The sequence below is a fragment of the Calonectris borealis genome, chromosome 2, assembly GCF_964195595.1.
Source record: "Calonectris borealis chromosome 2, bCalBor7.hap1.2, whole genome shotgun sequence".
NCBI classification, from domain to species: Eukaryota; Metazoa; Chordata; class Aves; order Procellariiformes; family Procellariidae; genus Calonectris; species Calonectris borealis.
In genome coordinates this window covers 83,996,556-84,053,451 of record NC_134313.1, presented here as the reverse complement: position 1 = coordinate 84,053,451, position 56,896 = coordinate 83,996,556, and the positions used below count along the sequence as shown (strand labels likewise).

At 41.0% G+C, this 56,896-nt stretch overlaps 1 protein-coding gene across 1 annotated transcript; it reads left to right on the top strand.

Annotated features, from left to right (window-relative positions):
- The first annotated feature begins 10,991 nt into the window (after nt 1-10,991).
- MARCHF11 (membrane associated ring-CH-type finger 11) lies at nt 10,992-46,650 on the top strand. The gene is made up of 4 exons (XM_075140695.1): nt 10,992-11,297; nt 12,530-12,685; nt 38,534-38,726; nt 45,758-46,650. Exons 1-4 carry the CDS (start codon nt 10,992-10,994, stop codon nt 46,078-46,080), a joined length of 978 nt encoding a protein of 325 aa, XP_074996796.1. The 3' UTR covers nt 46,081-46,650.
- Nucleotides 46,651-56,896: the final 10,246 nt, after the last annotated feature.

The following is a 56,896-nucleotide window of genomic DNA, read 5'->3' as shown; positions in this document are numbered from 1 at the left end:
ATTTAGTACTGCAGATTTCTCTACATTGCAGCTGCAGGCTATTAACCTAGAACATGACCTCTTTTAGTTATTAGTTAAGGCAGTAAGAGCAGTGATACAGATTACAAAGAAGATCCCTTGAGAAAAAGGACACCCTTGAGAAAAAGTACAGTAATTAAACTCTATGTCACTAGAATTTTTCATGTCCTATAATGAAGCCAGTGTATTAATAAAAAATAAATAAATAAATGGAGGGAAATCGTGGAAACACTTAGCTAAAGGAATCTCATTTTTTGGATTGACTTTTCTCCTAAGTATCAAAGATAAGATTAAAGCAGTGTGGTTGAGAGCAATAAGAAGAGGAAACTCATATTAGAATGACTTAGGAAAGCAAATCTAGTGCTTTAGGGCACAAGCAGATCACCCATATGACTAGCATTTGAACATATATTTTTACTCAGATAGGCTTGACCCAGTGTGGAAATAAGCCATGTAAACTTTCTTTGAAAGATAATTAAAGACTATTGCCAGAGGCAGGACATTTCAGCATTTAGACTCTTGATCTTTTCTGGCTCATTGAAACCTACGTTCCTATGAATATTGGAAGTAACCACAGGCTTCTGTTCATGTACTTGCCCTGGAATCCCTTAGAGATTTTCATGTTGCAGTTTCATTATTCAGAATGCAATATCAAATTTGATAAAAAGTCAATAATGGCATGCAATTGGATAAGAATGTATGCACAATGTTTTTTGTTTAATATCAAAATTACTAGTATGTATATGGGCACGAGAAGACAAAGTATATAAATAGGCAGAAAGATCAGTTAATTGTACTACTGAACTTTGTTCCCAGGATCTACAGCTTTAAAGTGCTGATTTTAGTTAGCTGGTAACTTCTCATATCTGTATCAGCTGTTGTAACTGACAATCGTTACAAATTGGGTATACATCCCAAGGGAACATTTTTTATTGAAGATGCCAAAACTCATTTTCCCTGTGATTCAGGTGAACGTGACCCAGACTTAAAAAGATAAAAATCACTGGGTATTACAATTTACTCTGGACCAAATCACCCAACTCACTCCATTTTCTGAATGATTCATTGCAATATTATCAAGAGAGAGTTGGGAATGCTCATTACAAATAAACAAGGACAGACCAATTTCAAAAGAGCTGATGCTGTCAGGAGAAACATCTATGAGAAGAAAATAGATACAGGGTTGAAATTTAAGGTAACACATTCAAACATCTTTCTTCAGATTTTAATTAAACACCCAAGCTTTTCTTTCAAGTAGTGCTATGCTTTAAGCGCTTGGCTAAAAAGAGACAGAAGGCTCTGGGACATGCAGAATTTGAAAAGCTCACAGCCAGTAAGCTTTATAAAGGCTGCTCTACTTCACCTGAAGACAGACACGGCCACCCATGCATACTCATGCGTTCTAATCCAATAAGGAATAGCAATTAGTTTCTAGTATGCACAGCTTAAGGATGCTTCTCTTCCTCTCTTGAGTGTATAAGGTTCTTCAGTTAAACAAATACCACGTGTCCATCCTTATTGTAAATGATGAAAAAAACCCTTCTAGTTAATCCTAAGGTATCCTACAGATTGATTGCTTTGCAAGTATCCCTCATCTATTACAGCAGGTAAAAAACCAAACAGCAATATATGGTATAATACTTCCATACTGCATCATGCCTCCATAAATATATTACGCAGCTAGAGCAGTCTATGGCTGCCTTTCAAACTAGCAAGAAAGGGTACCAATTTCTTTTGTGTATGTTGGCCAAAAGCCACTTTCTTTTCCAGTGGGAAAAGTTGGAAAAAGAACACTTTTCTAGTTAATTCTGTACCTTTCTCAACACAACATGACTTGCTACTTTCCAAACAGTTAGGATGGCTCCCTCAGAATAGCTGCCCTGCAGGGTCCTTTTACCCTTGGCAGCACAGCTCTTAAAGACGCTGTGCTGCTATTTGTGGCTTCCTACCACAGCTGCACATCAAATATACAAAACAGAAGCCAGGCATGCTTTGGCAGCAGAAATGAAATTATAATATGAGGACTGGAAGAGAAGTGACTTGGTTTTTATTGTTCTGGTAAGAAATTAGTAATCAAATGTACAGAAGAAGGTAATTGCTTGCTGTTTCAAGCAATTGTTCCAGAAAGAAGTGTTTGTTACCAGGAGAACAAGGGTCAAGTTCACTAATTGTAGATTCATGATTAGCAATAGGCTTAATCTAGGAATATTTTAAAGTTGTACCCAGGATCTGTACATCCAGTTTAGCATTGCCCATGTATCTCTTCCTCTACTGTTGCCACCCCAAATGACAGAGAGAAAAGGAACTGTGCCAGAACAGAAGTGGGAGTGGTAATGCTTTAGTTCTCAAGAAGTCTAGAGAAATAGTGAGAGGTTGAGATGCACTTAAGTGCAGTCTGACTTTGCCCTGCTCCTATTTCTCTAGAGGTGATTGATTCAGGTTTTAATTAGCTGCATGCACATAGGTATTTGGTGCCATTTTGAATGCCCTTTGGTATCCTGCTTGATCTGCAGACCTCCAGATGCTGCCGCAGAAGGGCATGGGTTTCTTATAGGTCCTTTGGCGTATCTGCAAGCCCTGTGTAAATGTCTCAGAGGAATGCAATGACAGCTTGCGTCCAAAGGACAGAGATTTCAGATGAGCACACTTAAAGTTTTCGCTGAAGTGTCTGCCACTGGATCTGAAGCCACTCCCGTCCCAGTGCCTCCATGATGTCCAATATCACTCAGGAATGTTTCATTTTGCAGTTTTAGCAGTCAGGGAATGTCCAAACTGGTTGCAGGACTAGCCTTCAGTCTATCCTTTTCCTGCAGTTGTGCTTCAAAAGGGTCACATATGTAGTTAACACATGCCTTTATCTCTGCAGGAGTTTTTATTCAATTCAGTGTTCAGGTTCCGGTTCCGGTTGGACGATGCACAGTTCACCAGGGAGGGGCAGTTAATGAACCACCAGTTCTGCAGCTCTTTAGCATATTTTGTCCAATTTCTCTTTGCAGTAACCTCAGTAACCTTGCAGACTCTGAGTGTGAAGCTATATCCGCTAGCGAGAACACTTGTCCCTAGCATGCCTTGCTGTAGTGAAAACAAAAAGTGTGCAGTGAAGGAAGTAGGTATCCAACGGATTTGTGCTCTACCCTTTGTGTACGTGGTGTGTTGGGAGCACCTGCATGAAAGAGGTTCAATGAAAGACAGTAACTCTTGCCACATGCCAGCTCCGCGTGTTACTGCACTGTAGGCATGTCCATGGTTCCCTTTTCTGTCCTTGCCTTGTTCTACCTTGCTTGCAAAGTATCACAGTGCCATAAATAAAGAATCCTTCCTAAAAACTATCCTTCACTTCTCTGCGTAAACCTCTACTCAACACTCACTCCAGGACTGATCAGCAATGCACAGGAAATCCTACATTTCCTTTACTATAGATTTCAGGCCACAGACCTTCATCAAACACTCACGAGCTTCCGCCAAAACCAACCATCTCCTTTTCCTTTCGCACACAAGATGACATGCTGCTGCATTACCTCACATTTTCTGCAAGTGTCTTCGGAGGAAAAAAACAAAGACAAAAAAGCTAAAATAACAGATGTAGCTAACATCTCAATTCCATAAGGTAATCATCTGGCATGACTGTGGGATCAGCGAGAATGGAGTATTTACTGTTTCCCTTTAAGAAGCATAAAAGGTGTCACTCCTTCTGGTTTATATAACTGTGTTTCTGAAACAAGATTATTTAACTGGCAAATACAGTGGATTTTGTAAAATAGAAGACCCTCTTCAGTGATGTAACACCTTCCTAATCTAATCCAGCGTGGCCCGTGGTGACTATTACATATTTTCTTACAAATTTATCACAAGAAGCAGAATTTTGGCTCCCGATACACATGGGCAATCTCATGAGATAGTATTTTCCTTTTTTTTTTCTTCTTGAGAGGGCTGGTGTGTAGCAAGATAAAGAGAACAAGAGATTATTTCACAGAAAAACACACTCAGGCTGGAACCTTGAAATTATAAATTCTACCTTCAGCTCTTCTATCAACTCATATTAATGTTTTGGAACCCCTTAGGAAGCAAAGTTTCATATCTGCAGGAGCTGGTCTCTTTTTTAGCAGCTGTATAAGAGATAACTGATAACTTCCACAGGTCACTTCTGGTAGAGCTGCAAAACTCTCAGTCCAACCAGAGGCAAACCTGGCAGTTTGTGTTTTTGCCACAGTTTCTCAGAAAATATTACTAGATTAGGTAATTCTGTAAGTTACACTGATTCATCATAGCTGAGACACCTTCTATGGCTTAGACCACACAGAGAGGTTTACAACTGCTGCTGCATCAAGGGTGGAAGATCTGGTCTTTAGTTCAAATAACAGGGGCTCATATTTTTACCTCCAGAATGAAATTGAGCCCTTGGAGACAAAACAGTCAAGAACTGCGTATGGTGTGAGAAACAACCAGACCAATGCTTCCTCAGCCAGGAATGAACATCTCAAATATGGATGCATGCCCTTTTCCTTTCACCACATAAATAGCAGTAAAATATTTCAGCAAAATACATATTTTGTTGCCCTTTGTGGTTTGGTTTATCAAGAAAAACATCCATTCTCATTTAATGGGTATCATCTGATGTGAGTTTTGACAGCATGATGTAAGTATGACGAGCTCCAGTTCCCACCATCACAAACACACTGTTGTGTTTCCTTCTTGCGTGCAACTACTTAGGGGAAGTTCTCTCTCCTGCCTTGTGTACTGAAGTGCTGGCCACACCAGGGTTCAGATCATGGTGGTATCCCCCAGAAGGCATTTCAGTAGTAAAAGCCACATTTTATTGCCTTGCTACAAACGTTGGACAGTTTGCAGTTTTTTAAGTTGTCAGACATACAGTGGAGGTGTACAGAATGGACTAAAAGCCAGTGGGTAAGGATTTGGGAAGCTGTTACATTATTTTTGATGTCTCACCACTACTTTTCAAGGTTTGAGGTTGCCTGTACTGCATATTACAGTCATTCTGATGCTTATAGACAAGGAAATCCAAGGAAAATGCTTATTGAAAAAAAAAGTTTAATTTTCTTTTCTTTGTAAACAGATAAAAAGGGATCTGTACAGCTGATACGAAAATAAATTCACTTTGGCCTTGCTTAGTAGCTTTTGTTCATATAACATGTAATGGAAAAGCTAATTGACATTCTGTCATTTCGATTTCAATAAACTGAACTCAGTGAGGGCCGCCCTCTAGAATCCGTGACAGCTGATCTATTTCCAGAATAAACCAAGGAACTAAATTTATTTGCAAACAAAGATTACCTCATTCTGGAAGCTATGCTAAGCCTTTTTTTCCCCCTCAACAACTGGTACAAGGAAAAATGTTAAAAAAATACTTCCAAACAGTTAAAGTTCAAACGGGAGACTATATTTCACAGGAAGCTGTATTTCATGGTGGAGAAAAATTATTCCTAGGTAGCTTCAAATGTTTTAAAAATAAATTAGCAGCTCTGAAGAAAAACGGCATACTGGCAAATAAGACAGGAATTCAGTAAGTAAAACATAGTAATTATGAATGGTATGATAATATTCCAAGAAGAAAAACTGTATTAAAATAAAAATTTGAGACTTTTATATCATCATCCATGTAAGCATCTGAAAGCACATTAAAATAATTAGTGGATGCACGTTTCCGTAAGTCTCCTGTAAAATGAAAATGATGCCAATCACCATTTCTTGGACAATACAGAAGAAAAGGTGCTACAGAGAACTGTCAGGGCTCCCGTGCCAGGAGTGTCGGGGGCTCCCTGGATGGGTGATGGCAGGGCCTGGCAGCCGGGGCAGCCAGGGGGCACTGGGGCACCCCCAGCCCCAGGCATTGGGCACCTCCCTGGGGACAGGGATGAGGCCAGGATGGGATGTGGTCCCATGGGTAGGCCCAGACTGGTGTGGCCATGGCCAGGCATGGCCTACGACATGGCGGGAGCTGTAGCTCAGGCGGGGGCCCAATGGCAGAGGCCCAGTTTAAAAGCAGCTCCCACGGGCAGGGGTTGGCCCCAGCTGTGGCTCCCCTGCCGTCCCCAGTCATGGAAGGAAGGAAGGGGACAGCCCGCGGCTGCCCTGTCCCTGAGATAGCCCTGAGCCCCGGGAGCCAACCCTCTGGGAGGGGGGATGCGCTCAGGGCCCCAACACGGACGGGAAACCCCCGTGAAGATTTGAGGAAGAAACGCCAGCAGCTGCTAAGACTAGAGGCTTTTGCTATGTAGAGATGTATCAGTGTTGAGCAATACTGGGTGAGATAGGGAACCTAGGTACGCATTTCCAAAAAAGCAAGAGAGCAATGTGAAAATAAAGATTTTCATTAGACAATAGGTTTCTGTCTGCATGAGATTTTAATTGGTTGGCATAACTGTAGAAGCTTCGACTGCAGGATGAGTGTGTGTTCATAACAAAAATCAGGCACGTTCAGTGAACCAGCAAATAATACACAGCCACTAGCATGGCTATTAACCATCTGCGCAGATCTTTTAGTGTAATAAAGTCGAACATGGAAATTTAACAGATGGGGATATTACTCAGAAGCACATTTTATGTTGCATTAAACACGTAAAGTGCATTTCAAATTAAACTGAAGCATTTGCTTACAGCCAAAATGCCTTATTTTTGTTTACAGGTTATCATCTCCACCAACTTGAGTTTTATTCTGAAAGGGACATATACATGCTATTCAGTAAATAGAATAATAATGTGTCTGTATTATTATTTAAGTAGATTTCACTGTCTACTATCTCATTAGTATTTTGTTTTAAATGTAATACACTGGCCATTACTCTCTTTACTCCTTTATTAATATTTTAAAACTATATCGTCTTGTTTTCCTCAGAGATACAGGAAGCAGCAAAATGGAACAATCCCATCACTGAGCTGTTCTATTACTGTATTTATGGTACAGGCCAATGCAGTTATGAAAACTTTTTGAGAAAAAAGAAGAGCAGGGGTTGGTTTCTAAATGTGCAGTAACACCGTGCTTCCATTCTTATAATATCCCCCGAGTAGTTTGTTACCCGCGTACGTTATTCCTGTGCACCCTCTTCTGTACATAAAACTTTAACTGTTTGTCTTGATAGATAATAATCTAAAAAAAACCCTGTTCTGTCCATTCTCTGAACGCTTCCCCTCCGTTCAAATGCCTTCCTCTGTTTTTTCTTCCTGGATGTTCTACCTACAGCTGATCGTCCTCAGGTAAAAAACTGGGCTTGAGTTTCCATTAGTTTATTTGGAGGAAAAAATTGCACAGCGCTGAGTTGGCACAGTGGGAAAAAGAATGTGCCTGGAGCAGAACCGAGAGGAAAATAGAGGAGAGACAACTTCCATTCCCTCAGGGGTTGTACTTCTCCTGCCTTTTCCATTGCCTGCTGAAAATGCAATTCATTTCACTGTCCCACAGTCTTACTACCTCGGTGTTATTTTTATCTGTATCATCACTGTTCCTTATTATTTGTCTTGTTACAATGCCTAGATACCTCAGCCAAGATCAAGACTGTACAAATATGGCCTGAATCTGCCAGTAAAATATTGCAAATTCGAATGGAAGAACAGAGAAAGCAAACATTATTATTTCAGTTTTATGTAGAGAACAAGACAGAGAGAGACTAAGGGAGATGTGCCTGCATCTGGGCCTCTAGTGCCAGTTTGAATGTCCCACAGTTCCCAAAAGAGATGGCAAATGTGTCAGCCACAGTCCTCTGGAAGCTGTTGGACACCCAGCCGGGGACTAGCTGCCTGTGCTTCGGTAACCGGAAGCCTATGTTCAGCCCACTTGAGGTCACTTGCTCAAGGTTGGCAAAGCTGTGCTTGAACATAAATCCCATGAGCTCCAGTTCACTGTCTTAATCACAAATTAATTCTTCCTGCTTTCAGCTTCTCTTTTTTTCTTTCTCCTGACCACCTACACTACTGCTGTTACGAAGCAGAACATCCTTTCCTGCTTTAAATTTTTCTTCTTTCTGTTTCGATCTCTGGTTTTGGCTCCCGTCCCCCTCTCTCGCTCAGCAGAAGGCTGAACGCTACTTCGGTTGGAGGCTGTGTTACATAATGTTCTCCACCCCTTCTGCTCTTTTGCCGGCATCTCCTCCCACCCCAGCATGCCGAACCGCTCTCGTGTACTCCGAAACGCGGGGATCGATAGCCTTTGCCATTTTATTTTAGCTAGCGTGCCAGTAGTGGTAGACAGGCAAACAGGTGATGTATTAAAAAACTCATGTCTATGAAATACCCGCTCGCAATCAGCTCTCCAAATTAATTACATATGTGTGAAAGAAACATTCTTCTAATTCGTATTAGATGTGTTCCCTTTTAAGAGTCACGTTATACATTTATTTTGGGCAAGATTAAGTAGAAAAGATTGATCTTCTTAACACACTCTATTATTCTCTATGGCCACATCTTTCTTTCTTTTCCTGACATTAAGAAGCCATTTCATTTCTCTGTTGACATTTTTATTTTCTCTTCATATCCTTTCCAAAAGCCGTGTTATTTATTGAATTTTTGCTGACAAACAAAAGGATGAGAAAAATGGCATAAACCCTCAGATACAGCAAATGGCAAGGGCGTGCTGTCTTCCTCTGATGCAGATGAGTAACTTTTTAGCATTCATTTCTCACTTTACTACTTTAGTTCCACAGTCTTTTCCTTCTGGTTCTGCTTTAGTTCTCTTTTACCCAGTATTTTGGACTCATCTGTTTGTTCTGACATTTCCTGTTTTCTCATTGTTTGTGATTGCCCCTTCTTTCCTTAGAATTAGTCTCTTTGATTAATTCTCTCTCCAATTCTGTTTAGTCTCTCTCTGGCAACCCCTCCAGGTATCACTTTGCTATGAAAAAATTGTATGTAGAAGAATTTCTCAACTCCACAGCGTCTGTAGCTCATCAAAATGCCACTGTCAATGTGACATTTTTTGTTTTAAGTTACCAAATCTGGACGAATCCATGTTACTTACCTACTTAACAACCACCTTGTGAACAAAAGTAATTTTAGGGTTGGAGCATCTTGTCCTAACGCCAGGCTAAATGGCCAGCACTGGCTTAGCTACCGCAGAGCCGTCAGAACAAACATTTTCATGAAAATGGGCACTAGTGGATGATGAGAAGAGGTATAATGATACCTACCTCTTATTCCACTATAGGAAGACAATCTCTGAATATGCACTTTTTTAGAGCAATGCTGTAAACAGCGGTGTTGTTCTTTGTCCTTAATGTATCAATCGCGTGGCCTCCGTAATAGATGCAGACTGTAGGAGGACTGAAAGGGCTTTAACTGCACCTTGCCCCAATTAGTTTGAATGTCACTCTCCTGCAATATGGGGCTGCTGCTTTTCTGCAGATAGCATATTGCCTGAGCTGGCTCCAGCCAGGCCGAAAGGTTGGACCAAGTGTTTGGTGTATACTCAGCAAGCCTCCCCAGAGAGCTTGACAGCCGCGTGATCATGGGCCGAGGAGTGCTGTTTTGGTTCTGTCTGCTTCTTCGGTCTTCGAATAGAATGTCCGCTCCAAGAAAGCCACTACTACCAAAACATGGTGAAGGCAGTGGCTGAGCTCATCCAGGTACATCCTCGCCTTGAGACTAGAAATGAAGCAGCCAATGAAGATGACAGGTGATTTCATCACACTTTGAATCTAAATGTGGCTATGAAAGAGCATATGGCTGCACAATTGTTTTTTGTTTTTTTTTTTCTTTCTCTACGCAGACAGTTGCTGTCATTTTCACGAGATGAAATGTGCACTGGTGTTATACTTGATGCTGAAATTCACACATACTTTCCTTTAGCAGCCCCAGCCAAACTTTAAAGAATTTCTAACCACTGTGGGGTTTTTTTTAGAAGATATTTGATCATGATGGTTTTAGCAGATTTAATTTTGAAAATGAGGTGATGTAATGAATTCGAAAAAAAAAAGCCACAAAAGACTAGGAGGACTACTGTTTCACTCCTGAAGAACAACTGTTGAATATTCGTTCTGTTGAGCTTTTACAAATGCGATCTTTTGCAATGAAAAACCCAATAAAGTAAAAAGATCTGTACGCATCCCTGAAAGGGTCTGGTCCTCCACTGGGGTGCCAGGGCTGAGGAGCCCTGTGAGCACTGGGGTGCCGTGACCGGCAGCGGGATCAGGGTTTGTGCACGGGCGAGGGGAGGAAAACAACCTGCTAGGGCCAAGGCCAAGGCGGGAAAGGTGGACGGCGACCCTCCCATGAAGGGAAGGACACTGCGCAACGCTCAGCGGTCCCCGATGGGGAGGGGGGGGGGTGCCGCGGCGACGGGCCGGGGTACGCAGCCGTTGGGGCGTGGGGGCAGCCGGTGCTGAGGGGAGGGACGCATGGAGCCGGCGGGACGGCAAGTGCGACTCTGGCGTCCGGGGGAGGGGAAGGGTTTTCTCCCGGCCGGGCGGGCGCCGGGGTGCTGGCGAGGGTGGCGGTTTCCCCGCCGCGCCCGCCGGCCCGGAGCGGGGCTGACCGCGCCGGTGCGGGGGAGGCAGGGAAGGCGCCTCGGCGGCTGCGGGCCCGCGGCGGCTGCGGTGGCTGACTCGCGCGGCCCCCGCCCCGTCCCCCCTTGCCCCCCACCCGCCGCGGCTCGCGCCCCGTAACGGTCCCTCGCTCGCGCTCTCCCCGGCGTTCAGGGGCGGCTGTTGGCGACTGGACCCGACCCGGCGCGTGCCGGAGCTGCCCCTCCCTCCCCCCCTCCCCCGCTCCGCCCCGCCGCCGCCAGACCCACGCACACGCAGTCACACACGCGCTCACCCACACACACTCACGCCCGCTCACACGCACACGCCGCCGGCGCGGCTCCGGACCCGGCTGGCGGAGCACGGCGGAGGGAGGCGGGCACGCGGGGTCACCTTCCCGGCCGCCGGCAGCGAGAAGGGCGCTCTCGCCGCTCTCTCCCCCCCGCCGCCATCCGTCCCTTTGAGCCGTGAGCCGGTGAGCGGGTGCCCCGGGCCGGCGCCGGCATGAGCTGCGCCGGGGGGAGCGTCGTCCTCCCGCCCGGGGATCCGCAGCGAGACCCTGCCGCCCCGCTGGAGCTGCCGGCCGGGGCGGGGGAGGCGAGCGAGGACACCCCAGAGGAGGGAGAGAGCGGCGGCCCCAGCGCCGGCGAGGGCCGGAGGGGCGGCTCGGAGAGCGGCCGCGCCGAGGCGGGGGCCGCCGCCGGCGACAAACCCGAGACCCGCTCGGTGTGCAGCAGCGAGAGCGGCAGCGGCAGCCACCCCGGCGGGGCCGGCCCCATCTGCAAGATCTGCTTCCAGGGCCCCGAGCAGGTGAGCAGAGCGGGGCGGGCGGCTCCCCGCGCTCAGCGCGGACGGACCGACCCCTCTCACACACACACCCTCCGCTCCCGGAGGCGGCAGGCGGCGGGGGCCCGGGGGACGCGGCGGGGGCCGGGTGGGCCGGCGGTGGGGTGCGATCAGCACCAGGGACAGGGCTCGGCACCGCCCGCCCGGCTCCTGCCGCCGCTCCTGCCCGGCTCCCGCCCCCTCTCCCCGGCTGCCAGGCGGCGGGGCGGAACAGTGGCCGAGTGCCGCTGCCTGCCGCCCGCCGCCCGGGGAGGCCCGGCGTCCCCTCGCAGAGCTGCCCGCTGAGGGGCGGCCGGCGCCCCGGCGGGAATAGCCCTCCTCTGTGTCGGCGGCGAAAGGGGTGAAGCAAGCCTCAGCTGGTGGTTGTGACAAACCCTTGGGGCAGTTCGGAGTCGGTGCAGAGCTGCGGGAAAAATCGGAGATTTGCTATGGCTGGCTCGCACACTGTACGTCTTCTTGCCATCACGCTCGCTGGCTCTCCCCTCAGGGACTTTAAACAATACGAATTTCTCATGTTTCTATTAGACTTTAAAATGAGAGTGTTAGCTTTCAGGTAATGTTGAGAAGACCTCCAAGTATCTTCTTTGTCATTACATTACTGGGCACAGTATCAGCAATGGATCCGTAACTAGCATTTTATAGCTTGTCTTGTAGTTTAGCTAAAAAAAAAAATCTTTTCAAGGAAAGAAGAGAATAGCCGATTTGTAGAATATAGAAATATGTGAACTACTGGGGGAAGTGTTTAGTTACATTATTTGAGGTCCTGTCTGACAGGTGGCCAGCTGGACAACGCAGAACCCTGCTCCAAGAGCGTGGTTCTCTGTGATGTCACCCATTTCTTTCCTCGTGATGACTGCAAATAACGGTTGGAGAAACACATCTAACCACTTTCAGTACCATTTGAGGTATTTGAAAGGGCTAATGCTACTGTTGTTTGATGCATGGTAATCTCTCACTTGTTTCACATATGTACATATGCATGCATAACCAGTTATCTGGCTTTGACTCATTAGAAGCAGTTAGATGTTTTTAAAAGAGTTTAATTTTTAAGAACTTTTATAACCAAAAATACATGTTTTTTCACGTATTGAAATTGAGACCAGTTCATTGTTACAGACCTGTAAACATTTTGGTATTGAGTATACATGTACATAAAAGATTCCTTTAAAATTAATGTTTCTGTTCTGCCTTTTCAGGGTGAATTGTTAAATCCTTGCCGCTGCGATGGGTCAGTACGATACACGCATCAGCTTTGCCTGTTAAAGTGGATAAGTGAAAGAGGGTCATGGACCTGTGAACTCTGCTGTTACAGATACCATGTTATAGCAATTAAAATGAAGAAGCCTTGCCAGGTAATTTGTTTGTTTTTAAAAATATGTTTTTCCAGTCATTTTTAAAAACAAAATGATACTTACATTTATTTCAAGGTTTTTGGAAAATACAGCAGAAGAGCCTATATACTTCACCAGTTAGCACTTGCACCCACTTAGTTTTTAAAACCAGTTACATATTAAAACATAGAGTCATTTGATTCTGTTACGTTCTTCTAGCTTTTGGCTTGCCAGAGAGATGGTCTTCACAGGTTGTTAAATTCTGTAATTAGATGAGTCATATTGAGACATTACAGAACAACTTGAATCTCCCTGATTCACTTTCTAAACTTTAAACATGTCTTTATAGTTTGTTAAAGACTCAGTCGGAGGTTGATTTCATTCATTCTTCAAGCTTGGGGTCCAGAGGAGAGAGGAAAAGAAAACTTCCATTGCCTGTGTATTCATGTACTGTAAAAAGGTAAAAGGAGGTGACTTTTCAGTCTTGGCACAATGCAGAGTGGCAGAACGCTCTTTAAGTTTTGTCCACCAATAGTTGTTTCAGAAGCTGAAATGTGCAGTAACATTTTTCACAGCTCCTTTTTAACAGCATCACAACATGCAGCTGGAAGTTAGAATATTATAGTGGTAGTGTGTTCAGGGAGAGGAGAGGGGAAACTCAAAGCTTTAGCAGACCTGTTAGGGAAGCCTTAATACCACTTTGCATATCAGAATTCTTTAGAGGCTTAAAATTGCATCCTAGAAATTGTATTTCATACATCTGAGGAATGCATTTAGTAAGATAATTGCATCTTTTTTTTAGTTTTGATCCTATGAGCTCAGAGGTGATGGAGCTCTCAAAGGCCAGAGCACTCGGGTCATTTTTCTGCGCCTGAGTTTGATTGGAGTTTTATAGAAAAGACATGCTTGGATGATAATGGCAGTTATGTGAGCATGATAAGCACTCCTTGGATGTAGGATATCTGGAGTATTTGCTTACAGCTGTTCAGATTAGGTGCAAGTACTTTTAGAGCCAGTTGTGACTTCAAGTTTTTTCTTTATGAATCCACAAAGGAATCTTTTTAATAAGCTTTCCTGGATAGAACCTTTATGATGTAAAAAAGTCATGGATTTGTAAAACGCTCCAGAAAATGAAGGTGGTAGATTCTGTTTCTGCATAGATTTTATATGGTGGTTTGGCATGGGATTCTGTTTGATCCTTTTTTAACCTTTTAAAAATCTCTACTTCCTGTATATCCACAGCAATCTCATCCTTTTCCTAGCAAAGGTTATATCATTATCAACAGTTTGCAATGATAGTCTCTGAAAATAGTTGTTTGACAGCAAGGGTGTGACACAGTTGCCTGCAAAGAGGCGTCTAGTACTATTTGAGATGTCCCAAGGTAGCCAAAGTATCTGCACAGGATGGCAGGTATGACACAACTTACGAGAGACTCTGGAACTGCAGCTGGAGGCCAGCTGCGATATTAAAGGACATCTGAAATGTCATTAGACACGTATCTGTGGACAACAGAATCAAGCCCCAGTTTGAAGAACAACTATTCAATTTCTGTGAAAAATAGAAGCAAAGAAGAAGGAAAGTGTCAGTAGATGACACAGTAGACAACAATGTTTGGCCAAGCTACAAATGAAGTAGAAAGAAACTGACGAGCCAAAGTTAAATGCTATTCTCTTCATGAGTTATGGCACCTTTTTGGGTGGAGAGGCGGAACTAGATTCATGCTTCTCCTTTGATAGCTTGAAAAATACTTGATTTATTCTTAACCCTGTCTTTCATTTTTTATGTAAATTATTTAAGCCTGTCGTTTTTTATTCTTGACAAAATAGCATACTCAAATAATAAATTAGACATACATTCCTAGGTCAAACTCCTGACATCCAAAAGGTTACACATCTCTTTGGAGGGACACAGTGGTACCTTTCTCATTCTCCTACACTGAATATTCTTCTTGTTATTACAGAATCTAAGAGCAACTCTCAAAACTGCAGTTGTCTGTGTATTTTTATAAGGGTAATCAGTCTTAAAATGCCCTCACTCCTCTTCCATATTCTTGACTATAATAGTATTGACCATTTTTAACAGCTGTCTTGGTTTAAGCTTTTGGACAGGTTCTGAATCATTTGCTTGACTACACAAAAGCCTTTTTTAAGGTAATTTTTTGGTCAGGTTTGGCAAAAAGCTAAGGGTTAGACCATTTCAATATAGAAGTAGCTTAAAACATCCTCACTGAGGTAGCCAATGTACTTGAAAGTTCCCAAGCAAGCAAGACTTCTTGCATTACATGAGATACAATATTTGGACAAGAGTAGTTCACTCTCTCTACAACTAGTAGTCTGTCTCTGTTCGCCTTCTCAGAATTGTCTCTACCAGTCTTTTACTTAATAGATCTGTGTAGGCAGTGTCATAAAAGAGAAAAAGGACGCTATTTACCAAAAGAACTTTTTCTCAAGTGAATTGTCTATGCAGATTTACACCAGCTCCTCAGGTTTACTTTTACCTCAGGTATTTGTGGAATGTAACAATGCTTAGGGAGTTAAGAAGTAGGAGATTTTTCTATGTTTTCTTCCAGAACATTGGAATAGCTGTGAATATTCCATTTAATATCTAACATTTTCTATGGTTTCTGTTGCTTCATGGCAGGGAAAATAATCCCAAAGGGGGGCCTCTTTGGAGGCAGTACATTCAAGGAACAAAACTTACTATGGTAAGTGGCTATTCCAAGAGAAATTTTTCCAGTGTCGCTTTGTGTATTTCAGCAACTACTACTTAATTCACTTTTAAGAACCCAATCCTGGAAACACATAGACTTTTAACATAGCAATAGATCTTAAAACACAAAAGATAATAAATTAATCAATGGGCTAACAGTGGAAGATGAGCACTCAAACAAATTGATGACGTTTGATATGGTGTTTTACAGAGAAATGCAATTAGAGCAATTTTTTTCAGTATCCTTCTCAGGATCATATCAGGAGGACATATTTAACCTTGCACTAGTCCATCAATGAAAGCACATGTTCACGTTGCTGGACTTGCTCCTTACAGCAGGGTGGAATTTGATTCAATAATGGACAAGGTTATGTTAAGAAATAACCAGAAAAAAAAAACCCAAACTGTAATGAGAGGAGATGGAACAAATATTGGTTTGGGCAGGGAGTTTTGGAAGGTTTTTGAAACAATTTAAAAAGGAGGGAGAAACTTTAGATGTCTGACTTGGAAATTAAACCCACTTAGAATTACATTTTAGATTAACAAAGAGAAAGAAAGCACAAGCAGAAATATTTTTTATATTGGTTTGTTAAGCTTTGTAATTTGTACAAGTTTCCTTCCTAAAGGAAATATAAGCAGATTGCTTTATTCATATTGGTGCTATTTAATTATTAAGCTCTTAGTAAATTAGTTCACTCGACTTGCAGTTAAACATGAATGTAAATTGAAGAATGTCAATTCTCTTGTAAGTTTCAGAAATAACCTTTAAAAGTGGAATATAGTTATGCAGAGGTTCAGAAAATATACTTTGTTGCTAAACCCCATGATTTCTATAGAAGTCAGCAATAAATATATTTAGAGAATAGCCTTTTCTAGACTGTTACTGTAGTCTGTCATAAAATAGTATTATGTTAGAAGTTTAATATACCCTGTGCTTCTGTTCATTAAAATGTTATATTCTGGTACTTTAGGTGAACTAGACCTATTCCAAAAGTAATACAGTAGGTTGGTGTGCTAATTTAAAAGCTAATTGCATGGCAATTCAACACCTTTTCTGACATCAGGAAAATCACAAAACAAAGTTATTTAAAAAAGTAAATTCTTAATCGTTAGGCTGAATTTTTGAATATAGATGAAAAAATGAAGGTTGTACTTAGTATTATTTAAGCAAGTGTCTAGTTACTGGAGGTGGAATGTGGCTCATTAGTTCAATGGCCCAAACTATAATTATTAACATTTGAGATACTCATCATAGATTCAACAGTTTTCGTGAATTACAGGTTCAATTTTTTAAGTCTTGTTAATGTGAGTAGTCCTCACTCCTTTGAGTAATCTCACTGGCATCAGTTAGATAAGCATGAGCAATACTTTGTAGCAGACTGCACGTATGTATATGCATGTTATATTAAAAAGTACAAAAGTCAAATTCTTCAGATATTTCAATATGGAGGGAAGTGTCCAGAAAAAATGTGTAGTAAATGTTTAGTAAAAGTTATTGCTAATGACTATGCTCAGCTGGATGAAAGCATTTACTTTTTGTAGGCATAACTAAGAAGGGGAAAGGGAGAAGGCTCAAATCTCAAATTGTGCTTTTTTTAAACTACACTACGTACTAACAACAATCTGCTAATGTTGCTGCTGTTACACTGCCTGCAGTGAAGATCCAGGATACATTGTGCTATTCACTATGTCAACACACACAAAGAACAAAAAGGATTGTCCCAATCTTGGACAATTTATAAAGAACTTTGAACAAGAGATAAGGGACAAGTCTATGGAGATATATAAAACCAGTGGTCTCTGTACACTAACTGTTCTTAATTATCATTGAGTTTTTGGCATCTCAAATGGGATGAGTTTTAAGATGCCTCTTGAAAAGAAAATAATGAGGCTTTGCAGACACCCTTTGAATGTGAAGGCAGTATGGAAGGGCTGTTAGAAAATAAAATACTTGGCTGAGATAGGTATCATGAACTGAACAGAGATGAGATTCAATGTCTGAGTAGTCATTAGAAGGTAATTAATATGTCAGTAAAAGCCTGGAAGGACTTTAAAAATCAAGTCAAGTCTTTTTTATTTGAAGTGATGGGGAAGAGAGGAACCAGCATAGCAGAGAAAGAAGGGTAGTAACATGGTCAAAGTAGTGGACTAAAAAAATTGTATTTGAAGCAGTCTTGTGGTCACTGAGAAAATTACATTTGTCATGAGCTTAAAAGCTGTGTTACAGTAATTGAGACATAAGATGAAAGTGATGATGAGAAATTAAATTTTTATATATGAATAGTCTTAGATATGCTATATAGAAAGCACCCGCAAGTTCTAGAAATATTGTGAACAGGAAGATCCAAATAGAGATTTAAATTTAAGATAATTCCTGGGTTACAGAACTACAGAACAGATTCATGGATTGGAGGATGAATCCATACTGCTTGAGGAAGGCTGGGACATGAAAATCCTAGAGATTTTAATGAATTAAATGTATGGTAAGATCCATACAAAAGGTGGTAGAAACAGATGAGTATTTTAGTTTTGTCAGGAGAGAGAAATCTGAAACAGAAAAGTAGATCTGTCAGTCACCAGCATAGATATAGTAGTTGTACTTCTCACACTCTTTCTTTTCCTAAGCATCTACTTTTGCCCACTTCTAGGGAGAAGTTACTAGACTAGATAGACCTTTTGATTTGATACACTCTGAGTCGTTTCAATGACATGCACTGGGTAGAAGCTGATGATTATGATCAGTTCTAAGTAGCATTCTTAATGAGTTTAGAAACAGAAGGATAGCAAGGCTGTTGGAGAGGCCAGTGGTGTCAAAGTTGTGGTTCTTTTCTGTGGTGGGAAAGGCAAAATACATTTCCTGTGTACTTTCTGGGAAAGATCTGAAGATGAATGAGAGACTGAAAAAGAGAATTGGGTTAAGGGAGTGCATCAGGAGGAAGGACAAAATGATGTCACTGGTGCAAAGTAGAAAGATTATAGAAGAGAGGACAGTAAAAATTTCAACATTGATGGAAAGAACAGAATTGCAAAAATAGAAGGCATCAGAGGGAAAATGCTAAGGGGATAATGAATTTCATGTCGTATTATGTTTTCTTTGTTTTCTTATAATTAATGCACAGAGAGACTCAGAGATAAAAGGAGTAGAGAGTTGGAAAACAAAGACAGTGTGGAGAAAAAAGTCAGTTAAACTTGAGAAATACATTTGGTTAGCCATTCAGATGAGAGAACAAATTTGTCATGGAACAGATGAGCAGGCCACTGGTGCACTACTAGCATCCTAGGAGCAAAATATGTGGGCTGTTAGCATATAGAGCTGAAGGAGTGCAAGGTGGACATTACAGTGGAAAGGAGGAACAAGACTGTAGAAGCTTTAGAAGGATGGAGAGAATTGGTAACTAATGACAGGTAAGAGGCAATGGGGTGGAAGAATCATCAATACCAATGATCTGAAAGTCATGAAATAATGAAGAATAATAGGTGAACAAATGGACTGATTCTATCACAGTGATATCACAGTGGTAGTTGGGTAGGGATAAAGAAGAACTAATAACAAAAAGCTAGATGTAGACCTAGGTGAAAAGCTAATCAAAGGAATGAATGGCCATTTTGTTGACTACGAACACTGAGCCGTATTTCTAAGTCCAATGAGGAGCGATGATATTCATTTAAGAGGTCAGAGGTCATCAACATGGGAGCTGAAGCCATGAGAAAGGAACATGGGAGATTATAAAGAGAGTCAAGAACTGAAATTGGAAGGATCAAGTAGAAAGGAGTTAAGTGCACAGAAAATAGAAGCTCCTTTAGAAGGAGATTTTGATTTAGAGAGTCCTATGAAAGAACTGAGAGTGAGGAAGGGAGGGGTAGATTTAGGTAAGAACTGCCAAAAATTGGAAACCAAATGTTTGAGACTTATGATTCAGTTCAGAAACTTGGATATACCTAGTCCAGTCAGGATTTTAACGTTGTATGGCAAAAATAATGCTTTCTTACTGGTTGGAATGGATGAAGATTGAAGCAGTGATCTGGAAGGTGTAGATAATATTTGGGATTTTGCTACAAAAGTTGGAGTGCCACCAGCAAACACCTGAGATCTGCTTTCCTGATTCTCTGTGTGTTCACGCTTTGCTAGATGGAACATTTCGTCAAAGTTGGCATCTCAACTGATAGAACTCAGGAAATCTGTTATTCTTGTCAGAGCATCAGCTACAGCATGGAGGGAGCTAGGCAAGCCACTCTGGTGCTCACATCTGTCTGTTTAAGATAGGGGATTATCAGTAAAAAGTAGATTAGGCAAAGAAATGGTGATTATAGCATAGAGAACGATTTTGTACTAACATATGGATAGTGATTTTAAACTAGTTCTCTTGCGTTCACTTAGGCAGTTCTGTTGGACTTCTAAAGTATATACTAAGGTAATCAAATAACTACACAAAATAAATAAAACAGAGCATGTTTTAAAAAAAGAATAGCATTAAAAGTACGTAGGTGTGTGCCCCTCATATGTTACTCTCTTATTTCCTGTAGCTTATTAAAAAAGCAATTGTTTTCTTGTTTTATTTTGTGAAATGTGCAAATTGTTCTCAGGGCAGTTTGACTGCTTGAATGGTGTGAAACACCAGTGCAATGTAAACTGTGAACTGTGCTGGGAAATAAAGTTTTAATTACAGGTGTCACCCTGATCTAATGGTAAGATATATAGATATAGATATAGATTTAAAGACTATCATTATCTTGGTGTATTAAATAGTGGATTAACTACTTCAGGGAATAAAAGTTAATTCCTTTGAGCCTAAGATTTTCATGGGGCAAAATAACTAGCATGAGACATGGTGTCAGATTGTTTTTCAGAGGAAATATCTTGAATAAAAGTTATTACTGGAATTATAAGCATAAATTACATATTAACAACAGATTCCATTAGAAAAATACATCCAAAAGTTAAGGGCAGTGTGAATGGGAATCAAGGTTACTACATATACATAGTTACTGCCATTTTAAATGCTTAGGATATCGAAGGAAACAATGCAAGGCTTAAGATACGGTGTGGGACCTGCATTCAGGAACCTTTACTTGTTTTTGTCATTTTTTGTCTGTTTGATTGGATATTTTCCCAATAGCTTGATCTTCTAGCCTAAAATTGATGAAATATATTTAGCAATGAAAGATTTGTGAGTTTTACAAATACAAATTTTTGTCTTTTTGTCTTATGTCCAAAATCCTGATTATTCAGGTCTTTAATTCCTATCAACAGAGATTAGTGAAAAACATTGCAACCAAGTACTTGTTGTTTCAGCATGCCTTTTCTATTTCTTAATATGAAAACTTCTTAATAAATGATAGTGTACTGCTTTTATACCTCTTGTCTATGGTTCCTTAGCTCATGCTTATCTGGCAATGTAAGTAGCCTGCCCTTGGCACCAAATACTGTCATAACCTCCTGACTTCTCTAGCAGTCATGCTGTGTAAAATGTGAAGTGCCACTGTAGTTTTTTCCACAACTGAAATTTGTCAAAGAAAGTTGGCTTTATTGAACTCATTCTGAAACTTTCTTTTAATGCTTCTTGGTTTTGAATGTTGGTCAGCTTGTACTGAAGTCTTCAGTGCTTCATCCAAATGACTGCCAGTCGTGGTAACTTACTTCTTTCTTAAATTGTTCAACTGGGGAGACAGCTTTTCAACCTATTGCACGTACATTTTTTTAAATTTTTGTCCCATATGTAGATTTAAATTGGATGCTTGTATTCAGACTGAGGGCTCTTTTTTATTGCTTCAGCAATGTGCAAAGGACAGCCCCTACCTCCTTTCATGCCAATAGCGCAACAGTGAAAGAACAATTTGACCTCAGTTCTTTTGAAGTACTTGTCTGAGTCAGAGCACTCTCTTTGCATTGTGAGTTTTGCCTGCGCGACTCTTTTCCCATAGGGTTGTTTTTTGTTTTAATTTATTTCAACTTTTCTTTTTGTTTTCTTTATTTCTGCATTTCTTTTTCCTGCTACTTTTGTTTATGTTTCAGTGAAGCCGATGGAGAATGACTATTCCAGTTTTAGCCACATGCTGTTTCCTTTCCCCTTATTATTTTTTTTCCCCTGTATTTTTGCATATTTTTCTGGCAGTGTCTTCCCTCCACGGCAGTATTAAACTTTGCCATTTCTGTGACAAGCATATTTCCAGTACAGGAATACACTGTATTGATACCCACACAAACTATATTATTGGATGAAGGCCATTTCCTGGGCTAAGGCTCTTTTTTTCTGGTCTTTTATGCCCAAACAACAGATTTAATTAAAAAAATAATTCCTTAGTAGTTTCAGAAAGTCATGAACCTTACCATCAAGATTAAATACTTGCTAGCTTCATGTGTATTTAGCCACTCTGCTAACACTGGAAGGAGATTATTCCAAGCACTACAAGAATCTTGAAAAAGGCAAATTCTATAAAATTAGCATCCAGGAAACTGTATCTGGAGAAAATGAGAATAAACTTCAGTATGCCTTCTCTTCTTTCATGCTAAGGAAGCTCTCTCTGCTCACTGGGCAAGAACAGACAGACAGAGTCTACTTCTTAATGGAATGTTTTATGTATCTCTCATTGCTATTATCTGAGCAATCTGCAATTTACAATCTACTATAACTTGTGGTTACTCCCAGCACATTTTGTTCCTCCTTGGACGACTAAATTAGGCATCTCAATTTCAGGGCTGCTGTTTCATAGGAGGAAAGCAATACAACATATTTTACTTGAAGGAATCGGTATAACAGCTGATGTGAGCTCACTGGCTCACATCAGAATAACACGAATAAAATATAGGAGTCTTACACTTGCAGCCTTTTCCTGCACTTGCAGCAATGTCCTCCACATAACCTCCTTCTTTAGTGACCACAAGAATCATTGGAAGCTCCAATCATTCGATGTCACCTTCCAAAAAGGACACTTTGCCTGTATTGAAATGTACAATGATGACTTAAAATCCTCCTGAGACTTAATAAAGAGGGTCACTTCCTCCTCAAGCAGCATTTACGGAGTATTGCATATTATCTCATTGCTTTCTGGATGCTTGCACCAAATAGTAATTTGATTAATTACTGATATCTGATATCTGTCAAACTTAAGGGAAAGATCTTCATAGCATCCACTACTCAGTTTAAGGAGAGGGACCATCAAATGCATCTTGGGAATTTCAAACCCTCTACTTCAGCCTGTTCTTTCCTTCCTATAGCTTTGGGTAAAAGATCTAGAAAATATGTGAAATTGCTGGTTATTCTAGGGAAATGCGTCTACTTCAGAGCTTTTCCACTAAGAGTTGATATGGTTACCACGTACTTCAATGTGTTTAGAAATTTGTGGAAAATGTGCTGTGCATTCACTGGGAAGAGTTTATGGCTGTGGGGATTTTAGAAACTTATCTTTCCTCTGGGCCTTTCCTCCATGCTTTCATAGATCTCGCTGATATAATCGCTGTGAACCTAGCCACAGCAATTAGGACCTACAAGATCTAAGGACTTCAGTCTTCTAGCCTAGACCATTTCAGAAGAGAAAGTAGTTTCAGTAGTTCAAAGTTACTCTCAGATATCTTGGTGTTTATCACGTGACACAAGTGAATCTTTGGTCTCCTTGTACAACTCTCATGCCTCAGGTCCTCATGATAACCTCCAGAAGGTTCCTTTCTTCCTTGTTTGGGTTCAGAGGTACAGGCTTCAAGTCTGTTTACTTAAAAATCACTTAGCATTTCCACAGTGTTATGTCCTCTCACCGTGATTAGCATATCTGAAGCGTGACTAAAAAGCCATGTCTTTATCCCAGTGTCACTCTCTTCTCCTTTTTCATCTTTCCCTAACTTTGCTGATGAATTGGCCAGGTTATCTAAGCACTGAACCATTGTTGCCTCTGACATATGAATCCCTAAGGATGTGACCCTTGGTTATGACACTAAATTTGTGACTATTTCTCTAGTCCCCTCAGTAACTATGCTGACTACTCCTTCTCCAGTGTTGTGACAAGAGTCAGGAAGATTCTTGGGATAGATACGTGCTTCAGCAGGAGTTACACTGTCTTTTTTTTACTTCTGGTAATCAAGACCTAATTCCATTCACTTTAGGGGAATCATGGAATCACAGAATCATAGAATGGTTTGGATTGGAAGGGACCTTAAAGATCATCTAGTTCCAACTGCTCTGCCATGGTCAGGGACATCTTCCACTAGAGCAGCCCCATCCAACCTGGCCTTGAACGCATCCAGGGAGGGGGCATCCACAACTTCTCTGGGCAACCTGTTCCAGTGCCTCACCACCCTCACAGTAAGAATTTCTTCCTAATATCTAATCTAAATCTACCGTCTTTCAGTTTTAAACTGTTAAACCTCATCCTATCACTCCCTGATAAAGAGTGCCTCCCTATCTTTCCTGTAGGCTCCCTTAAGGGGGAAGAAGGTTTTGCAGGATATGTTTTATGATATGAAAAAGAAAATTACTTTAGAAAGTTAAATAACTTTATTTACAAACTCAAATTCATGTGGGAATTTGCATTGCTCCAAAGGGGTGATTAATTTGTATCTCTAGTGTTTCTTTTCATTAGTAAAGCAAAGTACTTTCTGAAAATTTCTGTATATGCTGGAAGGCTGCTCAGTCTGCCTGTGGCACTCAGCATCTCTGCAGAGTGTTGTGGGTCCAGAGTAGCAGCTGGTTAGCTGCATGCTTGAGAGAATTCCATCACTGCACTCAATTAATGTGTTGGCTGAGAGGCTGAGCTGCTTCACTTTGGTGGACCATGAGCAGGCGTTCAAAAGTGATCTTCTAAAAGCTGTTCTTCTATTGGAAGGTTGCCAAGGCTTGTTTTCATAGTCACAAAAAAATACCAACCTTTCTCCTTCAGCACTGAGGCTGCCCACTCATTCCCAGTTCCCTGACTGGAGAAATGATGCATTCCTTCCTTCAATCTCTCTTCTCTTTAGAATCCTCTATGAGTTAAGGCCAATACGGCAGAAATGGTCCTCTTCACTACAGCATAGCAAAAGCTGTCTAATGTCAGAATACTGGCCATTTTCCTGTTTTTTTTTTTTTTGGTGTGGTTTTTTAGGATACTGAGCCATAGTTGATATTCTCTACTTCAGAGTTGGATGGTGGATAAGTTACTAACAGTCAGCCAGGTCTGACTGGGCAAACCTACCTGAAGAAGAGTGTTAGGTCCTCCCCTTACCAGATGTCTAAGCCAGTTATCTCTTTGCGTGCTTTGAGCCATGAGATCTTATACTAGCTATTTCACAATGCTGAGACATGTTCCATGAGCTTTGTCTGCAATCACCAGTCTTAGATGCTTTGTGTTTTCTCAGGTTATAGTCTTGATGTTTCTCAGAGTCCAGTGAGTGAGTGAGAATTCTGATGAAGAAACCTTTCCTGCTTTCTTCATTGGGCATTGTCCTTGTAAGGATGTGTTGCTCACAAACTTTGGATATCAAGAAATTTTTGTCTTACTACAATGGCAGAACCAGGGCCATTTCAAGATCTACTTGCTTGTTTCTATCCATTCCAGAGAGGTCAAAAAGAGCAGCAATCTATGTGCAAAAATTTTCTAAGTGGGTAACAAGTTGTTTCAGGACTTACATCCTATAGGACCACTAGGGTGTTTTTCCAAGAGTGCCCTAAACCAGGTTCATCAGAGCTCAAGTGTTATTATTAGCATAGTTAGGGGATCCAGAAATAGTGCTGACTGTAGGACAGAGCAATCTGAGAGCTGCTGTTCTGAAAAGAAGACCAATACCTCCGTCATACGTAGTTAGTGAATGTAAAGAGGGGACTATTGTCTAGAGACAGAAAATGTGATGTGTTTGTAGACATAAACTTGAAAAGTGACAGTTTGCAGACGAGTAAGTGGTTCTTTGATAAGTATGTTTTCCATATGGACAGCATGTACTTACCTTTCATTCTTTTAGGTACTTCTTATATTTGGGGGAAACTGAGGGTATTTTTATACCTGTATTTGTACTGCAAAAAATGGGACATGGCTTATGTGTAAGTCATATAAGCATCATTAAGCCAAGAACAATTCATAGTGTAGGGACTTTCAAACACAAAGATATGAATGGATATTACAGTTTTTGATATTATAACTGTTGCTTCTTGCAGTACTATGAATGCTGATGCACAATATAACAAGTCAGAAAGCTGGGTATTTTCAGTGTTCAAAAGCATCAGTTATATTGTGCAATTTAATGTAATTGCTCCAAGGGATTTCAGACATATTCATGATGTGGTTAGAGAGAAATATAGAGTTTCTGGTGTAGTGTATACTATAAAGGCAATTATTTTCTTTTTTTACAGATAGAGCTATCATATTTGATGATACTATCTAAATGGCCACTTTCTGTAATTAAGCACTACATCTTATACGTTTTCAGATCTTAAAAATGAAGTTTTATAAGTAACTGGGTGATCAAAACCATGGCTACCCCAAACTATTAGAAAAAATGTGATTACTGATTCAAACAACAGTACCAACTAGTTTGTAGTTGTGATTATGTAGCAGTACCTGAAAAAACTAAAGCAATTGACTTTTTAAATTTTGCTGTTTATTAGTTTTTTAATTAATAACTTAATAATTGAAATAATAATTATTAATAATTGTAGTAAACGTACATTATATTAATATTTATAATTATAAATGTATTTTGCATCTTTTTATATCAAGTTTTAATTATTACACATAATATGTAATATATAAAACAATTATAATAAATAAATAAGTTAATTCTTCCATTAGGCCAAATTTTCAAGCAGTGTGTTATTTGCCATATTCATTTGCACAGTCTAAAATTTTATAATTGTAACGAAATTGACTTCAAGTGAAAATTTATTGCTAATTTAATTGATTACAGAATCAATCTAATTGATTTGCTAATCTAATAAATTACATTCTAATTGACTTTTAGAGCAGGGTCTGCCAGATTTTGTACAAGCAGAACCCAGGATTGTCTTCTTCATGATTACATGCTAGTAGATAATACCTTGGTATTCTTATCATCCTGCCTTTTAATCTTCACCCAAGATACACATAATCTTGTTTAGGGATTAGACAAGGCAACAGCCTTACCTCTGAACTCAGGATATCTTTCTTTAGTCTTTTTGTTGCCCTCAAAATCTGGTTTCCTTTGCTTTATATCTTACAAAGAAGCACATGAAATCAGGATTGTCTCTTCCCTCACGTTGTGTGTCTTCCAGATTTTCACATGAAAATTCTGATCCCATTCTGTGATTTAGTTTCTGTTCAGAGCCGAAAAGGCCAGTATTTGTACTCTGTTGTTTTCTGGTGAGGTTGTACCCTTCGCTGCTGAAACACATCATTGCCATATAACAATAGGAAGAAGACTGGACAGTGAAGGTGCTTCTTTGTGCCTAACCAAGGGTATAGAGTTGTTTTGTGCCAGAACTATTGTGAAGTCCCTGATTCTCAGCTGTGAATAATGTTGCTGCAGGATGTAGGGGAATCCAGTGACAATAGATGGTGATGCACTACTTGATTTCATGTCTTTGGATTCATAGACTGCCTAGAAGCAGATAGTAGAAAGCAGTAAATACTGTGTACTTTAAACAAAATGTTGGTAATTGATGCTTTACAACTTCTTAACTGTGCTTATCCAATTTAGTTTGTTCCTACGTCTACATTCTTTGGCTCCATCATCTAGCCATCATTTTGTGAGGTGCCTGGATTGGAAAAACACATTAATACTTAACATTTTCTACCCCTTTTACAGTACTTAAATGCTTTAGAAGAGACTTCTTTCAGTCTTCTTTCAGTAAACTGGGAACTTTGAACTCTGAAATTCCAATTATATGGCATTTCTTCCACCTTCACATCATTTATGTGGTTCTTTTCCAGGAAAGGCCTTTCCATGGCCTCTTTTTCAGCATCCATAACCCACTGAAATAGGCCAGTGTCAGAAATAGGTCCTGATGCTTTGTACCGTACTAAAATCATCTCCCTATTCATCCCTATGGAGGTGATGTGAATAGAGGAATCAATTTCATTTGCTTTCTGTTTGGTTCAGTGAACATCTATGTGTTGTTTGGGAACTGGAAGTGTTCCAATAAATTACTTCGAAGGAGTTCTACTATTGAATATCTTGAACACCATGTAAATCTCAGTTATTAAAATAGTAACTTTAGAGGTGGAAGTTGAAAACCTTGTTTTAACTCAGGTGAACAATGGGTTTGAGTTAAGGTCTCTCACAAGGGAATGCACCAACCGTTAGGGTGTAGAATATTCTCAGATAAACCCTCTGTGTTTCCTCTTGTACGGATTGTAAAAATTATTTAATTATTCATAGAGTCAAAAAGACAGAGAAAGAGTAGCCAGAACTTTCAGAAAGTCCAGCTAGCAGATGACACATGAGTTTCAGTAAATGAACTGGAATTAATATTTGAATACTTTCAATAAGATAGCTGAGAAGACATCAAGAATAGATGATCCCTCTATTATACTGACTGGTGGCCAAGACATTTTTGTGGAAGAGACTTGTTCTGTCCCTCGATGCCGAGCAATTTTTTGCACATCTTTGGTGAGTGCATTAATGTCATAATGAGCTGCATGATCTTAGCCTCATGCTCAGCATTTTTTTCAGTTAAAAGTATTCAACAGGGTTAGCTAAAATTTACAAACAGTTCCTTTCCCAGGAGAGAAGGAAAAAGCAACTCCAGAACCCTTTTTGGTGCCATCTGTTTGTGTCCAAAGAGAAGTACAGAGTTGTACAGGCAAAACATGGTTAACCCTCCTAAGTGACTAGACGGCATGAAAATTGTTAATACCTCCTTCACACAACTGATTTATAATCTTGCTGAGACTTACTTCCTCTCAGTAATTGGAATAAATGTTAGAATTAGAATAAATGTTAGTAATTAGAATAAATGTTTTTTTTCTCGCCTATTCATAACATGACAGTCTATGCTTGAGCTGTTTTCAGTTTAATTTTGCAGATCATCTTTAAATTACAGAGAATGCATCAACCATGGCAGGCTTTCATTTCCTCCATTCATTCATATTTAATTTTCAGATAATGCTATCAAGAGTACAGCTAGGTTGCAGTGAAACTCAGTATTTCCAATAAAGCTGCAACAGAAACTGAACAGTTCCTGCTTTACAGTAGAAATAGTATTTATTCACGTAGAGTGGTAATTTTCATTCACTGGCTTTCACCAAATATACACATGACCATGGAATGTTCAAAATACTGGCGAACTAAGCCACCAAGCTAAACTTAATTGGTTAGAGTCTCATATGAGTTAAAAGCTGACGAGAATAATTCACTTTAACCTTACATATTTCTCACAGATACATCTCTATAGCACACCATGACTTTTAAGTATTCTGTGATATATATTTTGGGCAGAATTTGAGCCTGGTAGATTGACAATTATTGGCACTTATTAATGAAAAATGGAAATCAAGAATTAGAAAAAAATACTACTTGTTACAAATAGGACATTTAGCAGGTTTTGTATTTTTGTTTCATATGCTTTTAGGTGTTGAGAATACTATATTCATTATTGTGGAATGATTCCTGGTTCAAGAATGCTCATTATTAAAGGGCTAGCCTTTCTTTTGAGACTGGATAAAATTACAATCCTTATTTTAATAGAAGGAGGATTAACAGACAGGATTAATATCCTTATTTTAATCAACAGGAGTTGATGTTTCCAGAAACTCTGAATGCCTCAAAGTGGAGAGGGAGTTCATCTCCATGTACCATTAAAACTAAATACCCACTTTCTGTCTCTAAGAGAGTGAAAATGGTCACAAAATCCTGCAGTCTTGCCTCATTCCTTTTATTTTTTGGCCAGCAGCAAAAGATAACTACTAATAATTTTTCAGCTCTGCTTGTGGTCTCAGATCTTGATTCTAATAGAATTTAAAAAAAATCGCAAGATAAAATGTTAAACTATTCTGCTTAACAGTGAACATGCAATAAATAGTAAGATTTTGAAAAATGAATGTAGTAGAATTTGAAGATCTTGTACATTACTGAGGATGTCCAGGCTTCTGGGCACTCAGAAATCAGAGATGCTTCCACTGTAGGTGTAGATGTTCTACTCAGTCATGTACATGCAGTAAGCCAACACTTCCAGGAACTATCAATTAAATGGCTTACGTGGTGCATGGATGGACAGTATCTCCACAGTAAACATTATGCTTTCAGAATGTCCCAAGTAGCCTTCCAAGCAGCCTGAGAAGTTACATACAAGCCAAACTATCTGTATTCATGAGCTCTCTGATACATGAAAAGATAATGGGCATTATGACTACAGGCACTCTATGTGTTTATAATTTATCAAAATAGGTAAGCATTAATGGTAAGCTGCAATTTTTGTGGCATTGAATCTTTTTAAAAAAAAGACATAAAAAGAGAAGCCTATAGGCAAAAATTACATTTCAAATGTTTGTGTGTGTACTCAAAACTGTGCATATTCTATCCAGGCTGGTCAATAAGTTAACAATATCACTGCATATTAAATCATGTAGTCAATGTGTGCTTACTGCAAAACATGTTAGACAACTTAATTATCTAATCATCTAGACTATTAACAAGATAAAGTAAGGAACAGGCATTTCAAAAATGGATTGTTGGACCTAAATCATTATGGTGTTTTGCTTCTGTAAGAGTTTTATTCGTACGTACGCAGATTGCAAGTCCTATTATGCATAATGAATGACAGTAGGAAATAACTTTTTCTTGACAAAGCTCTCTGATTCTAGCAATTAGAGCAATCAGAGCAATCTAACAAAAACTTTTTGAAGTCATATAATTGATATGTCTTCAGGTTAATCATGTTATGTTATAATAGGTCACTGCCAGCGATTTTTAGCTTCTTTTATATAAAGTATGTGTTCCAGAATGACTAGAGGGAATGAGAGGCTTCAGTAAACAGTACCCACAATAAGCTGTGTTTCTGAGAGAACAGAGTGGGGCATCCCCCAACAGCTCTTTGGTTTAAGGAATTTTGGTGGATTACAAACTGGGACAGTTGAAACAGGTACACATTTGGGAGCCATAAGGAAATTTCATATGTTCTTCATTAAGGATGTAGGAAAACCTGTAGCTTCATTGCAGACATTTTTCATGTAATGTATTCTAAGTACAAGCACAGTCTCAGTCAGTACTTTTTAGATCACTTTTCTGCCATGTATTTTACAATGATCAATGGGCTTTTACAAGGCACCATTAAAAAAAAGCCAAGTTAATATCGCTTTATCTCAAAAATGACAGATCTTTGAATATTATATCCATCTTTATGTTAGTAAGGACATGCATATCACGGTATTAACTTTATTCTTTAACAATTAATCCATCAAAGCAATATGTTTCTTTCAACTTCTGGAAGTCTCAACCTCAAAAATAAGAAGTTATGCAGTATTTCTGCTTGACAGAGCCCTTAGAAGAAAAGAGGAGCAATGTTTCTAGGGTCAGCATTAGAACTATAGTGTGCCATTAATGTACTAGACTCCCAAATGATTCATGAAAGGAAGACCAGTGGTAAATAAAAGATTAAAAGAGCCAAATATAATGAAGTGTCAGTGGAAGTAAAATGTAGGAAGTTTTCAAGGGTCAGACAGTATTATACTAAAATCAGAAGCATGAATTATATTTTGTTTATGAAGGCACCATTTTCAAAGGAAGATTTCATCATAATATATTAAAGTAAAATGTGTTCTTTTCATGGGCATCAGGGTCGGCATGGTACATTGTAACACTACAGATATGATGGGAAGGAATATGAAACGGGATCCTATTTCATAGATATTTAAATGAGAATTTTTTTATGAATCTGTCTTTGAAAAATTACTCACATTATTATAGTTATCTAGATACAAAATATTTAAAATTTTCTTTCAACTTCTAGTTTTTAAGCAAAAATGGTAATCTTTCTGATAATATTTATTTTTTAGGGTCATGTACTTTACAGAAGCTGACACTAAAAGGCTGTATAGATCTTTTCTAACTTGGCAAAATACTTAGCTAAAAGAACTGTTACTGATTATGGAATGTATAGTCAGCAAATGACAAAAACAAATTAGGAAGTCATAATATAATTTATAATCATAAGCAATTAAGAGTTGTGAGACAAGTTATATGAAGAAAATGAGAAACTTCTATGGAAATAATGGATTTAAATTATGATACACTAATAATGAGATCATTCAATTTGGAATGTTAAATAATTCAATCTGTTAAATTCTAAATGCTGTTTCTCAACATTAACTATCGCTGAATAATTTTTACTGCATTATTTTTGTGACCTCTTTATTGTAAGCTATTAATTTGACATTAAAAGGTGCAGTGATTATAACAACATGTAACAGGACATACAATAAGGTAAATGATGGTGAGAAATCAAATAAAGTTTGTGCAGCACAGTTTGTGCTGGCTTTTAATACTATAAAAAGAGTCTTACTCTTAGAAGAGGAGTCTTCTGTTCCTGGGTGTCTGTCAGAGTGTATACTCATACATATTAGCTATGCTGTAAGACTTCAGGTAGAAGAAAACAGGGTGACCACAACTCCAGTTTCTCTTCACAAGCCTTGTTATGAAATGCAATGCCACCAAACAATACAGTCCTATGTAGTTCCTCTTGTTGCCTAATGGCTAATACTGTCCATGGCTCAGTAAAGGATGGAACCTTCCAAACTTATTTACATGTGAATAATGTCATAGCTATGGAATACTTTCTTCATTATGTGAAAAATATGCCTGTCTCAGTAAGATCTGTTCATGTACCCAAACTCAAAACTTATGGGAAAAAAATCCAGACATTCATTTCCCAAGAGGCAATCTCAAACTGTTCTGAATCAAAACTGATTGGAGGGGGCAAGGAGGAGGAAATTTCAGTTGAGGCAAGTTAACCATCAGGAACATCCACAGTCTTCTTGCCATTTGCACTGAGGGACATACACAGAAACCAAGGTCCCCAAACTGATCACATGTTAAAGCTTAATACAAATCCATCCCACCCTGTCACTCTTACGATGTTGATTCTTATAGCAGACTGCCTAGCACTAGGAGGCAAGTTAGCAGTTTCGCATAAAACTTTCTGGGCCTCTTGAATGCCTTCCATTTTATGCATACAGTCCTTTCTCGCCTATTTACTGTGGGATCTCATCAATTAGTTTAACTTACAGATTACCGTAATAGGGAAGTAACTTTCCTAAAATGTTTAAATTGCTTAGTTATTGCTGACCTTCCTATTGAGGAAGGTGGAGCACTACAGTTTCTTTTGTAGAAGAAAAGCAGTGAATACCACAAAGGCCGAAGTAGACGAGTAATAGAAGAAAACATCCAACCCCCTTTTGGGGCTCTTCGTTGTTTTGTTTTGTTGTTTTTTGTTTTGTTTTGTAACTGTTCTTTGATTTTTTAAAGGCAAAGAAGTTAGGAACTACAACCTGTGAAACGCTGGAGCATTTTCTCAGTAATTGGGGTGGCTCCCCTTCCTGGTTGGTAGCATGCTAATATGCTGAATCTTTGGAATTACTGAATTTATTGAGGTTGAGAGATTCAATTGCTTGCATTCTTGACAGATAATTCATCTGATCAGGAGAAGAGCAAAATAACTAGAATACGTTCTTGAGAAGATGCTAGGAAGAGGTGAGGATCATACCTATGTTTCCTAGGACTTTTCAAGGACAAGCTTTTCTAGAAAGAAAAAGTTTGGGTAAGCCAACAAAAGCCCTCATGAGATGGAAAGGAGTGGTTGATTCTGGTTGGGAGCGGGAGATAGGAGTAGAAATTGGTTGTCAGGCAACACTAGAATAAGGGATAGGCTTTATACCTAGACTGCATGCTACATTACTTATCCCAAATGCTTGGACTACTTTTCCTTCTGTTCAGTGCTATCTTTGCAGAATAATTATGAGTAATCTAAGTTAAAAAAAAAAAAAAGAAAATCAAAATAAGCTGAAGTGAGTTTAGGAACTTCTGCCTTGCTGAAATTGCACTGTGAAAGATCTGCTGTTTATTTCAGTGATATAACAGTTTTTTCCATTTATTGCCAGCTTCTTCCATGAATTTGACAGTTTAATATTTTGTGACAGTTAAAGCTTTATTTCATGTAAATGAACTTTGATTTCAGGCATTCCAAACAAATTTATTACAGGTCTGCCTCACACTGATAATGAAAGAGATACATAACCAATAGTATTTTTGACAGTTTTCTGCCAAGTCACGCTGTGTGGCTTCAGCTGAGAAATGAAAAATAATTTTGTTGAACAAATCCCTATAGAGTCTAAAGAGAGCTCTATGAATTTCAATCCTGACATTTAAAACCTGTATACAAGTAATATCTGTCATGAGAAGCTTACACCATTCTGTCATGCATGACTTTCCTTAACCTTATAAAAAAATTTTAACAAAGGAAATGAGTATCCATAGTTGTTTTTCCATAAAAAAGGTATTATTTAATATGAATAGCCCCATTCGAAACCCTGAAGTTCAGTGAAATAGCTAGTATGAGTTTAATAAGTTCATTATAAAAGGATAGTATTTAAAGATAGAATCATAGAATCATAGGATCATTAAGGTTGGAAAAGACCTCTAAGATCATCAAGTCCAATTGTCAACGCAACACGCCATGCCCACTACACCATGTCCCTAAGTGCCTCATCTACACGTCTTTTAAATACTTCCGGGGATGGTGACTCAACCACTTCCCTGGGCAGCCTGTTCCAAGGCCTGACCACTCTTTCAGTAAAGAAATTTCTCCTAATGTCCAATCTAAACCTCCCTTGGCGCAACTTGAGGCCATTTCCTCTCATCCTATTGCTAGTTACTTGGGAGAAGAGACCAACCCCCACCTCGCTACAACCTCCTTTCAGGTAGTTGTAGAGTGCGATGAGGTCTCCCTGCAGCCTCCTCCAGGCTAAATAGTCCCAGTTCCCTCAGCCGCTTCTCATAAGACTTGTGCTCCAGGCCCTTCACCAGCTTCGTTGCCCTTCTCTGGACACGCTCCAGCACCTCCATGTCCTTCTTGTAGTGAGGGGCCCAAAACTGAACACAGTATTTGAGGTGCGGCCTCACCAGTGCCGAGTACAGGGGCACGATCACCTCCCTGCTCCTGCTGGCCACACTATCTCTGATACAGGCCCAGGATGCCATTGGCCTTCTTGGCCACCTGGGCACACTGCCGGCTCAAGTTCAGCCGGCTGTCAACTAGCACCCCCAGGTCCTTTTCCTCTGGGCAGCTTTCCAGCCACTCTTCCCCAAGCCTGTAGCGTTGCCTGGGGTTGTTGTGGCCGAAGTGCAGGACCTGGCACTTGGCCTTGTTGAACCTCATACAGTTGGCCTCAAGCCCATCGATCCAGCCTGTCCAGGTCCCTCTGCAGAGCCTTCCTACCCTCGAGCAGATCAACACTCCCGCCCAACTTGGTGTCATCTGCAAACTTACTGAGGGTGCACTCGATCCCCTTGTCCAGACCGTTGATAAAGATATTGAACAAGACCGGCCCCAGTACTGAGCCCTGGGGAACACCGCTCGTGACCGGCCGCCAACTGGATTTAACTCCGTTGTCCACAACTCTCTGGGCTCGACCATCCAGCCAGTTTTCTACCCAGCGAAGAGTGTACCTGTCTAGGCCGTGAGCCGTCAGCTTCTCAAGGAGAATGCCGTGGGAGACAGTGTCCACGTAGACCACATCTACAGCCTTTCATTCATCCACTAGGTGGGTCACCTGGTCATAGCAGGTTGGTCAAGCAGGACCTGCCTTCCATGAACCCGTGCTGGCTGGGCCTGATCCCCTGGTTGTCCCAGACATGGCTTGTGAGCGCCCTCAAGACAAACCACTCCATGATCTTCCCCGGCACCGAGGTCAGGCTGACAGGCCTGTAGTTCCCCGGATCCTCCTTCTGGCCTTTCTTGTAGATGGGCGTCACATTGGCAAGCCTCCAGTCGTCCGGGACCTCCCCAGTTAACCAGGGCTGCTGGTAAATGATGGAGAGTGGCTTGGCAAGCTCCTCCGCCAGCTCCCTCAGTACCCTCCAGTGGATCCCATCCGGCCCCATAGACTTGTGAGCGTCCAGGTGGTGTAGCAGGTCGTTAACTGCTTCCTTTTGGATTATGGGGGGTTTATCCTGCTCGCCATCCCTGTCTCCCAGCTCAGGGGCCTGAGTGGCCTGAGGATAACTGCTCTGACTATTAAAGACCGAGGCAAAGAAGGCATTGAGTACCTCAGCCTTATCCTCATCCTTGGTGGCAACGTTCCCCCCCGCATCCAATAAAGGATGGAGATTCTCCTTGGCTCTCTTTTTGTCATTAATATACTTGTAAAAACATTTTTTGTTGTCTCTCACGACAGTGGCCAGGTTGAGTTCTAACTGGGCTTTTGCCTTTCTAATTTCCACTCTGCATGACCTAACGAGATCCCTGTACTCTTCCTGAGTTGCCTGCCCCTTCTTCCAAAGGTGATAAACTCTCCTTTTTTTCCTGAGTCCCAGCCAGAGCTCCCCATTCAGCCAGGCCGGTCGTCTCCCCCGCCCATTCTTCTTACAGCACATGGGGACAGCCCGCTCCTGCACCTTTAAGACTTCCTTCTTGAAGCACATCCAGCCTTCCTGGACCCCTTTGCCCTTCAGGACTGTCTCCCAAGGGACCCTCTCAACCAGTGTCCTGAGCAGGCCAAAGTCTGCCCTCCAGAAGTCCATGGTAGTGGTTTTGCTGGCCCCCCTCCTTACTTCACCAAGAATTGAGAATTCTATCATTTCATGGTCGCTAAGCCCAAGCCAGCCTCCGACCACCACATCTCCCACCAGTCCTTCTCTGTTCGTGAACAGCAGGTCAAGCGAGGCACCTCCCCTGGTAGGCTCGCTTACCAGCTGCGTCAGGAAGTTGTCTTCCACACACTCCAGGAACCTCCTCAACTGTTTCCTCTCTGCCGTGTGGTATTTCCAGAGCAGACGTCCAGAAAGTTGAAGTCCCCCACGAGAACAAGGGCTAGCGACTGGGAGACTTCTGCCAGCCTCTTGTAGAATATTTCGTCTGCCTCCTCGTCCTGGCTAGGTGGTCTATAGCAGACTCCCAGCAGGATATCTGCCTTGTTGGCCTTCCCCCTCATCCTTACCCACAAGCACTCGACCTCATCATCACTACCATTGAGCTCTAGACAGTCAAAGCTCTCCCTAACATACAGGGCTACTCCACCACCTCCCTTTCCTCGCCTGTCCCTTCTGAAGAGCTTATAGCCATCCATTGCAGCACTCCAATTGTGAGACTCATCCCACCATGTTTCTGTGATGGCGACTAAGCATAGCTACCCCGCTGCACAATGGCTTCCAGCTCCTCCTGTTTGCCGCCCATGCTGTGTGCATTGGTGTAGATGCACTTGAACTGGGCTAGCGATTTCTCCCCCGACATTGGCGTGCCGCCCCTAGGCTCTTCTCTAGTGAGCCTGGTTTTATCCCCTTCCCCCTTCGAACCTAGTTTAAAGCCCTCTTGATGAGCCCCGCCAACTCATAAGCGAGAATCCTTTTCCCCCTGTGAGACAGCTGAACTCCGTCTGTTGCCAGCAGGCCCGGTGCTCGCAGTTTCTAAACTGGCTAGACAGTTTAGAAATTGTTATACAGCTATCTTTTTGTACTATTATATTCAGAAGGCTGCAACAAGAGAAGGCATGCAGCGTTAGATGTGCACATTAAGCAACAGTAGAAAAGTTAATGGAAAAAGCTGATGGAGAAGAAAGGGGCAGAGGACCTCATTGCTCACTCAGGCTCTTCACAGTGGTACTTGATGGGAGGAAGAGAGCATAAGTTGGAACAAAAGAGGATCAGCCTGGATATACGCAAAACATTTTTTAAGAAAAACATTTTTCAACCTGAGGACAGTCAAAAGTGGAACAGGTTGTCCAGAGAGGCTGAACAGTCCCCATGCTTGGAGGTTTTCAAGGTGTTACTGAATAAAGCCCTGAGCACCCTGGTCTGATCTCATCCCTGACCCTGTTTTGAGGAGGAAGTTGAACTAGAGACCTCCACAGTCCCTTGCCACCTGAATTATTCTAGCATCTTGCGATCATATAGTGCTGGGTACCCAACTGCTGGTAAAAAAGAAAGGTTTCATAAAGTAACAGTAAAAAGGAAAAATTATTGCCAGATGGGAAAAGAGATAATGGAGCCCTTACTTCAGTAGCTCTTTCTCCACTTATTCCCTATTGCAACCGTGTAAGGGGACAGGTATGTTCAAATTTAGGAACAGGAAAGATGGCAGTCTACAAAGTCTGCACACTAGCTCTGGAATAGGTGATGGGGCTAGAGTGGGGAGTCTGCCAAGCTAATTTAGACAATTATGGCCAAGAAAGACCATATATGTCAAGGGTAATCTAGAATGCTTTTTTCCTTATGCTGCGTTTTGCTTTTGTGACTCGTTGTTTCAACAACATTTTATTTCTATTCTTATCATGACAGAATTCAGTAAGCATACTCTTTTATATTTAAATCTTGTCACACTATAAATCTGTGTCACCTCACATACAGAGGATAGAGCCTTCCCTAGATAGGCAGACGTAATTGAGATGCACTGAAAAGAAAAGTTCATGCTACCTATATTCAGAGCTCCTCCTGAGTCTTCAGGTTGCTTCCATACTAGGCTGCAGGTGTCTTTGTAATGTTAACACTGGTTAACTCAACTACCTTGGTGTGTCTAGAGATAGCCTGGAACTTTGATGAGCAGCAGGAAAGTGGAAAATGGCTTCAGACTTGAGGGGGGTGGGATGGAAAGGAAAGTTGTCGCTTTCAACTTGTCACTCTAATGTAAAACATACTTAAGATTCTTTTCCCAATATTTTTTTTATTCTCTTTATTAGCCTACAAATATGAAAGGCTGGGTTCTGTTCCTAAGACTAAATCTTTTTTTGCCTATGTATTCAAAATAGAAATTAAACTATTAACTCTTCTGAAGTTCACAGGTAGATGGTGATGATAGTGACGCTGGAGGGGATGGGGAAGCAACTATTAGTTTCACTTTAACTCAAAGTGAAATAGGTAAAATTATATAAAATGTCAGTATCGAGGATATTAGTAAAGATCTATGAAGATATGTATAAATATTAAAATAATTTCTGATTTCAGGAAAAAAGTGGAGTTGAATGTACAATCACAGAAAATAACGTTTTTATCTTACACAACTTTGTTTCTCTTTTAGTGGCAAAGCATTACTATAACACTGGTTGAGAAAGTGCAGATGGTTGCTGTAATCCTAGGATCTCTGTTCTTAGTAGCAAGTGTGACTTGGCTTCTATGGTCAGCCTTCAGCCCTTATGCAGTATGGCAAAGAAAGGACATCCTTTTTCAAATCTGCTATGGAATGTATGGTTTTATGGATCTAGTATGCATAGGTAAGCTCAAAATCTTTAAACAGCACAGACTGTGGTTTAAGACTGTGACTATATCTATTTTTCTAATTGGTCACTCTAATCGATCACTCCAGTTCTTTGCAGATTTATTCTCAGCTGGTACCTTTGGCAAATACTGCTTTTCACAGTGTTACAAATACTGTAAAGAGAAAAGAACCAAAGAAACTTCACTCTGGGATTCATTAAAGTGTCTGCCCAAGATCTTAGTGGTGAGAACAGGATCAGTTTCAATTTCTTGAAAAAATAGATGGCTAGAAAGTTCAGGAAGCTAAATAGATGAAAATAAGAAAGACATTATTAAAATAATTAGTAAAATTACGTGCTGTCAAGTCTTCTGTTGATCCACTTTGCACTAGATTGTACCATCATTAAGCGCAAAAGCAGCCCTTTGAGGATGTCATCAAACTACATATCCAAAATTAAGTTGCACAGACTTAGATAGGTCACTGTGCTAGTAATAGAAAAGAACAGAGAAGACAGACATGAGTTCTTTGTACATCATAAACAGTTATGAAACATTCTAATAGTGCTAACTATAATAACTTACTACACTATTAAAAAGTCTCAAGTCATTTAACTCTAGCTGGAATCTTATAAAAGAAAATGCAATTTACTGCAAAGCTATTTTGACCAGTTTTGAAATTTCTGAAAATATACTGGACCCAGAAATATTAAATAGACATCTCTTTAGTATTTGATAAAACAACCTTGAATTGATTGTTAGAATAGTTATGATTAATTGCAGTAAACATTAAAACACATTCTTAGAATTGCAATTCCAAGAAAATCCAGAAGTCAAATGCTATCTGGTGTTTGCTTTGAGATTGCTGAGTGATAAATGTTGATGCTATCCCAGCCTCTTATATGGGATTTTGGAAGGACAGTGCTGAATTCTGCTCAATAAGGTGCAAAGAAACAGAGTGATTCCTAATATCAAGGCTTTTGCTCCAACCATAAAGCCATATCATCTTTTATTGAAACCATCCCATTACTGCAAGAGTGTTTATATTTCAGCTGAATCAGCAGTACTGTTTATTTTGTAATTTTTCTAAGAGAAGCCCACTCTGGAATATTTTAGAATGCAGGCTTTCTTCTGTGAACCCAAATCTTCACAAACAGAAAAATGAACAGAATCTAGGTCTCTAATACTCTGGACAAGTGCTCAGCTTTCAAATGAAAAAAAGGGCTCAGCTACATGTCCTCCTACATACTGATTCCTAAATACCACTTTTTCTGGCTTAACACTCAATATTGAGGTTTTTGCTTTTATTTAAAAAAAAAACACTAAGTGAAGACAAAATGTACTTCTGGCATTCTAAACTTTTCATTTATATGGAATTCTGTTTTTTCACAAAGGTTACAACTGTAAAAAAATTACTTTGGTATGCATCAACTGGTTGGAATAACCACTTATGTGAAACTATTTCCATTTCTTTCCATTTGTTTGACTGTTGAAACACTTAAACCAAATTAATCTCAAAATTAATCGAGAACATCTGTGGGTGATCAGAAATATTAGTGTATTTATCTGTAGAAGTAAACTATTGTGAGGCGAGCCTTCAGTAGATTGGTACGTGCAGTTATGTAGCTGCCTCTCAACGCAGCCAGGCTCAAGCCACCTCTGGACTGGAAGCTACTGAACTAACATGTACCTCACATGGCTATGGAGCTTCTAGCCTAACTGGCACCATGCAGGAGCAAAGTGGACATGCAGCTGTCTTCACTCACCAGATAAACTGACTTGCCTGTAATTACATAAATGCATGTTTTATAGTCCTATCATAAATAATACATGGAAATTTTTATGTAAAACTGACTATAATTAAACATATTTGGACACTGTTTTTTAATTACAAAGTTCAGTGCAGATACGACTTAACGGTTTACTAAAGTATATCTGGAAATTCAGAAAGCTGTATAAAGGAGGTTTGGTAATTGTAGAATTCTGATGATTCAGATTCATTCAGCCCACTTATTCTGCATATAATTTCAAGTAATCTGCATTCTGTAAGCTTGTAAGACCAGGAGTTCTTGTAACTCTTGAAAATATTTACTAATATATTCAACTTTATTCAATTTTACCTTTTTCTTTCATCATAAAGTGAGGGATTTTAGATTGATAGTTTTAAAGTAAAACATTTGAATGAAGTACTCTAATAGATGGATGCAATTATTACTCATGAATGATTTTTAAAAAACCCAACACTGTCCATTATGCTGATGACTTCCCAAAGGCATCAACATATGATTTTACCATTGCATATTATACATAATCTCTTATATCATAAAGCTTGTAATGCTTACAGCCAACCACAGTTCTCACTTAGTATCTCTTTTCATTTGTGTTTAGTCATCCATGGCATTCTCTTAGTTTTCAACAGGATTTACAGTGAGTGAATACCTATACTCCCACTGGAATCTCTCTTTATTTCAATGAAAAATCTATGCAGACGTACGAGTTTTCCTGTGCAGCACATATTTCAAGACAAGTGCTTGAGTTACTGGTGGTATGACCAAGACTTATTCCAACTGCCTTCAGTTATGTCTCCCTATAACTTTGCATAAACAATATGAATATTTTTGGTTATTTCTGAAGTGTAAATACCTGTACTTTTTGAAATGTTTTGTTGTCGTTATTTTTAAAAGCAGTTTGCCTAAAGGGACTGACATATTTATATGACATCTTTGAAAACTTGCACATATTGTTTTCCCAATGATTGGTTTATATACCATACATAGCATACCACCCACTTTCTTCTCAATTAAATAACATATAACTTGTATTTTAATTCTTGGTCTTGTTTTACTTTTCACCAAAAAGAATATCCCAAAGATTAGAGATCACCAATATAATATGTTCTGTTCATTCAAGTGTACATATTTTATTGGTATCCATTGTTCTCCTTGTTCTACTCTAAAATTTTCCAGAATTCTTCCTAACAGGATCGTTTTTACTTATCATCAGTGTTAGTTTCAACCCTACAAGTCACTAGTTTGTACATTTCTTCATCTAAGCTGGGCATAAAGCTGTTCTCTTTGAAACTTGCTGGTGGTAGAAGTTTTCCTAAGGCAAACCTTGAACAATTTAATCAAGTAGAACTACTGCCTGTGAAACCCAGAGCTATTGCAGTGGTAGTGCTAGGATCAGACCATCCATGTAGGGATTACCAAAGGAGTGAGTTCATGAGCTAATATGAAAGGAATGAACAATATAAACCCCTTACTTAGCCACTGAAGGACAGTACACCAAGCCTTTGCCATTCTACTTTGTAGTCCTAGCAATTATTTCTCATGACAGTGAAGTCATATAATTTTATATATTTTCACAGGAATATAATCATAACTGCTAGTCATAAATGGTTCTAACATGAACAAGATCTCTCACAAATAACAGCTCACTTGCAATCCCAGAACAACCGTGCAGTGAACATCGCACTGGAAACGTGAGTGGTGCCAGTAGTACTACGGCAAGGGAGTAAGAGATAGGAGCCAATGTGAGGTGTGAATAGCCCTCTGAAAGCCCCTTTCTTCTCCGCCAAGGAACTTGATGCCTAGCAACATTCGTGTAACTCCTTAGTTGTAAAAATGTACAGGCTGAAGTTACTTATAATGAACACATATAGCTGCACTTAATACTTCTCTACTCAGAAAGTCTTTTTTTTTTTTTCATATTAGATCTAATTCTGAATAGTTTAGAAAGAGTTATATTGCTATTTTTAGAGTGGACATGTTTCACTTCAATGCTGTGAGCAACTTACTGCATTTTTTTATATCTATGGGCCCTAGAATAGTGTCAAGAGATGGTATTTTGTCCAGTGGTAAAGTCTGTTTCTGAAAAGGGTTTTTTATTCCCTGGTAATAGTTTGTGATGTTTCTGGGAGGACCATTCCTAAATGATTATAAGTAAGATTAATGTGATAAATAAGATGACTTTGGAACCTAATACCACCAAATCTGAAGGAACTAAGACAAGTTGCCTGCTTGTAAAGACATTCAGTATGAAAAACTTCAAGTGGTCTTGTGACTCAGGGTAAGAAATCCTTTGGATAGAGTGAAAGAATCTCATAGTACTTTGCAATAAAAGAAAAGAAAATTATGATCTCTCTATAATCCTATTGTCTGGATCCCACTACAATCCCTACATCTTAGAAATAAATCCTGAGGGTAAGGTCTTCTTAGAGCCTTAGGACATTTTGCCAGGTCCATCATCCCAAAACTCTGTTCTTTTTAGATATTAATTGGACAGACTGTCAGAACAGCTAACAATAGTGAATTCTAACACTTCTTCTTGGGATCATCTGGGCAAACCAGTAATTTTTTTTCCCTAGGACTGTGCAACTATGTCCTCTGTGTTGTTGAAATCATGGTATTTGGAACAAGTCAGTATTATTCATGGATTTATCCTTGTTTTCTCTCTCATATCCTCATTCATTGTTGTGGAACTCTTAAGAAAAAGGAGATTCTTAGCCATTTTCTTACAGCTTCGCTTTAGTGACTAACTACTTATATTTTGAGCATCAGAACTTCTCAGGAACTGGAAAATCTCCAGCATTTAAACCTTACCCAGATTCCCCCTTGTTTGTGGTCTTGGAACTGTTGGTGCTGAGAGCTTTTTTTCCCCCGCTCCCTGGAAAAGATCTTTCAAAGAGGCAAAAGATCTATTGGAATTCTTTTGCCTCTACTACATAGGTCTTTTTCAATCTGTAGTTTTATCAGATGGGAAATAAAGCATTTTATGGGAGGAATTATGAAAGTGCTCCTTTTCTCCAAATCTGACAACTTTATTTCAAGCCTTGCAATGTTTGATCCTTTTTTCGGTAGCTCTTTTAGAGCATATGTGAATAACAGCTTCCATTTTAAAGAAAAGTTCTCTTCCTTGCCATTGTTGAAAACATGATTTTGATAAATCCTGAAAGCCCAAAAACAGTAAAAAAGAGCTCTCTGAAAGAAGTCCTACAACTTTTTCTGTCATGATTTTGAGAGGATACTTTTGACTGTTTAAATGTACTTCATGTACCTCAATGATCCTTTCTCTACTGCTTCCTTCTCTATTCTGAAATATGTTGTTCAGGTTCCAGTGGAGTGCAGGCAGGTATCAAAATTTTTTACATTGAGGTAAATAGGTTCTCTCAATTTTGCTTCATCACAGTCTTGAGGGAAACTGGGCCAAAGAATACTATGATCCAGTGACAAGTGGAGGGAAAATTATGCTCATCTCCCTTATCATTCTGTAGGAAATCCAACAGAAAAAAAAAGGGGGGATCTTTGTCACAGCAATAAAACTGTGGCTTATTTGGTTTGTAGATTTTGTACGTGATCAAACACATTTATCCTTTTTAAGACAATATAGCCAGTCTTGAAGGTGCATTTACATATTAATATGGCTGCTAAATTTTTAGGACAGGTTGCTTTATATATCTGAGAAGATGAAGGTAGACATCTTGCAATCAAGGAAATTTTCCACTAAAATGCTATGCTGATACGAAATACATTTAAAATATTTGACACTTAATTAAGTTTATATTGTGTTAGTTTTGCTGTATCGGATGCTTCAACAGATTCTAGACAACTTGAAAGCTTTACAGAGATGCTACATTTGCTATCATGTCCATCTTTGCGTTTCTCCATCTTTCGGTGTAATGATCTTTAAAAGTGTGTTAGAGTAGGCATTGCTATCTGCAAATCATTGCACTTGAATCTGAGGTTTGCTGTTCGTATAAATGTTTTTATCATCCTTTCTGCTTGTGTCATCTTTCTTTGAATGTCTCCTTTCTGGTACCAGTTAACCATGCTTAGAGACCTCAGACACTTAAATCACAATTTCATTGTGTAGGAACAAGTGATATACAATCTCTTGGGATAAAGGACTATAGCCTGTGACACCGCAGATCGTATTATAGATGTGGCCATGTATAGGAAAATTTTAGGCAAGAAACACACTGGACAAAAAATTTATAAATGTGTCTGGCTAGGCAGATTGCTCTCCTCGCAAAGCAGGGAGTCAGAGGACACATGTGGCATTGCACAGAACCATATAGGTTACCAGGCTGGTTGAGGAACAGAGGAGAAACCTAATAAGAAGGCTGAAGCCCCATGTGTATCCCCAGTAAATCCACATTTGAAATACTTACACATAAAGAGTGAGTGTATAAATACATGTACATACATACATATGAAAAATGAAGACTTTCATTTAAGTAAATAAATTGCTTGCATGCATAAAATAAGCATAAATATTAGCTACATGGAAGCTTATAAGCAAGTTGGTCTGTTGAGAACTCTGTATTTTCCTTTTAAAAGATTTCCTGGGTCTCAACAAAAAAGATGTTTCTCAACTTTTGTCTACAGAATTTTGAAGAGAAAGCTTCCTTGCTTATCATAGTTAATAATAACATTTAATTTCTTCTTGCTCCACTGAAGCAAGACAGAAAAGTCATTATACTTACAGATGTTTCAGGTTTTCATAAATCTTCTGTGCTCCCAAGTTGAACTAAGAATGTGAAAACAGTTATATTTGTTTGTATCTGTACTGAATTCTACAAAACACTCTTAAACAAATTTAAGACCATCCTGTTCATTATGGAAGGTCTAACTTACTTAAAGACCTACTTACACCAGTACAAATCTCAGTAAGTGGTACTTACCATGAACAAGGATAACACTAGCATAAACAGTCAATTTACAAATCTGCCAGTAAGGTTCTTTTATATTGGTTTACTTGAACCTAAATACTTTATTTAGTTAGGCATGCTCAGATTATTCCAATATTGGTTATGTTGAGCTTTCGTTCAGAACAATTTTATTTCCCCTACATGTTCCCACCTCCCAATCTTAAACACATGAGTAACCAGTTATATTGCATGTGTACAATTTATTTGAATTATCAGAGTTACAAGTAATTTAATAGGCTCTGGCAATTGCCAGATTCATTACAATGTGTTACATCTGTATTTGCTGTCAAAATGGTATCCAGTGACATTTTGTACAAACTAATTTTTTTTCCTTAATTTCAGGACTGATAGTACATGAAGGTGCATCTGTTTATCGAGTGTTTAAGCGCTGGAGGGCTGTGAATCTACACTGGGATGTGTTAAATTACGATAAAGCCACAGACATAGAAGAGAGCAATCGAGGAGAACCCTCAGCAGGAAGGACATTGTGGTTACCGCTGACTGCATTTAGAAACAGAAGTTTAGTTCATCCAACACAGTTAACCTCACCAAGATTTCAGTGTGGCTATGTCTTGTTACATCTGTTCAACCGCATGAGACCTCAGGAAGATCCATCGGAAGATAACGGCTCTGGGGAAGTAGTGATGAGAGTGACCTCAGTGTAAACATGATGCTCACTGTGCTACCCAGATAAGGATGATGTGCTCTGATGTTACAGGACTTTGGAATGTAGTTACAATGAATGGTGAAACCATTAACACTTGAAAAAATATATACATACTTTTTTAAAATTTAATGCTTTTTATATGATCAGCTAAAACACAAATACATTTTTCTGGGAAAAAAAAAAAGTCTCTTGCTTTTTATATAGTCTGGTTTATTAGATCTTTTGTCAATTTGTACCTGAGGTGTATACAATATAGGTTAACTCTTAGGTCTTTGAATGATGAGGAAACTCATTTTTAAGTAAAAAAAAAAAATTTAAATGTATTTTCTTAAACTCTGGCTTTAATCCACTACTGTTATTTTTCCCACTTTCATGAGGATTAAACTGAACAACCTTCTTTCAAAAAGAAAACAAATGTTGACACAAGTCAAGTATTCTTCCTTTTCTGTCTTTACGTTGTGGTCGTTTGTAGCTCGGTTCAGGTGTATGAAAGTAAGTAAAGGATATATTGTCCCTTGCCTTTAAGCAGAAGTCCAATGCGTGTTCTACAAAACATGAAGGAAGATGCCAACTCTTCTTTTAGCTTTCCCACAGGGATGTGCAAGATGTCAGACACAAGTATGATACAGGCAGGGGAAGAGTCTTGCACTTCCTCTCAAGTCTCTAAGATCTGCAGAGTGCTGGTGCTGTGCCTGGGCACAGAAATGACATTACCTTCCGAGCGCTGGTGCTGAATTTAGCAGCCTGTGAATTTCTAGCACCATTCTAACTGTAGGACATTGACATCCCATATTTTTTACAAAAACCAAGAAATGTACATTACAACTTCTGGAATAATAATAAATCCTAATGGAAACTGAAACAGAAACAATGCAGAGCCTTAATTTTGCCAGGTAATGAATCATCATATTAAAAATGCCAATATTCATCTTTATCATGACAGAATCATAGAACCATGGAATCATTAAGGTTGGAAAAGACCTCTAAGATCATCGAGTCCAACTGTCAACCCAACACCACCATACCCACTAAACCATGTCCCTAAGCGCCTCATCTACACGTCTTTTAAATACTTCCGGGGATGGTGACTCAACCACTTCCCCGGGCAGCCTCTTCCAAGGCCTGACCACTCTTTTGGTAAAGAAATTTCTCCTAATGTCCAGTCTAAACCTCCCTTGGCGCAACTTGAGGCCATTTCCTCTCGTCCTATTGCTAGTTACTTGGGAGAAGAGACCAACACCCACCTCACACCTCCTTTCAGGTAGTTGTAGAGCGCGATGAAGTCTCCCCGCAGCCTCCTCTTCTCCAGACTAAACAGTCCCAGTTCCCTCAGCCACTCCTCATAAGACTTGTGCTCCAGGCCCTTCACCAGCTTCGTTGCCCTTCTCTGGACACACTCCAGCACCTCCATGTCCTTCTTGTAGTGAGGGCCCAGAACTGAACACAGGATTCGAGGTGCGGCCTCACCAGTGCCGAGTACAGGGGCACGATCACCTCCCTGCTCCTGCTGGCCACACTATTTCTGATACAGGCCAGGATGCCATTGGCCTTCTTGGCCACCTGGGCACACTGCCAGCTCATGTTCAGCTGGCTGTCAACCAGAATAGCTAATGATAGCTAATCAATGCTTTGAAGTTTGCTTCTCTGTTTTTGTCTCATGGCAAAAATTCTAATATAATTTATTCAAATGGAAATGGAAATAATTTCCGAGTTAATAATTAAGTCTGTTGAAGATCAAGATGAAAAAGTAGGGCTGAAATGACCCTGAGAGCTCTATCTTACTTAAAACAGTTTGTGGTGGTTTGACCTTGGCTGTCTGGCAGATTCCCACCCAGCTGCTCTCTCCCCCTCCTCAACAGGACAGGGGGAGAAAATAAGACGAAAAAGCTTGTGGGTTGAGACAAAAGACAAGGGCATCACTTACCAATTACCGTCACGAGCAAAAAAGAGATAACATAGGGAAAATAATTTATTGCCTATTAAAATAGAGTTGGATGGTGAGAAACAAAGACAAAACCTAAAATATCTTCCTCCCACTGCCCCCGTTCTTCCCAGGCTCACCTTCACCCTTGACACCCGACTCCTCTACCTCCTCCCCCCGAGGGGCGCAGGGGGATGGGGACTGGGGGGCTGCGGTCAGTCCATAACAGCTCCTCTCTGCCGCTCCTTCCTCCTCACACTTGGGCCTGCTCCAGCTTGGGACCTTCCCACTGGGGCTGCAGTCCTTCAGGATAAACCTTCTCCCACGTGGGCTCTCCATGGGCCACAGTTCCTTCAGGGCATGTCCACCTGCTGCAGTGTAGGGTCCTCCAGGGGCTGCAGTGTGGATAGCTGCTCCAGCATGGTCCTCTCCATGGGCCGCAGGAGATACCTGCTCCACCAAGATCTCTCCAGGGGCGCAGGGGAATCTCTGCTTGGGACCGGCTGTGTCCAGCACGGGGCAGTCCAAACCTCTCCGCACAGAGGCCGTCCCTGCAGCTCCCGCCCCCACCTCCCCCTCCTGGACACCTGCACCCAGTACACAGTTAAACATTTTTCTGTTTCAAAATAAGTTGTAACCACTGGCTGAAAAATTTTAGAGCTATTTTGTGCAGTAGCTGGAGTGGCTGGAAAATTCCCTCTCAGGGATCAACAGGATGGTGCTGGAATCTGCATGCATTCCCTTTATAAGAAGCTCACGTGCCAAGACCAGACATAGTAAGCTTCTGCCACCACGCTTGGAAGGGAAATAGAAATAATTGGAGCTAAGAGCTCCTTATATATTCATAAACATTTAGCCAACGAACGCTACACAGGGCCCAGTGTTCTGCGTTACAGTCTCACAAGCTCAAATTTACAGCTACTAAATCTACAGATGACTTGCTGCTCTTTAAACAATTAATGTGAAAAGCAGTACATAAGCCATGAACAAGAAGATGCTGTCTCAAAAAAAGCCAATTTATCTCTTGCATGACCCGCCTTGTGGATGAGGGAAAGGCTGTGGATGTGCTCTACCTGGACTTCAGTAAAGCCTTTGACACTGTCTCCCACGGCATTCTCCTAGAGAAGCTGGCGGCTCACGGCCTAGACAGGTGCACTCTTCGCTGGGTAAAAAACTGGCTGGACGGCCGGGCCCAGAGAGTTGTGGTGAACGGGGTTAAATCCAGTTGGCGGCCGGTCACGAGCGGTGTTCCCCAGGGCTCAGTTTTGGGGCCACTCCTGTTCAATGTCTTTATCAACGATCTGGACGAGGGGATCGAGTGCTCCCTCAGTAAGTTTGCAGACGACACCAAGCTGGGCGGGAGTGTTGATCTGCTCGAGGGTAGGAAGGCTCTGCAGAGGGACCTGGACAGGCTGGATCGATGGGCTGAGGCCAACTGTATGAGGTTCAACAAGGCCAAGTGCCGGGTCCTGCACTTGGGCCACAACAACCCCAGGCAACGCTACAGGCTTGGGGAAGAGTGGCTGGAAAGCTGCCCAGAGGAAAAGGACCTGGGGGTGCTGGTTGACAGCCGGCTGAACATGAGCCGGCAGTGTGCCCAGGTGGCCAAGAAGGCCAACGGCATCCTGGCCTGTATCAGAAATAGTGTGGCCAGCAGGAGCAGGGAGGTGATGTTGCCCCTGTACTCGGCACTGGTGAGGCCGCACCTCGAATCCTGTGTTCAGTTTTGGGCCCCTCACTACAAGAAGGACATGGAGGTGCTGGAGCGTGTCCAGAGAAGGGCAACGAAGCTGGTGAAGGGCCTGGAGCACAAGTCTGATGAGGAGCGGCTGAGGGAACTGGAGTTGTTTAGTCTGGAGAAGAGGAGGCTGCGGGGAGACCTCATCGCGCTCTACAACTTCCTGAGAGGAGGTTGTAGCGAGGTGGGGGTTGGTCTCTTCTCCCAAGTAACTCGCGATAGGACGAGAGGAAATGGCCTCAAGTTGCGCCAAGGGAGGTTTAGACTGGACATTAGAAATTTCTTCATTGAAAGAGTGGTCAGGCCTTGGAACAGGCTGCCCGGGGAAGTGGTTGAGTCACCATTCCCAGAAGTATTTAAAAGACGTGTAGATGAGGCGCTTAGGGATATGGTTTACTAGGCATGGTGGTGTTGGGTTGACGGTTGGATTTGATGATCTTAGAGGTCTTTTCCAACCTTAATGATTCTACAATCTACAATCACTAACATACAACTGGCATTGAGAAACTATGAGAATTCACTTCCAAATTACCTTTAAACAATTTCCCAAAGGAGGATTTTGTGGAGAAACAGAAGATGAGAGAAGCTATAACTGGGGAAACCTGCTGTATCACCAGGAATTTCTTGTTCTTAATTACTACTTAAATAAAGCCCGCTTTCCCAGAAGGACCACAATTCCACGACCAAACTGGAATCAGAGTTACTATCTCAAAAGCACTTGTAATTCAAGGAGAATATGGCATTCTGTGATCAATATACTTAAAAGGTTATGTCTCACACCTTTTAGGGACTTGTGATCTCTGGGATTTAAAGAATATTTCAGTGGTCTTTTTACAGGATTCTAAAAACAAAATTCAGAACATGAAAACATTTTGTTGTAAAGAAATCTTTTTCATTCACATCCAAATGATTGGTGCTGGAAAAAAATGACTCACCAGAAAAGATCAATAGATGTAATTTAAAAGAGGACAAGATTTCTGTGTGCAAATATTTGAAAGACACCTGGGTCTAGAACACTTAACAGCTTCTGAGGGGAAAAAATGGTCCAATTAAGAATAATGAAAATTAGTAGTGAGAGAATTGTTTAGGGCAAATATCAGAAAAGCCTTTTTAATAGTAGGATTTGTCATCATTAGTCATTTCTATGGCACAATAATTTTGCATATGTCCGCATTTACATATTTCTATATATATAAAGCCAGATCAGGAAATGATAAGCAGCGACAGGATTAGTATGGGCAGGATGCAGTTGTGAAAAAAAATTAAATTAAGTCTGTGGGTGTATTGTGCTGCTTAATGTTTTCAGTAGCAAGAGTGCCTAGTGCAGGATATGAATATTTCTTCATTGACCTTGTATTTGGATTTGTGCAGTACTGCAGTGCTGTGATCACCTACATGCAAGATAGATCAATTTAAATCAGAACAGGTGCAGAGAGGGGATATTAGGATGAAAAAGGAGTAGGGACTCTATTTCACGTAAGTAAATTAGAAGAGCGTGGCTTGTTCTGTTTAACAGAAGTTAAGAGCGAATGTTATTGTTCTCAGTTAATACGTTGCAGAATAAAATTTGTTTTAGGCCAAGAACAAGCCTAAGAAGCAAAAGAACTCAAGGACACAAATAGATCACAAATAAATTTAGCTGGAAGTTCAAGGTAGTTTTAAAATATTCATATAATGAATCACAGACAACAATTTAAGTTGGAAGGGCCCGTGGAAGGACATCTAGTCGAAGCTCCAGGGTCAGCTCTGAGGTCAGACCAGGTTACTCAGGGCTTTTAGCAGTCAGGTCTTAAAATTCTCCAAGGATGGAGATCGTATAACCTCTCCGGGCAACCAGCTCCAGTTCTTGACTGTCCCCAGAGTGCAAAAGTATTTCCTTCTACCCTACCTCTTCTCTCGTTCCAACTTATGCCTGTTGTCTCTCATCCTCCCATAATGCCCCACTGTGAAGTGGAGGGCTCTGTCTTCTTGATAACCCCCTCACAGGTGCTGGCAGGTGCTGTCAGGCCTCCCCTGAAGCCACCTCTTCTCCAGGCTGAGCAAGACTTGATCCTTCAGCCTCGCCTCACAGGGCAAGTGCTCTGGCCCTCAGCCAGCTTGGGGGCCTTCTGATGAACTTGCTCCAGTTACTCCATGTTATTCCTGCACTGGGTTGCCCAGGGTGCTGCTGGCCATCCCCGCAGCCAGGGCACGCGGATCGCTCATGCTCAGTTTATGTCTACAAAGGTCCCCAGGTCCCTTCCCGCAGAGCTGTTCCCAGCCAGGCATGGACCAGCCTGTGTCCTTGCACTGGTGCTTCCTGCCCAGGGACAGCACTTGGCATGTGTCCTTGATGAATTTCATGAGGTTCCTGCTGGTCTATTCCTCCAGCCTGGCTAGGTCCCTCTGGATGGCAGCCCTGACCCGACTGTGTGTCCCTGCAATCTGGCATCATCTGCAAACTTGAGACCCGAACTGTCTGTCACCTCCTCCAGGTCACTGATAAAGGTGTCAAATGGGACAGGGCCCAGCACAGACCCTTGCATTACTCCACTTGTTACTGGTCTACTGGCAGTGTAGCTCCCATTAACCACCACCTTCTGGACCCAACTATCCAAGCAGCTTTTTTGCAACCAAATTATCCAACCACTCAGACCTCAACTTCCTGACTTTGAAAGAAGACTATTGTGGCAGACAGTGTGGAAAGCTTTGCTGCTCCCCACTAAGCAGCGAGCCCACATTTCCTTGTTTGGCATTTTACTGCTGATGTAGAAGCTGAAGTTCTTCGTCTTGTCCTTGATATTCCTGACCGTTCAACCGAGCTTTGGCTTTCCTAATCCCATCCCTGCACGCCTGGGCAATATTTCTAAAGCCCTCCTTTGAAGCCTGGCCCTGCTCCCACCTCCTGTATGGGGCCGTTTTGCAGTGGAGCTGTGCCATGAGTTCTTGGCTTAGTCAAGCCAGGATCCTGATACGCCTGCTTGTTCTCCTGGGTATCAGGACAGTCCATTCTCCTATCTATGCGGTCCATACAGACCTGGCAGCTGCCCTCATCTCCTTCACCCTTCAGAGCTGCTCCCCTATGATTCCAGCTGCCCCCTCCCTGGATAAGCGGCAGGCTGCTCACCTGGTGCCCCACGTCTGGGCTCTGTGATTCTCCTCCCTCCCCTCAGGATCTTCATGTCCGCTCTTTCACGCTCACCATGGCCAGAGTTGCCGTGGGTCACCACCTCCCTCGCTGGTGCCTCCTTGGCAGGAAGAGCAGATCCATCAGTGTGGCCCCCTGGGCTGGCCCAACCAGACCCCAACAAGTTGTCTCTGACACTCTTCAGATATCTCTGGGACTGTGTGTATCCTACCGTGCTGCCCTTCCAGCAGGTGACAGGGAGGTTCATGGCCTCCAGAAGCACCAGGCTCTGCCCTCCCCAGACTTCCTCGAGGGGTTTAAGGAAGACTTCATCCCCTCCCTCATCCATGCTCCCCCCACGCTGCTGCCCTCCCTGGCCTCCCTGTGGATCTGACCCACGAGCTCACCAGACCCTTGTCCGTCCCACAGGAGAGCTCCATACATCCCAGCCGCTCCTTCAAACTGAGAGCATCCCCCTGTCCGCTTCTTCCCTGCCTCTTTCCTGCTTGTCTTTCCTGAGAGTGTCACTGTGAATTACTGGAAGAGCCTCCCAATAAAAACAGTGACAACAAAACATCCAACCTTCTTCAAAGGGAGTTCGATGACTTTATGAAAGTAATTAAGATGTTATTACTAGTGGTGGCAGAAGACTGGGATTAATACCCTTCCCTCTCTATGCTCATTTCTATGTATACAAAATGCATACATCCCCTCTTCTGAAGAATTTAATGTTTCCTCCAAACAACTAAACTTGTTTGGAATTAATCAAGTTATGTAAAAAGCACGGATTTAACGGACACCAGAAAATCACTGTTGACCCAGCCACAGAACCAGATTATGATGTGAAGTGAGGTCTTGCCTGAAGTTCCAGACAGAGTAATGACACTGGAAATCAGACGTGATGTAAAACCTGTATTTCAGTCACCATCCTGTTTGAGTATTAAACTGCAAGTGGGAGAGAATCAAGGTGTAGCGCAAACTGAAGGTTTTGCACCACCACCTCTGGAAAGTCAGATTTTTTCTATTTTCCTTGCGTTAGTCCCCACTGGCAGTAACACCATGGACTACAGCAGTGTAAGGGCAGCTTTGGAGTTTCCCTGTTGGGACACAAGAGAAACAGCAAGAATTCTGCTTGAAACGGCCCATGCATTCGTATCAACTTGAAAGCAAGGAGGAATCAGATTCTGCTCATTCAAGGATAGCAGTGTTTGCTGCTTAAACTAAAGATCACCAGCCCAAAACTAGTCTTCCAAGGCTCTCAAGGACAAGCCATTTCCAGTCACTGCTGTACATATAAGGTTTTAAAATGTTTAAGGTAAAAAAATCCAGTTTTATAACAATTAGACTATTATTAGAGGCATATAGTTTAGGGAGTCAAACTCAGCAGAGGTCCCTGGACTGGACACACTCAAGAATCCTTTTAATATCAATAAGAAAACCAATAGAAAACCCATTTCACAATTATACAAAATAAAGCTGCTTCATAAACAGTTTCTTGACCACTGAAGGCTAATCTGATGGGAGCTCTACAGAATAGCATCCTGGATTCTCATTTCTTTCCTTTGGAATTATATTTAAAATTCAACTTATTGTTAAAACAAGTCATGTAATATTTAAAGCAAACCTTTTCACATATTCTCCTCCTGAAGCTGCGTATCATCAGCATCAGCCTGCTTTGGTGTGTAAATCAAATTTAACAATCCAAACAGCACTGCGATGAAACAGGCAGCACGCTTACTGAGCTCTGCCAGTCTGATTACACTCCAGACCAAGCCACAACAGTTTCACAGGAATTTTTTGGCTCCATTCATAAGGTACCATTGAACCTGTCATGATTGCAAAGCAAACTGCTGTTAGCTACTCGGGAATTGCTTTGCAACTTGGGCTCTGCTGCAACAGAAACTTTGAGGAAAGAATATATGTGATTTGGTTGGTGACATTTCATACTAGTTGCGTGATAACGTTTTGAGTTTTTTTAACCACAGAATATCTTAGTTTATTGCATCATTATTCTGTAAATGACATATCCAAGGAATGATTACCAATATTGAAATATACCTCAAATCTACCTACGGCAGCACAGGACAATAAAAGCAGGGGCTACTATACTGAGAAGCATACTTCTTCCTCTGAAACCTTAACAGGTTTTAAAGAGAACTGAAGATTTCTGGTGGACTAAATTTGAAAATAGTTTGCTATTATCTGTCAGATCTGTGATTTCAATAATTACGTACTAAGAAACATGAAAATTTTCTAATGCTTGAAAAATAGGAACTGTTAGCAGTTTTTCTGAAGAGAAATGAAGATGCTCTTTAAAACATTTCATCTTTCTTGATGGCCTTACATAAAAGAATTCATTTTCATAAACCTCATAACAATTTCAAAAAATCCTAGTGAGTAACCAGTTCCTAGAATCACCTCTTAGCTGTTGTGTAAGGGGAGATAAAGCAGTGTGCAGGGCTGAGAGAGGACACCAGAGAAATCTTTAAAAACTGGTAATACTTGTATTTCATTTTATTAAAATCAGAAATGAGGTTTCAAATCCTTCTACATTCAGAAATTTGTCAGGTGGATGCTGACATTTCTCCTGGATCTAAGAGGAGAGATTTATAATGCACCGCAGAGTGCAACCACAGTCTGAATTAAAGGTGATGCATGCATTAAAACCAGTCGCATGGCAAAAAATAAAAAGGGAACACTAGGAGATGGGCCCCTGAGAAGCATAAACACCTTTCAAAGATCACCCGCAGATAGTAGAAAAATAGCAATCAGTAGCATAATTTTTCCCCACTGTGGCCAGTCAAATATCCTGCAGGCATGTAGAAACCCATGATCATCCCCCTACTTAACGAGTTCTCACCTGACAGCCTGAAATGATCCTTTCCCCTAGAGTCTCCACCTGTACTGGCTCCAGCTGAATTTGACCCTTGCTTGTCACCATTTGCTCCTTTAGTCCAGAAGACCTTAGCAGCAGGCTTGAGGGGCTGAGCTCTGAAGGATAGAAGACGTATCAGCTGGCTGAAAATTTGTAAAAGCCTCATAAAATGATATTTTCAGCATGAAGCAGCTGGCTGGAGCCAACCACAGAACTTGTTTTAACACCAGACCAAGCAAACAGTGTTGAATCAGGTCCATGCTGGAGAGCCCGTCTGAGTGCGAGAATTCAGGATCAGCCATGGGCAGAGGCCAGAAATGCCGCCGAGGTCTCCACAAGAGCAAGAGTTAAGGTGAATGAAAGGGGCTTGGACAGTGGTGGCTTGGTGACCCGGAGAACTTCCTCCAGCTTCCACAGTTCCTTCCTGGCCCAAAACCTCACTTTGCCCTACACGTGAGGCTGGAAGAGGAACAGCCAAACTTGTGAATGGAAAAATTATGTTGAATAATTAGTCCACAGGTCCCATTTTCTAGGCCTGACCACCACTAATTCTCGAGGAAAGAGTACTTCTCCCCTCTCTTGTTTGCAACTTTTGCCCTGCCAGTTTTGAAAAAGGTGGAAAAAATGCAGCCAAAACCAAGGCACTTGGTTTTTCTAAGGGATCACATCAAAGTCACCACATGCTCCTCATCCAAGTTTTGCTAGAATTCAAAATGTTGAACTGGAGCAGCTAAGCCTTTAAAGAGGGGAAAACTGAACTCCGCTGCAGGAGACAAACGGAATGTGAGCGATGTCCCCCCTTGCCCATGCCCCTGCAGTAAGGCTTCACCTAGAGCAGCACTACCAGCTGCTGGGAACCGACCCGGTCCTTGGGAAACCTCAGCCGGCTCCGTCACCGCTGGGGCTGGCTTGGCTCTGCTCTCCGCTGCAGGCAGGGGCCTCTGGCAAGTCCACGCCTGCATGCCTGCAGCGGGTCTCAGCCCCTCTTTGCCCCTCTGCTGCGCTGCAGGCATCCCTGCCAGCAGAGCTGCCCCCGAGGAAGGCGTCCCTTCCTTCCCCCAAGCGCAGCTCAGCCAGAGAGCTGGGGTCAGGGCTTGACAAAGAGGCAGCTGTCCTCCCTCCTGCCCACCACGTGCACCGCACACTAACCTGAACAAGCAAACCAGTTTTACCG

Coding starts and splice junctions, on each gene's coding strand:
- MARCHF11 (XM_075140695.1), top strand. CDS start 10,992: ATGAGCTGCGCCGGGGGGAGCGTCGTCCTCCCGCCCGGGGATCCGCAG. Junction 12,686..38,533: donor AAATGAAGAAGCCTTGCCAG/GTAATTTGTTTG, acceptor TTTCTCTTTTAG/TGGCAAAGCATTACTATAAC. Junction 38,727..45,757: donor TATGGATCTAGTATGCATAG/GTAAGCTCAAAA, acceptor CCTTAATTTCAG/GACTGATAGTACATGAAGGT.